The sequence below is a fragment of the Anolis carolinensis genome, chromosome 3, assembly GCF_035594765.1.
Source record: "Anolis carolinensis isolate JA03-04 chromosome 3, rAnoCar3.1.pri, whole genome shotgun sequence".
Lineage (NCBI taxonomy): Eukaryota > Metazoa > Chordata > Lepidosauria > Squamata > Dactyloidae > Anolis > Anolis carolinensis.
This window is the reverse complement of record NC_085843.1, coordinates 202,988,285-203,049,232: the sequence shown is the minus strand read 5'-3', so window position 1 is coordinate 203,049,232 and position 60,948 is coordinate 202,988,285. Positions and strand designations below refer to the sequence as shown.

Below are 60,948 nucleotides of genomic sequence, written 5' to 3'. Positions count from 1 at the left end.
GTTTTTTTTCCAATGCCTACTAGGAAGTGTAGGATTGTACAGTAGAGTCTCACTTATCCAACATAAACGGGCCGGCAGAATGTTGGATAAGCGAATATGTTGGATAATAAGGAGGCATTAAGGAAAAGCCTATTAAACATCAAATTAGGTTATGATTTTACAAATTAAGCACCAAAACATCATGTTATACAACAAATTTGACAGAAAAAGTAGTTCAATATGCAGTAATGCTATGTAGTAATTACTGTATTTACGAATTTAGAAACCAAAATATCACAATGTATTGAAAACATTGACTACAAAAATGTGTTGGATAATCCAGAACGTTGGATAAGTGAGTGTTGGATAAATGAGACTCTACTATATATCTTTCTCTGATTTCTATCCCGTTGAGTTGAGTGCAAATTAAAATATGGTGATGACGAAGAGGAAAAGTAGGAGGAAGAACGTGACTGGGGTACATTAAACACAACTGAAAGAGTGGGGACAACAACAGACGAATCAGGACTGTCCTTGGCAAATCAGTATACTTGGACACCGTCATATGAGTCAATAGCAAACTGCATCCATAGGGCTATGAAGCTCAGGTTTAAATTATTGTAGACAGTAAATGGGACTCCTGCTCAGTCCAGTAAATCTCCTTGTCTCAAAGCCTTACCATAACATGGTTTTTAGCAAGTTTACCAAATAAGTCAACATGAACCTAATCCTCACAGTTATTCTCTGGCAATCACATAGCATTGAACCACAGAATTGCTCAATATCAACAATTGACATCTGATTCTGGTTTGTTCACAGGATTAAGTTTAGCAATCTGGGCTACAACAATTCCTCTCCCACAAGAGTTTTTACAGGAAACATCCCATTTTGTGGCCTTTATTGTGCCTTGAGCTTATAAAAAGCTACAGAATGCTTCCAATAATTCTGGAAAATAGTCAGCAGATACATGGAGCTAACTCAGATTAACACAGCTTTGAACCACATGAAGCAAAGTCATATGTTGCTCCAAATTCTCTCCAAGAATTCAGAACAAACCTCAACATTGAGCCCACGTAAGCAGTTGGAACTGGCCACAACTGTTTACAGTACATGGCCATCCCATATTCCTGGGTTTAGATAGCCTGGGGATACAGGATGGCACTCACCATCCTCATCCCATTCTCATCATTGCAGCAGCCGGCAAGCATGACATGGGTAACGTCTCTCACTGGTTACCTGGGAAGATGCTGGCCAAAGCAATGAGATCGGAGAATGGAGAATGGCTGCCGAAACCATGAGAATTTGATCAATCTTAGAAGAAAATGGTTCTCAAAGGCCTCACAATGGGTACTTGAGTAAAACAGATGATCTTCTACTCTCGGGGTCAAGAGCCTTTGAACTACCCTGAACAATTTGGTGGGTCTATTTTTTGCGGCTGCAGTTGAGGTGAAATATAACATTTTCTTAAAAACGTTATGGCAGTGCCATGCGCCTTTTGATGAAATTTAGTCTTCTTGTAGTTGGATTCACACAATTTTTTTCTCAACTTGCACTCTTGTCTCCATTTCATTTGTTTCATAGTTAGTAGCTCCCTGGAGAACCAGGGAGCTAGCTTAGCTCCACATCTGTGGAACTAAGTATATAGGGTATGTTAAAAGGTAAAGGTAAAGGTTTTCCCTGACGTTAAGTCCAGTCGTGTCCGACTCTGGGGGTTGGTGCTCATCTCCATTTCTAAGCCGAAGAGCCGGCGTTGTCCGTAGACACCTCCAAGGTCATGTGGCCGGCATGACTGCATGGAGTGCCGTTACCTTCCCACCGGACCTATTGATCTACTCACATTTGCATGTTTTCGAACTGCTAGGTTGGCAGAAGCTGGAGCTAACAGCGGCTGCTCAGGCCGCTCCCGGGGTTTGAACCTGGTTTCGGTCTGCAAGTTCAGCAGCTCAGCGCTTTAACACACTTTGCTACCGGGGCTCCATAGCGTATTTTAGATACAGCATTTTTATATTGTACCTTTCCTTATTCAGTTGTTAAGGTGTTGGATCTTGAGAAATACAAGCCAGAGCCTCCACTAATCAAGCCATGGTTGATTATATCATTACTTAGGAATATAAGGCCAATCACACTTTCCCAGCCTTATCTACCACATTAGGGTGTTGTGAGCATAAAAGGGGAAGGCAAAGAATCATCCATACTATCTTAAAATCATTGGAGGAATGGTCAGATGAAAATTAACTAATACTAATAAACAATATATGCATGAATGTTTGAATTTTCAGTTAATAATCCCCCTCCCTCAAGAAAGCTCCACTATATATAATATGCAGTTCTACATTTTGTGTCCTTGACACAATAGTGTCATAATGTTTCATAATGTTTAGTAACTACGGTCAGTCTTTTTTCTTGAAAAGTGCATATTTTAAAATGTCACAATCTAACTTCATTGGAAGGGTCCTTCTCTTTGGACTCTGAATGTATAAATCTCCAAGTCAAGAGGGACGCAGCCTGGAAAATGTGCAAACAAACAGAAGGACTGTGAGAACCAGAAAATAGACTCTCTAATGAGGCAAGCTGAAATGAGTCAGCCTAATTTATGACTCCCGGTGATGGAAATGAATTTCTTTCCATGCTGTTGGTTTGTTTGTGATCCCCTTCCTCTAAATTTTGAATAGCAGGAGCTGCTGTATGCTGAATCAGATCACTGTCATTTCAGTTCAAGGCTAGAGAAATTAGGGACTTCCAGGTATTTTGGACTTCCACTCCCAGAAGCATGAGCAAGAATAAAAAATGGTAAGAGATGTTGTGTGTTTTCTGGGCTGTATGGCCATGTTCCAGAAACATTATCTCTGACATTTTGCCCACATCTATGCCAGGCATCCTCAGAGGTGAGGTATATTGGAAAAACTAAGCAAGGAAATTTAATATATCTGTGGAAGGTCTGGGGTGGGAGAAAGAACTCTTGTCTGTTGGAGGCCAGTGTGAATGTTGTAATTAATCACCTCAAGTTGCTCCTGACACGAAAAAAAAAACAACCTTAATTAGCATTAATGGCCTTGCAAGCTTCTTGTTCTGGCTTCTTCTTGCCTGGAGGAATCCTTTGTTTGGAGGCGTTAGCTGCCCGATTGATTCATTGATTCGAGTTGGCCACAAAGTTGCCAACTAAAGGACCGAGAGTTTCCTAATAATATTCCTAATAATATTAATAATAACAATCCTGTCTGCAAAACTAAACCTGTCAATGTGTAGGGTTAATTGTATTATGCCCGACTTAGATACAAAACTTGCCCTTTAGGGTAAAAGCCCTCACAAAAGCAGATTATGTCACAAAAATGTAACTCTAAACACACCATGATTTATTATAAGAATATTATTTGCAGTAGTGAATAAAACTTAGTGAAAAGCATGGCAAATTGCCATATTTCAACATACTTTTTAAATGATGCGTGACACTTTCCCTAGAACAAATACAGATTATTTCAACCTCAAGGTTTCTATATTTCTCAAGAAGGATTGGTCAATTTCCTTCCCTATTGCTTATATGTAGCTGTTTTCAAAGCCTCTCTTGAAAACAGTCAAGGTTACAGAGTACAGTCTGACTCACTGTTCTGTGACTGATTATGAGCCATCAATACTGCAGCTGGCAGTGTTTATACACAACTCACTGAGCAGGATACCTGACTTGGAGCAAAGAATTTCTTGGAAAGAGCTAGCCCTCTCCATTAAGAGAGATGTAAGACATTACAATAACAGCCTATTAGGTGTGGGTTAGAGTCTAGTGTGGAGTTTACTATTGGAGCCCCCCCATGTCCCTCTTATTACTAGGCTTGTGCTTTCGGGGAAAACTGTGCCCTGTTTTATATCCCGGCTTTTGTTGGGGCCCCCAATCTATTTTTTGGGAGCCGAATGAAATCGGGAGGGTAGATACTTGTTTTTGGTTTGGGCCCCCGAAAAGCAGATTTTCATGTGGGGAGGGGGCTTCCTGTTTTGTGCTCCCAAAGAAACTGAAGACACGAAATAAATGGTAGAAAATTCCGCGCACGTGTCTACTTATTACATCTCATTCTGTTAGTTGGGAATATCGGTTACTTCCAGGCAAGGCTTGGTTTCCACATGAACTACCTTGCCCTCACATATATAATTTTTAATTTTTTTAAATTTATATAGTTTAATTTACCACACTTAATACCTAATTTGCAAGAAACACCCAAGAGACGATACACAAAGCAGATAATGTAGGATTTTATTCAGCTTTGTGGAAGGGGCCCAAAAGAGCTGGTGCCTCACCAAACTACAAATCCCAGGATTCAAATTTGACTCCTCTTGAACTGCCATGGCTCAATGCTATGGAATTCTGGGATTTGTAGATCTAATTCTCAGTTTTTGCAACGTTTGGAGGAGCAAAGCTGGGGGAGTATCTGCACTGTGGAATTAATATAGTTTGAGTGGGTTGCTGTGATTTTTCCAGGTTGTATGGTCCATGTTCCAGAAGCATTTTTCCTGTCATTTCACCTGCATCTATGGCAGGCATTTTCAGAGGTAATGAGGTATGCTGGAAACTGGTCAAGTGGGGTTTATATATCTGTGGAATGTCCAGGGTGGGAGAAAGAACTCTTTGACTGTTTGAGGCAGGTGTGAATGTTTCAACTGGCCACCTTGATTAGCATTGAATAGCCTTACAGCTTCAAGGTCTGGCTGCTTACTGCCTAGGGCAGGGGTCCCCAAACTTTTAAAGCAAAGGGCCGGTCCACAATCCTTCAGACTGTTGCGGGGCCGAATTATCATTTGAAAAAAAATACAAACAAATTCCTATGCATACTGCACATGTCTTATTTGTAGTGCAACAACAACAACAACAACGAAATAATACAATATTTAAAAATGAAAACAATTTAAACCAACATAAACCTATTAGGATTTCAATGGAAAGTGTGGGCCTGCTACTGGCCAATGAGATAGTCAAGTTAATTAGGATTGTTGTTGTTGTTGTTGTTGTGTGCCTTCAAGTCATGTCAGACTTTGGCCAAGCCTAAGTCAAAAATTATTTATTTATTTACTACATTTATTTACTACATTTATATCCCACTCTTCTCACCCCGAAGGGGACTCAGAGCAGCTGTATGTACATACAATATATTATATTATTAGCATAGCACAATATTAGCATTATACATTACTATATTGAACTATACCACTATACTATTATATAATATGTAATATATAATTAATATTATTATATGGCATTACTATTAGTATTATATTGTATAACATAATATTATCAATATTATATGTATATACAATATATTATATTATTAAAATTGATATAAAATATTATATTATAAAACTGAGGGCGGGGGCCAGGTAAATGACCTTGGAGGGCCGCATCTGGCCCCCGGGCCTTAGTTTGGGGACCTCTGGCCTAGGGGAATCCTTAGCTGGGAGGTGTTAGCTGGCCCTGATTGATTAATGTGTGGAATTCCTCAGTTTTCAGAGTGTTGTTCTTTATTTACTGTCCTGATTTTAGAGTTTTTTAAAATGCTGGTAACCAAATTTTGTCCATTTTCATGGTTTCCTCCTTTTTATTGAAATTGTCCACGTGCTTGTGGATTTCAATGGCTTCTCTATGTAGTCTGACATGGTGGTTGTTAGAGTCATCCAGCATTTCTGTGTTCTCCAATAATATATTATTGTTTAAAGCTACGGACAATGCGATTGCTGTTGCCCGCTTTGGGTCCAAAACTATTTAGCTGTTTGTGATTCCTTTATTTTATCACTTTTAAACTTATTTATTATGCAATGCTTTTGACACGAAATAAATAAATAAATAAATTATTATTATATTATAAAATAATATTATGTTATTATATTAATTATATAACAATATAATAATATTATTAAATAATAATATAACAATACAATGTGTTATCAAGGGCTTTAATGGCCGGAAAGACTGGGTTGCTGTGAGTTTTTCGGCTTGTATGGCCATGTTCCAGAAGCATTTCTCCCATGCAGGAACTTACACAGATATATAAACCTCATCTGCCTTGTTTCCAATATACCTCACCACCTCTGAGAATGCCTGCCATAGATATGGGCGAAACATCAGGAGAGAATGCTTCTGGAACTTGGCCACAGCAACCCAACAATAATACAGTTTGAGCTCACTTTAAGTACCATGGCTGAATGCTATGGAATCCTGGGAGTTGTAGTTTTACAACCGTCTCAGACTCTGGCAAAGGGTGCTAGTGCCTCACCAACCTGCAAATCCTAGGATTCTATACCAGTGAAAGCAATCTCAATATGAATTAACATTACAGTATAGCTGGATCCATAAAGATTCACCGAACCAGAGAGAAGCCTGCCGAATGCTGTACACCAAAAACGCTTTGTTTTTGCTACCCAATTTAGCTACTGGCTACAGCTTCTGGGAGCTGTTGGTTCGATTGAAGTGAAACCCTCCCTTTAAAAAGGCTAGACATTGACAACATTCACACTGCGCAGGCGCAGAGCCCCTCCTTCCTAACACTCCGATGACCGAGGCGCTTTCTGCCTTTGGGGCGCAAGAGCGTTCCTGGTTCACTGAGGGGGGCGTGGCGAAGAATGGCCTGGGCAGCCAATCAGGAGCGTCCCTTTTCTCTTGTGACGTCACAACCCTTCGAACACTGGGAGCAGCAGCAGTAGCAACAATAACAGTATCAGAGAGGAACCATTTCCCTGCGAGTTGGCCAGCTGGGAACTGCTGCTGTTACTGGCAGAGGGACAGAACTGCAGCCACCAAATTAGAAAGCTCAAGAAGGGGATCAGAAATAGAAACGTCTCGTCTCAGAAGCCATGTCGTCGAGCGGGACGCCTGGGTTGCACCAAGAAGAAAATCTGCAGGGTAAGAGAAAACCTACCTCTTCAATATACAGATGGATATCATATATGTGTGTGTGCATATGATATATATATGCGTTTGTGTGTGATATAATTATACACACACATCGTATAATATATATTTATATGTGTGTGTGTATCTTGCAATCAGGGCCAGCTAACACCTCCCAACAAAGGATTCCCTCAGGCAGGAAGCAGCCAGGCTTTGATGCTGCAAGGCTATTCAATACCATTGGACACCCCTTGAATTGGGGTTGTTGTATGTCTTTCGGGCTGTGAGTCCATGTTCCAGAAGTATTCTCTCCTGACGTTTCGCCCACATCTATGGCAGGCATCCACAGAGGCCTCGCAGCCTCTGAGGATGCCTGCCATAGATGTGGGCGAAACGTCAGGAGAGAATACTTCTGGAACATGGCCACACAGCCCGAAAGACATACAACAACCCTGTGATCCCGGCCATGAAAGCCTTCGACAACACCCCTTGAATTGCCATGGGTCAATGCTATGAAATCCCTTCAGCTGCTATGGCTCAGGATTCCCCCAGGCAGGAAGAAGCTAGACTTTGAAGCTGCAAGGATATTCAGTGCTAATCAAGGTGGCCAATTGCAACATTCACTCATGCCTCAAAGAGACTAGAGTTCTTTATCCCATTATTCCACAGAAATATAAACCCCACTTGCCTAGTTTCCAACAGACCTCACAACCTCTGAGGATGCCTGCCATAGATGTGGGCGGAATGTCAGGAGAAAATGCTTCTGGAACATGGCCATACAGCCTGAAAACTCACAGCAACCCAGTGATTCCAGCCATGAAAGCCTTCGACAACACAATAATAATAATAATAATAATAATCAGTTTAATTGGTTTCCCGCCCTATCTCCCGGATGGGGACTCAGTGCGGCTAACAACATATAATGACAATATTCAATGCCCTATAATACAACCAGCCAACAAACAAAGACATAACATCAATTAAAAGATGACCCAGTCAACCTTAAACATAAGCAATAAGAAGACGTTACAACCAAATTAAACGAATATTAAAATGTCAGTTTAACTCAACGAATATAACAAGACTAAAAAGTTTTAAAATTAGTAAAAGTTTTAAGAACATAAAACATTTCAAAGGATATATATATATAGCCTGCTTTTCTCCCTAACGGGACCCAAAGCGGCTCATGACATAATACAATACAAATCAAAGCACATTTAACATAAAATACAAGACAAAAATCACACAAAGCATCTAGAGATAATAACATCTAGAAATAATAAGATATAAATAAATATTAAGTATTAAAAACATGTAAAACCAATTGCAACTATTGTGGAGACTCATCAATATATCACACACATATATAATTTATATTTATGTGTGTATATGATATAATTATATATGTATTCGTAATCTCATTATTTCTATATATTTGTCTCACTGAATATATCTGTATAGATACTACTATATCTATCTAAATCACTAGCTGTATCTCCCACTATTTGAAGATGTATATACACACACAGATATGTCACTGTCTGAAGAGTTTTACTGTTGGGCTTCAATTTGGAAGACAGGCAAGCAGGAAACGATATCCAATAACCCTTCATCATCACTTTCCTTTGTAGCCCTGAAGTCATCTAATTTAAAGATAGAATTATTATTAGTTTTCAGTAATTGTTAGAATTGTATGGTTTGAAGGGAAAGGCGGGTGGCAAGGAAACTGGGGTCACATCTCACTATTTGTTTGCATGACAGCGAGAAAATATTCCAGGGGTTCATAATAGCTTGGTGGGCATCCACACTGTGGAATTAATGCAGCCTGATCTCACTATAAGTTCCATGGCTCAGTGCTGTGGAATCGTGGCACTTGTCATTTTACATTGCCTTCTTTGCAAAAGAGTGCCGGTGCCTGATCAAACTATATTTCCCATAATACCATAACATTGAGTCTACAAAACCTGCCTTGAGCCACTGCAGCCCAAGTGGTGTCAACTGCATCAATTCTACAGTGCAGATGCACCTGAGTTTCTTTCCACTGACGAGATGTGACATTCCTTCCCTTCTCCCTAACAGTCTGGTCGGCTCTACTCTTTCTCTTTTCTGTGTTCTTTTTCCTTATTTTTGTTCTCCACCTGGCCTTGTTGTGCTTTTGTATGAGTCATCCCTTCTCTGAGCACATTTTGGGCTGTAAATAATTGGCCTTTGGAAATGATTGGCGCCTGGGGGTTGTTAAGCGGTGATGTCATGAGATTTGCTACCAATGGACAGTGAGAAACCTTGAAGGCAGGTTGTAACACACAAGGAAGTTTCCTCTTACCTTGCATTGACTGTACCTGTAATCAGGTAAACATAACTAATACTGTTAGAGGAGACTCTGGATTGGGCTTCTGCCAAATGTTTTTTCATTTGTGGGGTGGTAATGCAAGTTTTAGAGTGCATCAACATTGTAGAATTGACGTAGTTTGGCACCACTTTAACTGCCCTGCTGCAATGCTATGGGATCAGCCAGCACCCATTGGCAGAGAAGACTAAAATTTTGTAAAACTAAAACTCTTATGATCTCATAGCATTGACCCATGGAATTAACATAATGTCAAACCACATTAATTCTTCAGTGTAGATTCACTTCAAGTCAAGTTATTATTTCTAACTAGAAGTACATCCACTGAAGAAATTGAACTTACATAAGAGTTGATTTGCCGCGTTCCTGATGATTTAATAGATTTAATGTACTTGAGATTAACAATTGGATCCATTGGGTTTCTGTGAGTTTTCCGGACTGTATGGCCATCCGGACTGGATGTTTTGCCCACATCCACTGAACCCCTAACCCCCCCCCCCCCCCCTTGGCTACAGCCCTGACTAAAATCCATATGCATGTGGACAATTTCAACAGAAAAGAGGAAACCATGAAAATGAACAAAATCTGGCTACCAGTATTAAAAAGCTCTAAAATCAGGATTGTAAATAAAGAACAACATTCAGAAGATGGGAATTCCAGACTAAAAAAAAATTCAGGGCTGGCTGACACTCCCAACAAAGGATTCCCTCAGGCAGGAAGCAGCCAGGCTTTGAAGCTGCAAAGCCATTAAATGCTAATCAAGCTGACCAATTGCAACATTCACTCATGCTTCAAAGAGACAAGAGTTCTTTCTCCCATTATTCCACAGAAATATAAACTCCACTTGCCTAGTTTCCAACAGACTTCACAACCTCTGAGGATGCCTGCTATAGATGCAGGCGAAACGTCACAACAACCCAGTGATTCCGGCCATGAAAGCCTTTAACAACAGATTGGATCCACTAAGTTTTCTTGTGCTTGTCATAGAGGAAAAGTTAACTCACTCGTAAAGTTGAAATGATAGTTATCAAATCTACATTTCAGCATATCTTCAGTTAAAACACAAGAGAGCAGGAATGATGTGGTTTGAGTGTTGGACTACAGGGTTTGGAGACCAGGGTTCAAATCGCCATTCAGGCATTAAGCTCACTGGATGACCTTGGGCAAGTTGCACTCTCAGCATCAGAGGAAGGTAAAGACAAACCTCTTGTGAACCAATTTGGCAAAAAAAAAATCCTGTGAAAGGTTCACTTTTAGTTGGAAACGTGACCAAAAAATTGAAACATAGAGGTGTCATTCTTACCCTTATTTACCTGGGAGCAATTCCAATGGCATTCAGTGGCACTTGTGAGGAGACATGCACGGAATTGTCCTGTTAATTACCGTAAAACCAGTTGACATGTACTTAATGTTTCTGCATCTAAATTGAAACTGGTTCAGTTAATTGTAATTGTGTTTATTTTATTTAGAGCATTTATGCCCCGCCCTTCGGTCAAAAAGGTTCCCAGGGTGGCTTTACTAATATTAATTTGAAAATTCCCTGTCCTGGGGCAGGTTGACATAATGTATACAATTGTATTTGGTTATTTCATGTCTGTGTTGCATTGGGGTAGGAACGAGACACTAATCCAGATTTTCACGACAACTCCTAACATTCCTAAGATTTGACTCTGCTGGGATTTGCAGTCCCAACAATATTGGGAGGGCTACGCAATATACATGCTGTTCTACAATATAGCACGTTGTGTGTGTTTTCCAAGAACTGTTTAAGACAGTGGTTCCCAACCTGTGGGTCTCCAGGTGTTTTGGCCTACAATTCCCAGAAATCCCAGCCAGTTTTTCTGGGAGTTGAAGGCCAAAACATCTGGGGACCCACTGGTTGAGAACCACTGGTTTAAGGGAAGTGCAATTGATCTGTCAAATGCAGAACTTAAATGTAATACAGGATTGAGCATCTCATTGCAGAATTTCAGTAACAGATTTCTATCATTCACACCATGTGAGTGATGTACTATGATTTTGAGAGACTAGGGTTCAAAACCCTACTCATTCCTGAAACTCATGGGATGTCCTTGGATTACAAATTGATGGATTTTGACACCACTTTAACTGCTGTACCTCAGTGCTATGGAATCATGGGAGTTGCAGTTTGGGAAGGCACCAGCACTCTTTGGCACACAAAGCTAAAGCCCTTGTAAAACTACAACTCTCGTGATTCTGTAGCACTGAGCCATTGCAGTTAAAGTGATATCAAACTGTATTAATTCTGTGGTATAGATGTATCCCTTGTCAACTTCTGATGAAGGCAAAGACAAACTCCGTCTGAGCAAGTCTTGCCAAGAAAACCCCATGATGACCTTAGGGTCACTATAAGTCGGAACTGAATGCCGTCAATAACAACAACAAATCTTACTTTGTTAGCCTTGCATGGCATAGAAAGATGTAGTTATAGTTAGATTTTAGTTTTGAAAAATAGTTTGAAAGTCGTATCTATTGTAACCCTATTTTTTACCCCAGAGTTCTTTCAGCTCCCAACAAACCCTGTTGTTTTAACATGTATAAAACTCAGCTATGGTGGCTTTCCTAAGTGTGAAACTCATCTTCTTGAGAAACTTTATCAAGCTAAATTGCTGGCTGGCATGCTTGCAGCTGTTTGTTTATGCTGCATAAATGAGAACTGTTGATGTCTCATATAACCTTCCTTTAGTTTTGTAAGAGGGTGTTTCACAACGCTTAAGACTGTTTGTTTTTCACTGTGGCCCAGAGGGACATGTTTGTTAAGGAAGGATTATATATGAAATGGTCAGGAAAACATATAATCTCTGTGCTATTTATAACTGTGGTCTGGTACCAAGAATGCATAAAGTTGCTTACTATCTATGTATACTGTTCTGCTTCTCTCTCCTATTTCCCACCTGTCTTTTTCTGTGTTGTTCTGTTGCTGAACATCTTGGAGTTGCATTTCCCAGAACCAGGCCATGGCAAAGACCTGGCAACTCAGCTGTAAAGATATGCATTGGGATAGAAACCTGTATCTAAAAGATGATTTGAATCTCACAATAATGTGTGCTTAAATAATTTTTTTCTTTACAAGCTTTTTCCTTAGCATGACACACACATGCCAGAGCTGAAATGCAAATTGTAGCATTATTTGTTTTCCCCTATTAGTTATATCAAGCATTATTATCTCTTAAAAAACACATACAGGATTCAGATAAGCCTTATTTGGCTCTTCAAACCAAAATGGCAATTACTCACTGACCTTTCTTAATTTAGCAACCATTAACTCAATTCAGATTGCCCATTATCCAGCCTAAAGCCTTACCCAAGGCCAGGCCATTAATGTTGCAAAATTAAACTGGGTCATGGGAGATTGCTTCTTCAACCCATTAGTATCTCTTATATTGAAGTTTTGACCTTGGCATCAATATACCTGAACATTTATGGCAGACAGCACTTGTCCAAACCATCTGGAGAGCACAATATGGAGTAAAGCAGAATATAGGCACTTTAAAATGTATGAAGCAGCTTTGGATTCAATAGACTCACATGTTTGCAATAAAGCAGAGCTTTCCAAAACTTTCATGCCAGTGACACATTTTTTTAGACATGCATCATTTCACAACACAGTAGTTCAGTTTTGTTAGCAAACCAGAGGTTAAACCAATTCCTTATAAAAGATACGGACACATATAGAAATTATAGTAATGAAATATATAGGGACACAAAATAAATCTCATGAAAACCTTTCATTTATATACAGTGTTCCCTCACTTATTGCGTGGGTTATGTTCCAGGACCACCCACAATAAGTGAAAATCCGCAAAGTAGGGACACTATATTTATTTTAATATTTATACATTATTTTAGTAGTCTTTATCAACCAATTGTATGTTGCCCCGGTGGCAAAGTGCATTAAAGCACTGAGCTGGAGACCGAAAGGTCCCAGGTTAAATCCCCGGGAGCGACGGGAGCAGCCGCTGTTAGCTCCAGCTCCTGCCAACCTAGCAGTTCGAAAACATGCCAATGTGAGTAGATCAGTAGGTACCCCTCCGGTGGGAAGGTAACGGCTCGCCATGCAGTCATGCCGGCCACATGACCTTGGAGGTGTCTAGGGACAACGCCAGTTCTTCGGCTTAGAAATGGAGATGAGCACCAACCCCCAGAGTCAGACAAGACTGGACTTAACGTCAGGGGAAAACCTTTACCTTTTTAAATCGCCTCCTTCTCCTCCCGTTACCGCTTGGGCTCTTTTCTCTCCCTTTGCCTTCTCCTTCCTCCCTTCCTTAGGCTGTAAATTGTAAATTTTTATGATTTATAATAGTCTTTTAGAGTTTATTGAAAAACCGTGAAACAGCGAATCCGCAAAAAGTGAACCGTGAAGTAGTGAGGGAACACTGTATATTTAAATATATTATTGCTTATTTCACATACACTCAGAGGTTTCTCATTATGTTTGCATGACACACTTACACACTGCAGCCAACACACAATTTGGGATGCTCTGCCTTAAAGAAATAAAGTAAAAAGCACAACAGGTCAAAATTCCCACCAGGCAGCCCTATCATATTTGAATATTGAATAGCACTGTTTTTGTGAACTAGACTATTAGGGAATCAAGATAGGAGATAGTGCATAGTAGGGTTGGGCTCCGTGAATGCATGGGTGAATGGGAAAATTGGTGTATGATAGCACTTGTTATTTCAGTGAAGTACCCTCTATCCACTCTGCTGTGGTTCCATAGTATTTCTTCTGTTATTCCACTTTACTTTGCCTGCATTTTGATGTAACTTGTAGTATTTCTGAAATCAATTTTGGACTGGAATCTTCAATGTGTAACTTTGTTTAAGAATGAGATAATGCTTGGCATAGGGAACATGGTATATAATTCTTGTGGATTTAGAGCACAGATTCCATAATTCCTGATCCTAGGGCATGTGGGGTTATAGGAATTTTGATTTGAGACAGTAATTTATAAGGGAATGATGCATGAATATGTATGAAGCCAGAGAAGTTAACATATATGAGTATGCATTAATCCAATGTCAAGAAATGTTTAAAATGGAATATGGTGATGACTTGGCAACATGTCACTGTTAATATGAAAATAAATTTAAGTAGTTTAGAATTGGAGAAAGTCATATGTGGACAATTTTGGTCATAGGATCACAGCTCATGGAAAATAAAGTCAAAACAGAGCAGTTTCTTGTAGTTCTGCATGCTGAAAATGTCAATCACATGTGACCTTTAGGTATTATTGGACTGGAAAACCCAGAAGCTCTAGTCAGCATAATTAGTTGTGAGAAGTAGTGGGAGTTGCAGTTAGCAGTGTGGAAAGGTCTACATGATTTCTGTAGTCTACTGTGAAGAGGAGGATTTTCCATATAAAATTAGTTTGTGTATGAAAAGGAATGTCATACACAAATTGATGTTAGTCTAAGTGATGTTAATCTAATGTTCTATGGTACTACCATTGATTCTGCAAAGGATTAGCAAGGAGAGATGATATACAATGCAGGGTGCCTTGGAGTGCTGAGAACAGTTTCAGACCCCAGTGGGGAAAAAATGGAGTCCCTAGGGTTTGTTTGTTCCTCAAGTCTTTTTAGGGAGGGGATTAATAGACAGTCATTGCCACCCATAACTAGCATTCTCCACCCTCCACGGGCACTTACCCATTTTTAATCTTATTCTGATACTCAGACATTGCCCCTTGTCACATCATATTAATCCAAGCTAACAGGAGATCTTCAGGAGCGTCTCTTAGAAGCAAGAGAGATGGCAATGAATTGAGAGAGGAACTTGTCTGGGCTGTGAAGGTGTTGCTGTTTTTCTTCTTTCTCCTCTAGGCAGATACGGCCAAAGTTGGTCAATTGCCCCTAGGCTTCTTCCAGGTTGCTGAAAGTCTTGTGAAGGTAAAGGTTTCCCCTGACGTTAAGTCTAGTCGTGTCCGACTCTGGGGGTTGATGCTCATCTCTATTTCTAAGCTGAAGAGCCAGCGTTGTCCGTAGACACCTCCACAGTCATGTGGCTGGCATGACTGCATGGAGCGCCATTACCTTCCTGCCAGAGCAGTAGCTATTGATCTACTCACATTTGCATGTTTTTGAACTGCTAGGTTGGCAGAAGCTGGGGATAACAGTGGGTGCTCACCCCGCTCCCCGGATTTGAACCGCTGACCTTTCACTCAGCAAGTTCAACAGCTCAGCGGTTTAATCTGCTGCACCACCGGGGGCTCCCGTGTACTTTACCTAACACCCACCTTTCCCCTTTTTCTTCCTTTGTCCCATTTAACTAGTATGAATGTATCCCTTGGACCCCTCACAGCTTCTTTTAGCTCACTTAAATCCCAGTTCTGCTCTGTTTTCCAGCAAGGATAAACCATCTAATGTTTGGGTTGCTGTGACTTTTTTGGGCTATATGGCCATTATCTAGTAGCATTTTCTCCTGAAATTTTGCCTACATCTTCTTGCCACAGATGCAGGTGAAACGTCAGGAGAAAATGCTACTAGAACATGGCCATACAGCCCAAAAAAAGTCACATCAACCCACTGACATTGAACATCTAATATTTGATAGCGTTTTGTAGTGCAGCATTTTATATCTGTACTATTTTCTTTGAAATTCATTGATTTTACAATGACTGTCAAAACGATAGACAAACAGGATTGTTGCATGTTTTCCAGGCTGTATGGCCATGTTCTAGAAGTATTCTCTCCTGACGTTTCGCCCACATCTATGGCAGGCATTCTCAGAAGTTGTGAGGTATGGAGAAACTAAGCAAGGAAGGCTTATATATATCTGTGGAAAGTCCAGGGTGAGAGAACTCTTTGTCAGTTGGAGGCCAGTGTGAATGTTGTAGTTAATCACCTTAATTAGCATTGAATAACTTCATCTCCTGGCTTCTTCCTGCCTGGGAGTATCCTTTGTTCAGAGTCGTTAGCTGCCCCTGGTTCCCATGTCTGGAACTCCTCTGTTTTCAGAGTGTTGCTTCTTATTTACTGTTCTGATTTTTGAGTTTTTTAATACTGGTAGCCAGCTTTTGTTCATTTTCATGGTTTTCTCCTTTCTGTTGAAGTTGTCCATATGCTTGTGAATTTCAATGGCTTCTCTGTGTAGTCTGACATGATAGTTGTTGGAGTGGTCAAGCATTTCTGTATTCTCAAATAATATACTGTGTCCAGGTTGATTCATCATGCTTGACCACTCCAACAACTTCCACAGATATATATAAACCTTCCTTGCTTAGTTTTTCCATACCTCACAACTTCTGAGGATGCCTGCCATAGATGTGGGTGAAACGTCAGGAGAGAATACTTCTAGAACATGGCCATACAGCCAGGAAAACATACAAAAACGCTGTGATCCCGGCCATGAAAGCCTTCGACAACAGATAGACAAACAGTGATGCTACCATTAAGGACAAAAACATATGCTGCATATTTGAGGCCTGGGCTTCCTTCCAGATCGCCAGGCACTGGTAATGTGTATTGGCTCCCCCACCTGTCAGCCTTGTGGATACTGATAAGCAAAAGACCTTCATTACTACTATCAGGAGAAGTTTTATTATTAACAGGCACTAAATTAGGAAATCTGTCTGTTCATTTCCTGGAAGACAAGAAGCCAGCTGTTTGGCCAGGCTTTAAAACAGGATGCCAGCAAATGAAAGTGCTTGGCTGAGTCCCTTCGGGTGAGAAGGGCGGGATATAAATGTTAGAAATAAATTGACTTCCTTGTATAACTTTGTTTCTCTCTCTACCCCCCTCCCCCCCCCCCCCCCATGCTTCCCTTTCTCTTTGCCAAGCAGGTTCTTGGGTGGAACTCCACTTCAGCAGCAATGGAAATGGTAATGGTGGCCAACCTGCAAGCCAGGAACAAGTGCCAGCTTCAGTTTCGATTTACAACGGTGACATGGAAAAAATCCTCCTGGATGCACAGCATGAGTCTGGGAGGAGCAGTTCACGAGAGAGTTCGCACTGTGACAGGTACTCCAAAATGTAGGGCTTTGGCTGTTTTGAAAGGGATTTGACTGCATGTTTGTGAAAGGTCTTGTGGTTTGGGAAATGGGTAAGATGGTGTAATTGCCGCCCTTGTTGTCATCAGTGCTCACTCTGATTCATTGAACCATAGCCCATGGTGGTTTGATTTTGTACTCCCATTCTACTCCATTCTCACTGCACTTTATCTTTTGACTTACCATAATGTGAAATTCTCTTGGTGCTTTGGAGAATGCAGGCGCCAGAGCTTCTGAGGAATCCATAGCCCTGCTTCTGTGATACCAATGGAGGGGAGAGAGGGGCAAGGAGGTGATTTTCTGTTTCCCATCATTCTAACAGGCCATTCATTCATCTGTCTTCAACTGAAAGCAGCGGGAGGCGATTGACACCAACTTGCTTAGATAAATCAGGAGACAGTTGTAGAGAGGAAATGGATCTGGGGTCCAGAACAGTTTTGAATGTTGTAGACTGCAACATCTTCCAGCATGCCCACTCTCCCACCCTGACACAGTATTCCTCTTCTTGGGCAATGGTGCTAATGGATGAAGAGATTTCCTTGCGATAGCTGGGATGGGATCATTTGAGTTTGGATTTCCCCTACAAGGGTGGAATTCACACCCAACTGTTCAATGGTTTGGGTATTTAGATTGAAACCAAACCAGTCATTGCCTAGAACAGTGTTTCTCAGGGCCCTTCCAGACAGGTCCTATATCCAGGATCTTATCCTAGATTTTCTGTTTATCCCAGATTATCTGGCAGTGTAGACTCATATAATCCAGTTTAAAGCAGAAAACCTGTTATCAGATCCTATCTGGAAGAGCCCTCTAACTGTGCTCCTCCAGGTATTTTGGACATCAGCTCCCAGAAATCCAAGCCAGTTTACCAGCTGGTAGGAATTGTAGGAGCTGATGTCCAAAACAACTGGAGGAGTACCGTTTGAGAAACTTTGGTTTAGGTAAGTGATTTTTATAACTTTCCTAAAGCATTAATATATGGTAACAGAAGACACAATCTCTAAAGGCAAACAAAGTGGTTAAATGTTTAGAATGCTGGACTGGGATTTGGAGGTCTACGTTCAACTGCTATTCAGACATAAAAGTCACTGGTTGACCTTGGACCAGGCTCTCTTCTTTATAGGTTTTATTATGTGGATAAAGTAGGGAAGAACAGAGTCGTATTTGCAGTGCCTTCAGTGAATTGTCCACCAACTCTGTAAATAAAGGTTGCTTATTAAAGAAACTGGAAGATTTTCCTGAAATGTTCATAAAATTCTGCTTGCTAATTTAACTAATATATTCTTTAAATGAAACAAAGCCTCTTTTCCTTCAGCTTCAAGTTTATAGGGTGAGTTGGAGAGTATTCCCAGTATATTTTCTATATTAGCAGTCTACATGACTAATGTCTTAGAAATTAAATATATATCAATCCTCGAGAGGGATTACAGAAAAAAAAGTATATTCTAAGGAATTTCCATATTTCATCATCCAAACTTTTACTAATCTCCGACTATCCATCTTATGGGGAAAAAAGATTTAGATAGTGCCTCAGACAGTAATTGACCACTGCCATGCTGGCTAGGGAATTCTAGTAGTTGTGGTCCCCAAAAGGAACTTTCCCAAACTCTGTTTAATTTTTAGAATCCTATGGGAAAGCAGATTAGTAACAGAGATAGCATCTGCACTCACAACCAGTTTTGATGTTTTATTGCTTGAGGTGGAGGGGCAAATGTCACTTTGCCTTCCCCAAATCATGGTAAATTGCACCCAAGATCAGCTGTTTGATTTTGAAATCTGGGAGAACATCTCACAAGGCCCATTTCCTTAGATGGTAGGTTTTTGTGTGTGTGTTTCTGGAGCGACTTGAGAAACTGCAAGTTGCTCCTGGTGTGAGAGAATTGGCTGTCTGCAGGGACATTACCCAGGAGACGCCCGGATGTTTTGATGTTTTACCATAGTTGTGGGAGGCTTCTCATGTCCTTTCAATGGTAGTAAGAATGCTATATAGTAGGGACCTCTACACCTATGGGACTGATAGCTGCCATTTCACCTACCCACATCAAATAAGGTATTTTCTCGGTCCTCCAGTTAATTTTATGATATGCTTCCACTGGAGGTTATTATAGAGGTTTTCTGGAGAACCTAGCAAATTCTTAGAGAGTATACCTCACTTGAGGTGCCATAAAATCTTTCTGGAAGACCTAATAAATTCCTTTAAAAAGATGTCTTTCTAGGAATGTTTAGGTCCTGAGACTCTAGTAACTTCTAGCACAGTGGTTCTCAACCTGGGGTCCCCAGATGGTTTTGGCCTACAACTCCCAGAAATCCCAGCCAGTTTACCAGCTGTTAGGATTTCTGGGAGTTGAAGGCCAAAAATATCTGGAGACCCAGAGTTCTGTCTAGCAGAAGCTATTCATTTCAATCAGCTTTGCTATCATCCACAGCTTCTTGTTTCGACAATACGTTCAGGAACATATCTGCCGCTGATATGTAGGTTGTGTTGTAATTATGAATCAGTTACTAACAGTTTCTGCTATTTTTCCTTACTCCAACTGTGTGGACTGAGGAGTGCCTAGAGATTAGGGTCAGCCATGTATTGTGGGGAGGAGTTTGCACTTGATTTCCATGGTTTCAAATGAAGTAACAATGTATAGATGTTGTTCCTTGCTGCTTAATGGCTTGTTATTTTCTTTCCAAAGCCCCCCTCGTTCCCAAACACCTCAAGATATTCACAGAACTTCTGAAGTAGAGAGTCGTGGCAGCGGAGAAAAGAATAGCTTCCAGGTAAAGCCAAAATGTATTTATGTCCACATAGATGTCATAATCTTCTGGTAGTGACTCCTGGTTCTTCCCTTTAATAAGAAAATGGGTTTCTTAACAACTTTGTAGAGCAGTGAAAATGAAATAGCTGCACATTGTTTTTTGACTGGTAGAGCTAAGAGCCCTGTATCTAGAAGCAGAGTTAGATTCAGAATAATCATCAGCTTTAACAAGCAAATGCCAAGAGAGTTCTTTCAGTTGAGGAAGACCACATTTCCTTTAGAGCTCAAACAGCAATGGATGGTGACTAGGAAATGAAATTCTTTCCTTAACCAGCAGACCTGATTTCATTTTGAAGTACTGTGTGGAATGTAGTTGCTAGAGGTGTGCGAAACGGCAAAAATATGATTAGTAATTCATTTTGGAGATTAGGATGGCCCCTACTTCAATTCATAAAGATTCAGAAGGGTCCTGTTCTGATTTGTAATCCGAATCTCTGAAGCTTCGTAATTGCGTCTTTAAGAATTGTTACATTAGTGGTAATAGGGAAAATGTCAAGGCTTATTTCTCTGTCATTTTAACAGATATCTGGATGAAACTTGGCTCACTTATAGCCTGTCGAGTTTCAAAATGTTTTGGTCATCCACTGATTTTAAGGAATTTAATTTGTTAAATATATATATATATATTTAAAAACCTACAAGAGATAGCCCCTTGAATTTCTGCACAACATGAAAACATAAGCAGGACATCAATCCTGCTGAGTTTCAGAATGATTTGCTTATCTACTGATTTTTTAAAACTACAAGAGGTACCTCCTCAATGTGGCACAGCAAACCTGCCAAGTTTCAGAATAATCAGTGTATACTGATTTTAAAGAATTTTTCCAGTTTAAGCACATGTGATTAACATGTGATTCAACGCGGGCAGCTTTGTTCTTCTGGCACAAGCAGAATTCTGGGAAATGTAGTTTAGTGTGGGGCCTTTTAAATACTCTGCTACAGAGGTCCTTGCCTTCGTAAACTACATTTCCTAGAATTCTGCTTGCATCAGAAGAATGAGGCTGCACTTTGGGGTTGGATATAATTTCAAGAGATGAAGGTTATAGACTGGATGAAGGGACAGAAAGAAACAGAATTCTCAAAAACCTACTATGTTTGATTTTTAAGAAACAAACAGAAACAGAATGGAACTGAGACTGATTTTCTGGATCCATCGCAGCCTGGTTTCAGGCCTGGTCATGGTGCAGAGACAGCTTTGGTTGCCTTGGTAGAGGACCTCCGCAGAGAGCTTGACAGGGGGAGTGTGTCCCTGTTGGTTTTCTTGGACATCTCAGTGGCTTTCGATACCATCGACCATGGTATCCTTCTGGGACGGCACTCTGGAATGGGTATTGAGGGTGTTACCTTGCAATGGCTCTGCTCCTTCCTGGAATGTCGTAATCAGTTGGTGAAGCTGGGAGATTCCTGCTCAGACCCTTGGCCTTTAACTTGTGGGGTCCTGCAAGGTTCCATTCTTTCTCCCATGCTCTTTAACATCTACATGAAACCACTGGGCGAGTCATCTGGAGTTTTGGAGTTCGGTGCCATCTCTACGCAGATGACACACAACTCGATTACTCTTTTCCATCTACAGTAGAGTCTCACTTATCCAACATAAACGGGCCGGCAGAATGTTGGATAAGCAAATATGTTGGATAATAAGGAGAGATTAAGGAAAAGCCTATTAAACATCAAATTAGGTTATGATTTTACAAATTAAGCACCAAAACATCATGTTATACAACAAATTTGACAGAAAAAGTAGTTCAATGTGCAGTAATGTTAAGTTGTAATTACTGTATTTACAAATTTAGCACCAAAATATCACGATATATTGAAAACATTTACTACAAAAATGCGTTGGATAATCCAGAACATTGGATAAGCGAATGTTGGATAAGTGAGATTCTACTGTAGTTCCAAAGAAGCCCCCTGGATCCTGGACCAGTGCCTGGCCGCTGTGATGGACTGGATGAGAATTTGACTGTAGAGTCACCTTGGAAGATCTAGGGATTCCTAGAGAAGTGTTTCCAGATTAAAGCATGGGTTTTGTACATTTTAAACATATGTATGCCATCTTGGGTGTCCTTTGTGTCATCTGTGCTCTGACTCTTAGTAAAATATGGAGTGTGGTGATTGGGAGGTTTCTGTGAATCTTCTGTATCGTTTTTGGACTTCAATTCTTAGAAGCCTCAGCCATCCTAGCCAACTGTCTAGAATTCTAAGAGCTGAAGTCCCAAAGAACTGGAACACCAAAATTTGGGAACTGTTGATCAAGATGAACCCTAACACTTTCAGGAATGGTTAGTGAAGAGGAATTGATCTTCTGGAAATATGTGTAGTTCTTAAACAGAATTAAGAACTTGATCGGTTTCAGTGTTACAATAACTTTATCACTATATTAATATAAATATGAAAACAGATTAACAGTGTATATATGCCTTTTCAGAGGTAAACCTCAAATACCTCCTTGGTGTAGATCCCTACCTATTAATTAATTAATTACTTATTTATTTCCAATATTTATATCCCACCCTTCTCACCCAAAGGGACTCAGGGCAGCTTACAACACTGGCACAATTAGGTGCCTATACAAAATCAATCAACAATACATAAAATTAGTTAAAAATATTAAATACAGTATAAAATTACAGTATATACATTTAAAAAATACGTATGCTCAGATCCATTCGTCCGAAAACCTCGTGCTTTATCCATAAGTCAGTCCGTATCATCTTTATTGTTTATTCGTTAAAAGCCTGGGCACATAGCAATGTTTTTAGGGCTCTTCTAAAGCCCAAAAGAGTTGGAACTTGTCTAATATCTCTGGGGAGGATGTTCCACAGTCGGGGAGCCACCACTGAGAAGGCCCTGTCCCTCGTTCCCACCAGTTAGTTAATATCCTGCTTTTCTCCCAACACAGTATTGTACTTTTAAAAGTACACTACAATGAAAATTGATAATACAAACAGTAGAAGAGAATTCAACTAAATTTAATATTGGATTTTAGCCTGTCACTGTTTTTAAAAACTGGTCTCACAATAATGTCCAACCTGTCTACTTTTCCTTTAGTCTGAAGAAGATTTTCTGGAACGAAGGAAAGAAATTGAACGGCTTTTGAAGAAAAATTCTGACTGGATGTGGGACTGGTCCAGCAGACCTGAGAATATTCCACCCAAGTGAGTAGGTTTTGCAGTGAAAAATGCAGATGCATCAATTCCTGGTGATACTATATACTTAAAATCAGCAATGAACTTTCATGAATGCAACTTTCTTTTCTTGCAAAATAGGGAATTTCTCTTTAAACACCCTAAACGTACATCTGCTCTCAGTATGAGAAATACCAGCATGATGAAGAAGGGAGGCATATTTTCTGCAGAATTCCTGAAGGTTTTCCTACCCTCACTGCTGCTATCTCATCTGTTAGCCATTGGACTCGGGTAAGACGTACTTCAGTTCATCCCTTGTCAAACTGTTTTTTGGGGGTTTTGTGTTTAATGTTTTTATTGTATACAAGTAACACAACACCCCCCCCCCCGAGAAGCAATAATACAATAACTGACAAAAACCCACACCCTTTCCCTCCATCCCCACAACTGTGAACCCATCACCAATGACTTCCATCAATATTCCTTCCTTGTAAATCTTATATCTATTAAAACCTACCCTTATATGTGCTTTAATAAATTCCCATTGTTGCCTTTTTAAATCTACAGTTGTCTTTTTTTTTCAAATGTCCAAATACCAGCCTCCATTTTTTTGGCTAACTTTTCATTATTTCCTCCCTGAATACCACTGGATGGCTTGGACATTTGAATATAGTCTAATAGTTTTCCTCTCAAGTCCTTTATAAGTATTTACTTTTCCCCCTTTCAAGATTTCGCTATTGTTGATCTAGCTGCAACAAAGCTATTGGTAATCCATCTGATCCCTTGTCAAACTATTGTAGATTCTCAGTTACTTAAAACAAAGGTTTAATTGTGATTGTTTGGGGCTTGATACTGGATACATATCACACATACAAATTTGTCTTAGGGAAGCAAGAAGGAAAATGTTACAAAAATGGTAAAGGACTCCTGCATAACTTTCACGTTTTTTATCAGGGGTAAAAGACAGGTGTTGGCATGGTTGTAAACAAAGAGGTGTGTTTAATCACATGATATGGGAATCTGACAGAGTACAGGCATATTGGAGCCCTTGGTGGTGCAGCGGATTAAACCCCTGAGCTGCTGAACTTGCGGATCGAAAGGTCGGCAGTTCAAATCCAGGGAATGGAGTGAGCTCCCACTGTTAGCCCCAGCTTCTGCCAACCTAGCAGTTTGAAAACATGTAAATGTGAATAGATCAATAGGTATCACTCCGTCAAAAAGGTAATGGCATGCTGGCCACATGACCTTGGAGGCGTCTACGGACAACGCGGCTCTTTGACTTAGAAAATGAGGTGAGCACCAACCCCCAGAGTCGGACACGACTAGACTTAATGTCAGGGGAAAACTTTTTATCTTTACCTTCCCTCTAGCAACCTTTACAGGCGTATTGGAGAATGATTGAAGGAGAAATTAATAGAATGTTAAATCTTCAAATAATAATAGCCATGTAGAATAGATAGAATACAATAGAAATGTATTACATGCAAGGATACCAGGAGTGTATAACGTGCAAAAGAAAAGAGTGGTTGACAAATTAATAGCGTGTGCTCAAATTGTTTTAGTGAGGGGTTGGAAAGATAAAACAAAGTGGACTCTGACAAATTGGTATAATTACTGTATATAGTAAATATGTTAAATGTGGAAATAAATTGTAAATTGAACAATATAGACAAAATGGAAAATGTTATAAGAATTAAGAACATGTGGGATCCAGTTAGGAATGATTTAGATAATGTATTAAGTTGTGGAATGGAAAAAATGAGATTAAGACTGATATTTCAAATGTAATTTCTGTAGTTTATGGTATAAATTGTATGTCGGGGGTGGGGGGAAGGTGATGGTGGTAGTTAAACAATAAAATATAAATAAATGTTAAAAACACACACATACAAATTAGTGGCCCCAAAGGACCTAGGTTTCCATGTTTACATTAAGCTGCCCTTTAGTTACCTAGGAACAGGACTTCCTACTCAAATAACAACAGGTTGCTTGCCAGGCAACATCAGAAATGCGGTCAAAGTGCTACCCTGGGGCTGTGTCTGGCTACTAGGGACTGGTTGTAATTTTGAAGTGTTTTTCTGGTTGACCTTCAGTGTTTCCAAACTCCCCAGTCATTCTTTTTTGTGACAAAAAAGAAAAATGTTGAATTGGAAGCCTCCACGAGTGACAATTTGCCTTGCCCCTCCCCTGCATTGGTGAAATTCTGACCTCTGTGCTGCCTTTTTGTCAGTTGGGAAGGACTAAAAAAAAGCCATTCAGCCATTTACTGGTTGCAGTAGAAGGAAGAGAAATGTGTGCTGTTCAATAACTATGGTTTCACTTATCAATTTTCAACCCCCTCTCGGAAGTATTTGTATATTTCTCTACGTCTTCCAGTGTGAGTCTGTGCTATGCTTCCGGCCCAAGTATGGTCAAAATATACTGTTTGTTTTTGCCTGTGAATTCAAGTATCTGCAGAATGTCTTGAAATATATCCCCTGCAGATATAGGTATTGTACTATATGTAATAATATGTGTTTGATCTCTTTTACATTTGTGGGTTAAGTGACATTTTAATAGAAGATGTAGTTTAATACTTTTAAAACTTCTATAGTGCATGTTGTTTAAGCTATTTTGTTTCAGCTTACATTGTAAGCCCTTTTTGAGTTTTTAGACATGCATCATTTCGCAACACAGTTATTCAGTTTTAGTAGCAAACTGGAGGTGGGATATTAATCAAATAAATTAATTAATTATCTCACAAATTTCATGACCAAGAGTCAATGCAAGACAAAGATTGTATATAATCCTTTAAATAAATTAAACACAATGCTTATGGGCTCTTTCTTGATCTCAGGATATATATCGGAAGACGATTGACAACCACAGCTTCCAGCAGCTCATTGTAAGAGGCAGAAATGAGTCTTGTCTGTCCTGCAAAATGTTGGCAACGTTCATCCAGACATATAAGAAACAGTGAACAAAAGGAACTCCTGGGTGTGCAGCAGCATCATGGCTATATCTATTTCGTTCTCTAAATGTCATCCTCCTAGCCTACTTGTTAAAGAGAAGTATGAAAACCAAAGTCAAACAGCTCTTGTATGTACATCCATTTTTGTTTTGTATAGCATAGGTTAGATCAAGCGCAAGGAGCACATGGCCTATCAAATTTTGTTGGTCTCCAGATCCCAGTAGCCATTGTCAGCCCAGCTAGTGATGAGGAATGATAGCAGTTATAGTTCAACACCATTTGGAAGCCCCCATCTCTGTTATAGATTATTGGAGATTTTTTTTTAAAAAAAATCCCTACCAACTCTGTGGCAAAAAATTGTAATATTGTTAGTGGATATTGTGTAGCATGGAATTAACCTGCTTGTTTTCTATTTTGTAAAGACGTTATTTGGGATTGTTCTTGGCATCACTTTATTGTAAAGAGAATAGTGGGCCAAGATTCTTGTGGCCTTACATTTCTAAAGACTGTAGTATTTTTACTTGATGTGAAGTGATTTAGTAGACTTATTGTAAAATTTAACATTGAATGTGAATCTTATATAATATTGTTAGAGATTTCTGTGTTTTAGTATGGGATCATTCCCTTGTGTTTTCATTGCATGTTTAGATCTGGTGCACAATACTCCACAATAAGAATGGAAATATATAAGACTTCAGTAGTACAATTGCCCACATTTCCTTAAATTCAGAAAGCTTGCTTTGGAGCCTTTCTAGATTCTCCAGTGTGATTCTAACTTACACAGTCAAAATATAGGGTTCATTATTGTCCATTTTCAAGTATCCATGGAGCAATTTTGGAACATAAGTATCTTCCATGGATAGAGACATCGTACTGTATTGTTTTTAGATCTTTTTTTTTTTTTAACTCCCAGCAATACATTTTAGTAGCTCAGAAACTAAGAATGTGACACATGCATTTAAGGGAATTGTGGGATTCACTCCGCAATATATGTTGCGATTATATGATTATAGATTGGAGAGAAAGTGGACTGTCATTTGTAGCATCTCATCTGTTTGACTTCTACAAAACAGCCATACTGTTATTGGTTAACCAAAATGCTGAAAATACATCATATTAGTTTTCAAAGCTTCACTGGCAAAAGGCTTATGAATCATACAAGAAGGAAACAATGGTGATGGAAGGATTACACTGCAGGCAGAGGCAGCATCTTCTTGGCTATGTAAGGACCAGGGACAAAGGGCAGGAAAAGGTAGGTTATATAATTCAAGCTCCATTATCAACAGAAAAGTAACTCTGGCAGTCACAAGAGAAATTACATTTCTGTTGCTAGTGGAGTTGAAATTTTATTGCCTGTATTTTATTGCCCTTTGTCTCTGGTCTTTACATGACCAAGGAGAAGTTTACTGTGCCCACACTGACATGCTTCAATATCATCAAAACATGCTCGGTGGAAGACCTTCTCGCAGTGACACCGGAGGCACTCCCAAGTGGCTAGCTTCCGGTCAAGGAAAATCTAGTATGTCAAATATTTTATTTTGTTTGTGTGTGTTTTTTAAATACATTATAACTGTATCCTCAGTTTGCTTCTGACACGATAATAAATCAATCAAAACTTAAAATATAGTAACATCTGAGATGGAATGTAGGCCTGTGGCTCAAATATCACTAACTTTTTCTCTCCTCTGTATTATTCTTAATTTTGTTTTCTCATGAAGGAGCCAGCGAATTTCTGAAAGCACTCATGCATAATATATAGGCATCTACCATTTCCTGCATTTTCGTTGGCCAATAAGCTTGCATATTGCTGTCTGGACACAACAGTAATACCTGAATATTTTTCTTTTTTACTTATCACTTACAAACTGTATGTGATATTCTTTATGATTAAACAAGGTGCTGCGTTTTTGAAACATACAGTTTAGCAGTTCCATATCTAAACATGTTTTGCTGTCCTCTAAATTGGCAGGCTTTTACCTGATTGAGTGAAAAAAAGAAATCTAAGTCAATGGTACATAATTTTGCTGTTACTTTGAACTTTTCCTAAGATGCAGAAACAATGTAATACACAATGTAAACAGTTTACTGTTTTTATATACTACATTTGAGGTATGTATGCTTTATGAAACATGAATATTCTTGCTAAGGTTGTCTGTTAAAAAATACTACTGATAAGTGTTGAAAATGTAATATGAGCACAATTTTGGTATCTGTGTTAAGTGAAATGAAGTAGAAATGCCGTAAAATAGTATCTGGCATCCACCGATATTAGCAATATTAGTCTAAAAGTGTTTGCTTTTTCTTTGCTTTTGGCCTTAATATTTGTTAAACATGTTTTTTAATATATTGATTGAAATTAGGGTTTGTACTGTGGCCCCTGTGCCGCTGTGCCAATTGTCTTAGAATATTGTTTTCTTCAACATTACTTCATTGAAGAATTTAGCTTGGCCTTTTCTTGTCAATAACCATGTGGCTAACTAGATATGCTAAGATTACCATCCTCTCTGTTCCTTGTTAATATGGGAGATTGGGAATACTGGTAATATTTTCTTGAGGGAATCCTTGGATATCCATAGGTAGGACTACAACCCCATTATCCATATCCATCGACCCTGCTGGCTAGGGAGAATGGCAGCTATAATTCAATATCTTGCCATCCCAAGGTGAAGAAGGGCTGTCCAGTTGTCTCAGTCACATTGCAAAGGACAATGCAAACAAAGCATGCATAAAAGCTCCATAACAGCACTGGGGTTTACCTGAATTTCTAGTTACAAGTTTTGGGGCTTTAGTAAAATAATTAAACTGATTCAACTGCCTGCAAATTTGAATGGATAAGGCCCTTTTAAAGAGGTAACTTGTAGAATTCTCCAAACAAGGAAGTTTGATTCCTCCTGATCTAACAAAAGATAAACCAGAATGACAACAGTGGTGAGGGTGCTTTTTCTTCCATTAGTCATGGTGCATTCACTTGTTTTTCTGGATAGAAATCTGACCTTTTTATGGAGTGGGAGTTCTGTCTTCTAATTGTGTTATTGGTAATCATGTCAAGTAAATGGGCAACAGCCTGACCTTTTATCTTCTAGGCGACAAACTCTGGAATATATCGATGAATGTATATCGAAGTTTTATGGCTAATGTATAAATAAACAGAGTAAATATTTCCCTGCTTTATATGGTGTATCTATATTGGATGAATGTGAAGACATGCCGCTGTAGGGCTTGCTTTTGAGAGTGAGATCTAAGAGTTAAGATTCACGGGCAACATAAAACCTGCAAAAGAGGTCTGAATCTGGGATGAAAGTCTACTAGTTTGGGGGAAGAAGTTTTTAAAATGTTGAAGAATTCAGTACTGTTCCTCTAGGAACTGCATCCAGTATTTAAACAAGAGCACAAGGCTTGGAGGTCTAGTTGCATCAGAACAACTGATATTTACAACCAGCTGAGCAAATGAGTAGAATGCATACCTGTGTTACTAAACACAGCTATTGATATGATTTAATAACAAGACTATAATCATATCCAGAAAAATAAATATCTGCCAGCAGGTATATTACCACATTACATAATTCATATATAGAGGAAGAATCATCCATCACAGAGTTCCCCAAACCCAGAATAAAACCAAACAAATCTGGTCAAATGCACCAATGTTAAACAACTCTTAACCAAATACATCTAGAATGTATTTGATTTTCCCTTGTGTAAAATGGGATATACATATATGCATATTATGGTCAGGATTCAGCTACCTAGCATTAAGGTATAGGTGTGCCCTGCTTTTCAATGCATCACTTTTCGTTGATCTGGTCTTTTGACCCTTAAAATTATGGAGCCCATTAATTCAAAGCATGGTCCACTCTTTCAACCGTGTCACATGTACAAATTTAAAAAATAGGAAATAACCAAGTATTCAACTTCGTTGGACATGATTACACTAGTTCTTTATCTTGTTATCTTTATGTCAAGCTCAAGATTAGGCTTGCTTAGGATGGATAGGACACAATTGCTTAGCCTCTTTACATTTTTTATTCCTGTGGTAAGTGCCTTCAATCACAGAAGTGAAAAAGGGAATGCAAGGAGTGCTTGAATTCACATTACAAAAATCTTTTAAGAATCTAAACCAGTGACACTGAAAGGCAATAAGCAAAGCTAGTTTTCATAACAGCCCTCAGATTTATCCACAGCACAAGCATTTTAAGCATTTCTACTCTCTTAGCAGTTTTTTTTAAAAAAAATCTTATTTTTTAAAGATTTTTAAAGATTTTGAAGCCAACGAGAATAAAAGATCTTAAGGTTTCAGTTTTACAAGGCTTTTCATATTCACTTATGAAGCTACTCATATAAAACAAAATATATTTTTAGCTGAGGAGGGACCTGAACACTATTGAAACCAAACATTTTGAAATAAGGAAACTTATGGCACTAAGATGTTAAGACAAACATGATTGTGATGGTCATCTAAAAGGGTAGGTGCCTATATATTGTGCATACAAATAATTATAAAACAAAAAGAGGTTGAAAATTGAAACAATGCAACAAATTAAGATTTATCACATTTCTATGTCGATGGCTTACTTTCAAAGAGCAGCCACTGGCGATGAATGGTTTAGCAATACAGTAGAGTCTCACTTATCCAACATAAACGGGCCAGCAGAACATTGGATAAGTGAAAATGTTGGATAATAAGGAGGGATTAAGGAAAAGCCTATTAAACATCAAATTATGTTACGATTTTACAAATTAAGCATCAAAACACGTTTTACAACAAATCGACAGAAAACACAGTTCAATATACAGTAATGTTATGCAGTATTACTTTATGAATTTAGCAGCAAAACATCGCAATGTATTGAAAACACTGACTACAAAAACATTAGCTACTAACAAACTGACTACAAATAAAGATAGAATTGCATAAAATGAACTTACAGTAACAACATTGTCGGAAATTAAATTTGTAAAAAGTTCAGTCCTTGCTTTCCTAGAGAAACAGCTGTGGATCCGGGCGTGAGGCAGAGTGCGTTGGATAATCCAGAATGTTGGATAAGCGAATGTTGGATAAGTAAGACTCCATTGTACATCAAAGGATGTGCTTTGGATAACTTGGATGCAATTTTAAGAAAACAATTACACCGAAAAAGTTTCGAGTACACTGAGCAAGTTCAGGTAAACATTTAAAATTTATTAAACTTTTTGGTCAAAATAATTGAACAATTATGTACAATCCCATTGTATTAGCTCTCGCATATGGTTTTTCTTAGGAACAAAGTCAATCTAATGGTTAAATGACCTACTCGTTCCACATTTCAAGATTTGCAAAGTGTCACAACTGATATACAGTATACAATTTTTATTTAAACTTTATCTTTAGAATCCCCCTCCCACAATTACTATTAGATTGCGAAGAAGAGTAGCACTCTATGGACATTAATTGACAGGGTACGGACAGAGACATGTTGCTCTTGCATATTCATATCTAACTTTAATAATCATAGTAAACCTTCATTTAATTAACATTGGAGTGTGAACTATACACCTGCATTTTAGCCAGGAATCTCGAGGGGCCCGAATTTCAAAGATTTTGTAGGCACATTCAGTAGTTCAGAGGAAGTGAGGGATATTTGATGCTGTCATGTGTGCCCACTATGATTGTGTACAAGTTTACTCCCACAGGCATTTACTATGAAACACTTGGAGACCATCATCCAAAAGAGAGATTCCAAAAGTGATGAATGTATTCCTTAGCCTCATACTGTTAGTAGAAATACCATATTCTACAAATGTAATTTCGTATCGGTATTTAGCCTCATGACAGCTTGATCTCCTCGTGTCAACAGACACTGAGCAGAGTACTAATATGTTTAACCTGTGCTCCTGTTTGGCATAATCAGGTTTGAAAACATACTAGCTTCAAATGAAGTGGGAAGTTTGGGAGGTGTATTTTTATGTCCAGTTGTAGTATTTAAAAAGCAAAGATCTAAAAGGTAAAAAAAAGAGTAATGCACATTAAGGTATGTGTCTCAGTTGTGAGGCATATTTACTGTTAACCAGAGCAGTCATTCATTGAAGGGTTAGATGTACACAAACACTGTGCTCCTTTAAGGCTGCAGATGAATTTTATCTCAATGTCTTAGTTTTGTGCATAACAGATGATTTTGTTTTAAACACAGAAAACCAACAGAAGCGAAGGTAAAGACAACTGGAGACAAATCTGAGTTTAGTTTGAAGCAGTAAATATCATGAGACTGCTTTATACTGTCAAAATGAGTATTTTCGGGACAAACTATGTTCAAATCTTTTCATGTTATTTTGCACAATCTCAATACATGCAATAAAAAAGACTGAATACATACTTTCAGATTTAAAAACACTTTTTATAGTTTGTTATTTTTATTAAGTGGTTTACACCAGAAGGTGTGGTTATAGATACAGTTGGTGAGTAAATATACATGAAAAACCTGTCTACGCACCCAACTCTAGACTTACCTATATGCTCAAAGGTAGAAACACCTAAAGCTTAGATGAAGGCCAGAGAAAGAATGTTTACAGGCATAAAGCACAAATATATGTTTTGAAAGGCCCAAATATTACAGCAGATAAAGAGCACATGAGATAGAAATTACATTTTTATGACAATTTGTTTCTTGGGTGTTAGATTTTTGGTCTATCAACTGGAAAGGAAGGCTCAGACTTAAATAAATACATTTGTTTTTAATATTGGCCTCTATTGAGTATTGTCCATTGCTTCTGCTTCAAGTGGGCTTTGTTTGTTTAAAAAAAAAATCCATTTCCGTTTCCCCCCTCACTGAAGGCAGAAATACACCATGAACTCAAGTCCAGGCCAGCTTCTCTCCTTTACCTATAAAGGGAAATAAGTGCATCAATGTTCTTTACTGGAAGGACAAGAAGGCCATCTCTGACATATAAACAACTGAGCTTAACTATGCAAGACGACAACTTTGTCCTCAAATATGCCGTCTTTAATTAACTTTGTCCTGGAATATATACAAGTTATTGGTGGCAGCTACAGCAATGATGTTTTCTGCAGGGTGCCATGCTGTATGGAGGATCTTCTTGTTGAAGTCCAGACTATCAACACTTATTTCATCTTTCTTCCTCTTGCCACCTGTGCACACTTTCCGAGGCTTTAAGATAGCACGAGGTTTGCTACTCTCTCTCGATGCTTCTAATGTTATGTCTCGCCGTGTGTTTCGATCAAACATCCTAAAGAAATTGTTGTATGAGCCAGTCATAATGGCGCTATAGCAAAAGAGAAAAACAGGCAATGGTTTATTAAAGGCACTCGGTCTATTACAGCATTATGATATTCTGTATCAGTAGTTTCCCAATTTCCTTCTCCTTTCAATTCATTTACTCTGATATTAAACATATCCTTATTTAGCCTGTAGTGCATGCAATACCACAATCTGTCCCCATACATCTCAACTTGATCTTCACATCTACTAGGACTTATAGTAACACATTAAATATACTATTAAATAATCAATTGAGATTCCACTACTAGTGCTAAGAGCTAAGGTAAAGGTTCAAGTCTGGATTGCATTTTCACCATCTCAAAAAAGAATAAATTCTGAAAAATCCCAATTATGACTGTGCATCAAAGAAGAGATGCATATGTTATAATCTTCAAACAAAGATTAGGTTACATAAAACACCACACACACATTTTCATGATTTAGGCAAACCTTTGAAATAAGCCTAATTGTTTCAGTAAGCCTCACCTATCGGAACCATTCCAGCAGCACTCAAACTTGTCAAAGATGCAGTCATTCTCATAAAGTGAACAAAGTTTGCTTCGAAGATATTCATGAACCTTGAAATATACAAGTGGTGGACAGCATGAGAACAGATTCCATTTCTTTTTAAAATTTTAAATATATAAATAGAACTATTATTTTAATTCATTATATTTAAATAATTAAATATTATATGTTACATAGCACTAATACTGTACCTGATAGGTTTCTACAGGCCTGTTTTCCATATTGAGATCCCATACTTTAACTGAAAGATAGTCTCTGGTCATCATATATCGACCACTGTGACTGAACTTTACATCTGATATTGAGGAAATTATTTCTGAAAAGAAGGATCGGCTGCTGGGATCTTCGGGCTCCTCAAAGACTGAAAATGAAAAGGTACATAGAAAGCTGTTGAGAATCCCGGGTCATAACATTTTGGCATTGTCAAACAATTAAGACTTACTAAGTTTAGATAACTTACACAATTCATGGGGTTGGCAGGTGGCTTGAAGCTGTACACACACACACACTTTGTGTATGTTGTATATTGAGTGTTTTAGTTTTAATACAAAGTAAGTTTTAATTGAATGCATAATTGAATACTTTTTAATATTTTGTACTCCATATTGTTTTAGATACCGTGTTTAAATTTATATTGGAAGCCATTTTGAGTCCCATTCAGGGAAAAGCAGAAAAAAAAGCGTTGTATACAAGAATCCTATACTCCTTGTGAGAAAAAAAATACTTTCACCTATGAGAATACATTATGTATGCCTCAACCATAAAATACTAACCTCTCAACCCTTGGACACTAATTTCAAATCCAATGTATTATGTAAAAATGGTTCTGTCAGTATCTCCTCATTCATTAAAGATGAAAAGATATACAGTGAGCCTGGTAGCTACAAAGCTTTGGTTCCAGGGGTCCCCATGGACACCCAAATCTGTTGATGCTTAAGTCCCACTATTTATAATGACATACTAAAATAGTGTTCCTTTTATAAAATGACAAAATCAAGATTTGTCTTTTGGATTTTTCCTTTCCTGGAAGCTGGGGGAAGAAGCTATTTTCAAGTGATGGACCAAGCATCAAGAGTGGAATGAGAGAGAGAGAGAGAGAGAGAGAGAATTACTTGAGTTACATCAGCAAAGTCTCGGTAATCTACAACAGTTCTACTCAAAGTGGTAGCCCATGGAGTGGATCCAGTACATTAGCCATCAGCTGCTTGCCTGTACAAGAGTTTTTAGTGGAAAAAAACCCCCAAAGTACTATGGCCAATTGGCACAAATACAGTGCCACTCACTAGGCATACTGAAAAAAGAAAAATACTAGTCTCCCATTATAGGTAGCTTAAGAAGCACTGATCTAGAACAGAATTCTGAATTTCACATCTACAAAAAGCATGCCCTCTACCTTCACGCGACACTGGTAAGTTTTCTAGGAATAAGCAAAACTCAGCATTTATATGCTTGCAGGAGAAAATTGGACCCACGTATTTTTAACAATGGTACAGAAAACTGAGAACTTACATTTTGAATGTCTATCACAAAGGGCTGATGAACGCATATCACACAGACGTATAGTTCCTTTGCTACTGCTGTAGACAAATACATTACAATGATGAGGGTGGAACTCTGCTGCAGTTATGACCTCTGTCAGTTCTTCCATGTTAGCAGGTTTTATATCTACAATGTCTGAAAGTTTACTTGTAAAGGTTAATATTATATTGTTTTCTATTCCACCTTTTCCAATACAGGGATTTAGGGTAGCTTACAACATGTTAAAACCAGAATAGATTAGTTTCACAAAACACTAGGAAAATATAGCAAGAGTTGTTTCAAAAAGCAGTTAAACCATCAAAACCATTTAAAAATCACTAAAAGACAAGATATAAAAAGCAAACCAACACATCTGTAAAAGCCTTCTGTAGTGAATTCCTGAATAAAAGTTCCTGTTGTAATAGAAGTTTTGGCTTACTGGCAGGATAGTAAGGAGGAAGTCTTGCTAATCTCCATGTACTCCCAATTGTACATGGGAAGGTGGGAAGACAGAGAATAGTGTCCTCAAACAACCTTAGATCTCTGCCTGATTCCTATAGGGCAGGGGTCCTCAAACTTTTTAAGCCGAGGGCCGGTCCACAATCCTTCAGACTGGATTATCATTTGAAAAAAAAAAATACAAACAAATTCCGATGCACACTGTACATGTCTTATTTGTAGTGCAAAAACAACAACAACAACAACAATGAAAGAACAATACAATATTTAAAAATAAAAATAATTTTAACCAACATACATTTATTAGGATTTCAATGGGGAGTGTGCTCCTGCTTCTGGCCAATGAGATAGTCAAGTTAATTAGGGTTGTTGTTGTTGTCGTTATTGTTGTGTGCCTTCAAATCATTTCAGACTTCGGGCGAGCCTAAGTCTAAAATGTATTTATTAATTATTTATTTATTTACTGCATTTATTTACTACATTTGTATCACACCGTTCTCACCCCAAAGGGGACTCAGAGTGGCTTACAAATTATATGTACATACAATATATTATATTATTAGCATAGCACATTAGCATTATATATTACTTTATTGAACTATTCCACTATACTGTAATATTATTAGTAATATTATATGTAATATAGAATATATAATTAATATTATTATATGGTATTATTATTAGTGTTATATTGTATTACATTATAATATTATTATCAATATTATATGTATATACAATATATTATATTATAAAACTGAGGGCGGGGGCCAGGTAAATGACCTCGGAGGGCCGCATCTGGCCCCCGGGCCTTAGTTTGGGGACCCCTGCTATAGGGAGATATTACAGATATTCTGAAGGCAAGCCACATAGGGCTTTATAGGTCATAACCAGACTTTTAAATTGTGCCTGGTAATGGACTGGCAGCTGGAAGAGCCAGTCTTTCAAATGCTCAATAACAAGTAGAGTTTGAACCAGATTTATTAATACTTCAAAATCCCACTGATTTCAGAAAATTACTGCTATGATGAGGTATGGATCTACGGGTTGCCAGCAGGGATGGGACACTCAAAGGCCTAAGATCACAAGCAACCCTCAGTCTACTTCAAGTCTTCTGCTTGTGATCACTTCAGACCATTGGCAAAATTATCTGTTCTACCTATTTCAATGTGCTGGGCAACTAGAGGGACTCTCAAATACTTCTCATTATTTTGCAAGTTAACACACAAACTATAAAGCACCACCTTTGTTTATATGCACTTTTCTTTATGCAAAATCAGAACTCCTGAGTATCTAACAAATAGACTAAGTAGATTAAAAGAGATGCTTTATCTTATTCAAAACAACAAACACAAAAGGCCACTATTTCGTAAACACTTTCAAGATATTACAGTTCTACAAACTTTTATATAAAAAAAGGATACTAAAACTTCTATCTGTGATTTCTAAATGCCACAGGTTGATTCTTAGGTCATCAGCAGAAAGGTATGTTTCATGATCACTATTTACTGAAATAGAGTTTATGTGATACGTGTGTGCATTTGCAAATATCCTTCGGGGACTCGCTTCTACCATCAGGTCCATAGGTTTCAGTATTGGAACCTAAAATGGTGAAAGGAACAAAAGTTGGCTTTTTGATAAAAAAAAATAGCAATTATTGTGGCTATCATGTTAAGAATTCTGCCTAAAGTTTCAATGATAAGTTTCAGTTTAAGCACAAGTCAAGCCAGTGTCCTAAGAATCTGACCAGCAGTTAATCATTTTAAAAGTTCTAGTGTATACAATACCCTTTTCACCCAGAGTGGCAGTGCACATCAGTATCCTCAGAAGTAAATACTATTACATTAATAGGATCACAACACACATGTGGGTAGAACACCAGATTCTGAAGATGGTGGTAAAGAAGGACGCCTAGCTAAATTATCACGGTTTTAATATTTATAACATTTATATATACCATGTTCCCTCACTTATTGTGGGGGTTACTTTCCAGGACCACCCGTAATAAATGAAAATCGGCAAAGTAGGGGTCCTATATTTATTTTAATACACATTATATTAGTAGTTAAGTGGCTTTTCTCTCCTTTGCAAGCCTTCTTCCTGCGCTTCTTCTTGGCTGCCTCCTCTCTGGCGCCTGCCAGTTTCCCTTTTGCGCATACACCTCCCTCTCGTCGGCATCCAGAGTGGCCCAGCTGGACGCCAACAAGAATGAGGGTGCACGCACAAAAGGGAAACTGGCACCTTTTGCGCATGCACCACCGCAAAAAAATGCGAAGCTGTGAGGGAGCAAAAAGCAAACCACAAAGTAGGGAGGGAACACTGTACTCGCTGTGTAGATTAGTAGTGTACTTTTCTCACCAGCTGTCAGGGAAAGCACGGAGTTTCTTAAAATGTGAGAGTATCAACCTACAAAAGTACTTGCTAATTTTAGCCTTGCTGCAGATTTAGTTAGATAAACTAAATATTAACCATGACTTAAATGTCATTAATTTTTTTGGATCTGTTATAAGTACAACTATGTTCAGTTCTGACCAGATCCAAGATCATTTACAATGAGAATGACCTATCACAGAAGCCAATTTCAGTAGTATCCCCTTGACAAAATTAGTGTAGCTTCAGCATTTAAAGCCTTGAAAAATATAAACAATGCAATGTTTGGGGGGGGGGGGGGGGAGAGGGAAAGATCTTTCATTTTGAATATATCCTAAATCCAGATAATTTCCAAACAATGCTGTTAATACCCATGTGCCTTTCTGGAGTAATGTCAGTTGCAATGCCTCATTTGTACACAGGTAAATACTTGACAAAAATATTTAATATTTCAGATACTGAATGTATCCTTTGTGGACTTAATTTTTTAAACAGAAATTAGGAGACAGTACACAGGCTATACGCATCCAAATAAATAAATTAACATGGCATGACTGTAACCCACAGAACTACATGTGCACCAAGACTTAATTTTTCTCCAACAACCACTCCTACAAGACCTGCCATACCATTTTTAATATTCAAAAGCTTTCTAAGTTCTAGTATGCAATAAAACTAATATTCCACTGCTGCAGCATAACTGGCACCAACACTATTAGATTTCACTTAAAATCAGGAGAGCAAAATACCCGGAGTGCTGTGATTCTAAATGGATCTCGGAGTCTTCCATCTTCATCTTTTAAGTTATACCCTTCAGCTCTTTTATCCCTTTCACTGATTTTCCATAATTTAATAGTTTTATCTAAAAGAAGAGGAGAATATTTCAAATTGTAGAAATCCAAATAATAAAATATTACCTTAGTATAAAAGACATTCATTTTTTATCTCTGTTTGCAAACAATACTGAATGATTTTTAAGTTGGAATAGGCTTTTGATGAAGACAAGATGGCATCTATTCCACACAATTCTTCCACCAAATCTGTACCCATGCAATTCTTGTGAATGAATAATTTCTTCTATGTAACATACTTTTCAAGTCTTATTACCCTGAGCAACAGGGGTGCACAATTTTTTTTAAAGGTTTAGTGGCACATTTGTCATCACTTTCAAGTATTCTGACTGCACCAGAGAATTTGGAACAGGAGGGGATTCAGTGCTATTTCATGGAGGTGGCTTTTAGAAAAAGAAAAGGTATGCTAATCTTCCCATAATTTTCAAAGTGAAGCAAAGACCCACTACATTATGCAGGTATGAGTTTCCTGTACATGCACAGGACTTGGGTGAGAAGGATTGTGTTTCAGAGTTTTAAGGAAAGATTTCGTGCCTCTCCCTCAATGTGCATGGGAGAGCCTTAAGTGCTGTTTAATTTCCAGCAGGGCATCTATTTCTCTCCTTATGACCAGGCAATTCACAAGAAAATAGAACAGGTCCCTTCTGTGCCTTTGAGACAAAGTGAGTGGGAAGAAATACTGGTGGATTTTGAGAGCCAATTCCATAGCTATTCTAATTTGAATAATAATGGGGAGGAGCAAAGCTCTATGGAAGATGCAGTGTTCCTGATCCAAAGTACCATGCACTTCCAAGGATATTGTTGCAACTATATGTGGCTGTGGAACAATGTTAGGGTTGAAAAGAAGTAACAGATTTTTAGAAAGTTTGATCCCAACTCTGATACTGCCATTTTGATAGAAAATTTTCAATACACAAAATTCAGAATGATGCTATGTATGACCTTCTTGTTCTCTTCTGCTAAACTGTAACTTCTCTAGGGAATGTGTGCATCAGTTTCTTTATAACTGAATACAGAAATGCATTAGGCCACAAGCATTTAAATTACGTCAGGAGTGCCTCTAAGAGCTTGAACAATGAGCTTGTGTTCCAGCAGTGCCTGCCATAATAATCTGAACAACTACAGATTTTACAATGTCAGAACGCAACTAAGAACCCTTTTCCACAAACAAGATTATTTTCATAAGATGCATCTCAGTTAATATCATCTTAGACGAACTTCTTTCTGATAAAATGTGGTTTTTACAAGATAGGTAAGAAATATATTTGAAATAAATGAAAATTGTTCTTTTAAATATTAAATATTTTATTATGTTACAATTGTATTATAAAGTAAAATGTTAACATAAAGAATAAATTTTATTTTTAAAAGATCCTGATCAGTATTTTTAAGGAATTTAGAGCAAAAAAATCCACAAAAATCTAGATTGATTTGGTTATGACTGTCATAGGTTATAATGAGAAATAATCTTCTGGAGCTACAGTGAACAAAGAAGGAAAGATACAATTTAGTCACACTCAATTCCACTGTGAGGGTCATGCTCTATTCAGAATCACATTATACTAGCAGTGCTTCTTGCACTATAACACTTTCCTCTTGAAGTGAAAAGTGTCAGTTCAGCAAAATATAGTATCAGACCTTAAATATTTAATGACAGCTTGTTTAGTAGTCAAGCATACAGCACAGTCCGAACTTTAAGGGTATAAAGCTTATTGAAACAGATACAATTGAGATGTATTTAAAATATTACATATTATTTACCCTATATACTCATGTATAAATCTAAAACTTTTAGTAAAAAAATCAACCCCAAAAAATCTGGGATGACTTATCCATAGGCCAATGTGAGAACTGTATCTTAACTCATTATCAAAAAAGAAACCATCCTCTTCTGTGAGTCATACCAAAACCTCTAATTTTGGCCTCCAAATCTTCCTTTGATTTATACATGAAGTTTATTTATATGTGAGTGTATAATGTAAGTAAAAGATGTAGTCATAGTTGTTCTCATGTAGCCTATTAAGCAAGGTTAGATAATTAGCATTTTAATTATAAGATAAATTACACTAGGAAGGGTTGTAGGAACCCAACAGAATAATCAGAATTGCCAAAACTATATTCCTACTGTACTTGCGCAGGAGTAGGCTACACTATACTCAAAAGGACTATTTCTGGGTAGATGTGTAGAGAATCGTGTTCTTACTTATAAGCACTGGTGAAATCTACAATATACACAGGTAAACCACCCTTAAAAATAACCATTAAAAGTAAATATTCTTACCATTTGTAGATAATAAGAAGTGAGCAGCATTTTGTTGTGGTAACCACCTAATTTTGTTAATTTTTTCCTCAATTTCTAGACTTTTCAAGTAGTCAAACTCAGGTTCATGACTCTGAAATGTACTGTAAACATTATATTCCCCCCTTGAATGAGGACGGCTTTTATTCTGCAGGGAAGTAAGTGTAAGAACAGAAAAAAATTGTAACATTTTCAAACTTAAGTGGGTGAGCTGAAAAGATTATAACCAATAAAATCATATAGATTTGAGTTACAGCAAGCGGGTATTTTTAAATGATTATTTGCATGTTTTCAGTACAATACTCCTTTTGTTTGGCTGATTACTTGTTAATTCTTAAGAGATTCAATCATACAGTCTTATTATGATTTGGCTTTACCTGTTTGTCTGTATGAATCATCACTTATGGAATTAAAACTGAAACCTTAGATTACAACAAATCTCATGCAGAGTAGCAAATAGAGTGCTGAGATTGCTTTTGGAGATACTGTTTCTTATTTGCATATTTGGAACAGGAACCAATTTAAATAAAATTCCAAGCAAGAATTCAGAATATTACTATAAAAGGTATCAATAGGCCCAACCTGACTGTCTTTTGCTTCATTTCAGCATGAATATTCAGCAATAGTTATGAATGATGACATTACTCTTAGCGGTAAAGTCTTCTAAGTGCATGAAATTAGTACTGTGGGTTTCTTGTCCTGTGGCCAACATTGGCATACAGCTTTGGCATGAAGACTGATATGTTTAGAAGTTTCTGTTTGGAATGAATCAATTACTGTGATAACTGCCATTTAAAAATTATGATCAGCTATATTCAGAAAAGGAATGGCCCTTTAAAAATCCTTGACCAACTGCTTAAAGTACTAATTTATTCCTCAACATCTCTTAACCAAGATGTCTGAAGAAACAGTTTGTTTTCTAGCGTTTCTGTGTTTGATTATCCATCAACATTAATCTCATTTAAATATTATGATTTTAACAGAAAAAATGTGAGTGTGCATGAACAACAACCAAACAAAAATATTACCTGACTTGCTAAAAGTTTCAAGTATCAAATTCAATCTTAAAAATAATAGCTCAACTATTTCTGAAGGTACACACTAAGTTGATGAAGTGATGTCATTAATTTTAAATACAAACTATAGAGAAATTTTAACTACCATTTTTCATTGTTTTTAATGGCACTGACCTCTGGTTCCCTTTGAAATATAACCACTCTGCCACCTTTGTCTCCTGTTGCAAGAAGATCTCCAGAGTAATTAAATTCAACTGTTGAGATAATGTCAGCTGTAAACATAAAACAAATACAGCAAAATTATAATGTGTAAACTGAACTGGGTAGTTTAGGAATCGAATTCACAATTAATAGGCAACCATTATGCATTAATATGCTTGCTGACTTTCAACATTAATGTTAAAATTGTCTCCTTTTTTCAAGCCTTAATCACCCTTTTAATATTTCAATAGTAGTCCCAATTACTCAAGAAATGTATATGTATATAATGAACACAGACTCTAAATCTTGGTATGCAATATCAGGATGCAACATCCACCTATATCCACAGAATGTGAGATATACTTTTATGCTAGTTTTGCTGGAATTGTGCTCGCTGGAAAGTAAAGGACCCCATTTGTACCATATCTCATCTCATTTCAGCCCTAAATTTAAGTACAAGAGCACTTTCTTCCTACTAACTTAAATGAAAAGGGGGATAGGGGATAGCCCATGATGATGACTCCCTCTCTCATGTCATCTCGACAAAGCACAGAAGTATATTGCAACTCAGGAGTAAACGTAGCACACTATCAACAGTATCCAAATCCATAACCTAGGCAAATTATGCAGCTGAGTGTCCATTCTCTGGACCCATGTCATGAAAATCTAGAGCACACATTAAGGTAATGGCACTTTACAGACAGGATGGACTACCATATAAATGCATGTAGCCTTTGAAATGCAAGGGATTTTTGTGACATTATTTCAATGCAAAAAGATTAGAAATGTAACACTGAAGAACACAAACCCTCACCCTTGGCATTATTTAGCACAATTAAGATCCTTGTACTAATCTCATGATTTTTTTTAAAAAAGTACGGGGGGGGGGGGGGGGCGACGACGACCATAAATGAAGCACTTGCTTATTACAGCACTCTTCCATCAAAATATGTATAGTCTTCCACAGCCTTTTGTCAGAACAATGTAAGTGCCTCAATGTGGTCTGCATATGTCAGGCACCCATTTCATACTGCTATTTCTTCTTGATTAAGCTATCACGTACCATTCCAAATGAGTTAGGAGATGAAACTGGTCTATCCTATGTGATGCCAAAATGTAGACAGAAGACAATCTGAAGTCAAAATAGGTACAGCCTCTTCAGCTATATGTGATCAGGCTATTAAATAAGCTTGCATTAAAAAACAACCAACTAGAAAACATTTTTCAGCCTTACCTAATTAATCATATTACACCCTTCAAACTGAACTACGACAACGTATTGTATACAAATGCCAAGACTCTTTGGGAATGGCAGTTAGATCAAAAATAGCTGCCAGATTACTAACTAGACTCAGCACAGGGACCATGTATTGTCAGTTCTTAATTTCAGTAGCCGCTAATCTGTTTCTGAGCACAATGAATAATATGGCTTGGAACCTGAACAGCTAAAGGACTGTCTACTCATGAATCTGCACATACATTAAGAATAGCCTTGGAGGAACTTTTCCCAAGGTTTCAACCTCTAAGGGGCAAGTAACACAGAAATGAATTTCTGGTTACAACGCCCTGGTACTTTATGCCTATTCCAGCTATTTTTTCAGTGTAAGTAAAGACACCCTGACCTCATGTTATAAAGCTCCTACTGAACAGATTTTATGATGCTGTGCCAGTTTCCGTATTTATGTTTTTCTGCACTTACAGATAGATATGTCATTTGCTTCTAGTAGTCTTATAGAAATATTAATAATCAGGGCAATACACATGCTTTTAAATATATATTTAGAAATGTTATGTATATAATTTCTCAGTATATTTTGTAATGGAAATTTCAAAATAAGACACTATGAAGACATGGAAGGCCAAAATTAAAATTCAAGGACACTGACAGGATATACCAATTTCATTAATTAATAAAAACGTGGCCAAGTATTTCTTGTAAATATAAACACTACACAGTGCTTCTAAGGGCCTTGTTTGCCAAAATATATTTTAAAATTATTAATTCAGTTGACCAAAAAGATGAAGTTACAGTGATGAACCTTTTCACACAATTGCAATATCCTGCTGAGAAAACTGTCTTTTTCCAAAACACATGTTCAGAAAACAGTATTTCATATAAGTATACCAGTTTGTACTGTCTGTAGAAACACTTTGCTGTGATTTTTCAAAAGCCACATATGATTAACTTTGTCCTATTGTGATACCACATCCAACTGAGGGAAACACTTTCAAACACCCTACTACCTGCAGTTTTGCCCACCCACATCCACACAGCCAACAAGATATACCCTAAAAATTTTCTAGGTCCTCCAGGGCAACTTAATGGTAACTTGAAGGAAGCCATTCATTTCAAAAAGGTTTGCTATTATACAGTTTCCTGTTTCTATGATAGGTTCAGGAACGTATCCTCATAGATATGGAAATTTTACTGTAAGTGACAAGAGTCCCACAGCAAGCACATGACCCAGCTGTTCTGGCTTATTCTTACAGAGATAGACATGTTTGTTGGTTGCTCTTCAGAAACATTTAGGAATATATCTTTATCAAATAACTCCTTAGTGTTCCTTCAAATTTTTGGAGAGTTTTTAAACAGGACTCATCAAACCCACCTAAGCTTACAGCAAAGTACACAGTCCAGTTTCAAGTTTGACACAAGTTGGCATTAGCAAGTCAGAATATGAAATATTAGAGCCCCATATCCATGGAGCATGTCACTGGCCAGACCGTGGTTATCTGAAACTGTGATATGACCAAACACCATTCAATTAGCTTTCATCTGGTTCCAGCATGCCAGAGTTACCCTGGAAAATCTATAGGACTGTACAGATTTCTTTAGAATTTTATTAGGTCCTCTAATGCAACTCTATGATAATTTCCAGGGGAATCACCTGGAGGACCTAACAAATTCTTCGAGATTATTTTCCCCCAGGTACAGGTAAGTGAAAGCACAAATATGGGTTCCTCAGTTATGGGATTGTTACCGTAATACATTTTGGAAAGATCAGAAAACAACAGTTCAGAAATATTTTGAGGATGACAGAACAATGAAGATAAAATCATAAAGTCTTTTATATGAAAAGATACAGGCATCCAAAGCTGTATGGAGCAAAAATACTGGGAAAGTAAAAGGCCCTGATAGTAATGCAAGATAATTTGCTGCTTGCCTGTGTACATGTAGCAATTGTCACTTAAACAATGTAAATCCAGCTTGCACACTGAGGACATAGATGATGTAAAATATATTAAAATGTCAAACTATTTCTTACTTGAGCAATACAAATGTGACTAAAGTTATCACTACTGTGGACTCCTTTACACTGACCATTTAATCTGACTCAAAACTGCAACGGCCACTAAACACATGCCACCAATGTGCATTGCAGCATGGATTAAAGGATGTACAGCACATTAAAAAAGTTGCAGGGAAGTCCAAAATAAACCCTTTAATGTGCTGCAGCAGACCCTAGTATGTCCCAGATCTCAGGGTTAAATTGGCTCCGCAGAATGTGGAGAGCATTGCCCTTACTGAAGAGCTTTGTAGGATTAGAAAGGGGTGGGAGGGCTGCAGAAAAATGCTCCAAGGACATTGCTGGCTAGCAGGGGGCTAATTGATAGGGGGGGGGGGTAATTGATCACCTCCACTCCTAACCATCAGTCATCGTCCCCTCACACACTTCTGGAGCATTGGTAGGCATCCCACCTGGAAATGAAAAAAACAAACAAACCACAGAGCAGTTTGTGGCCAGGTTCTAGACCTGTCAATGTAATCACCCCACAGTGAAACTGGTTCCTTCTAAACTGGTTCCAAGCTGCGTTATAGCGTCAGTGTAGATATGCCTTGTGCTATACATGAGAATATAGCAACTATCCAAATTACAGTGTAATGAAAACAAATATAATATTTTAGTTGCCACAAGCTGTTGAACACGACCAGTACTACTGTGTTTATTAAAACCTTGTATAACTCATTTTCCTATACTCAAAGAAGTAGTCAAACAATTTTAAAAAATCCAAGCAAAATTAACAGACACACCACCAATCAAGAATAAACTAGCAAGGTTACCCAAGGACCAAATGGAACAGATACTTTTGAACTCCTTTGGAAGGCCAACAATGAGTGATAATTGCATGGTTGGATGTAGGATTCATTTCATTGCTGCTGATGTGTGCCTTTAAGACAAACGTATCATGGAGTTTTCTGGGGCCGAGAATGTGTGACTCACCCAAGGTCACCCAGTGGGTTTCCATGGCCAAGCAGGGAATTGAACTCTGGTCTACTGAGTCATGGTCCAACGCTCAAGCCACTACAACATGATGGCTGTCAGAGAAATTATTATAAATCACATCTTTCTCACCCATCATTTTTTACTTCAAACAGAATTGCAACTCAATGCAGGAACTGAAAAGATGATAGACACCAATGTAATTAACAGTAACACACTATTGTTATATGGGTCCCAGGCTATAAAAGGCTCTACAGTAATCAGCAGCATCCTAAGGGAATACAGAAGAAATATTTGTAGAATATGTAATAGAGAAAAATGTTAAATCTCATACATCCACAGGGGAAAAAATTATACAGTGTCAAAAATCAGTTACATCTTCCATGTTTCTTCAAATGCATCGCTATGTTGGGTACAGAGCAATAAGCAAGGCTGAAATGTATGTAAATATTGATTCGTGTTGCAAGTTCATACTTCTCCAAAAGATGACTACATCACTGGTGAGATGTAGAGCTCTTTTAGCTACTATGCAAGTCTGTCCTTCAGTGATGTCTCCACTGCGATTACCAGATTTGATAGGGCTGTAACAATTAGGAAAAATATCTACCTCTCTTTAAGCTACCACGGAGCTTGACTAATATATTATTTATTTATTTATTTATTTACATCATTTATATTCCGCCCTTCTCACCCCGAAGGGGACTCAGGGCGGATCACATTACACATATTAGGCAAACATTCAATGCCTTTTTAACACAGGACAAAGACAAACAAACATAGCTCCGAGCGGGCCTCGAACTTATGACCTCCTGGTCAGTGACTCATTGCTCTCCCATCTGCGCCACAGCCCCTGTACCTTCTATGAATTGCATTCAACTTAGCCTTGCTACTCTGGCCACATCCACTTAAGGCTAATTCTATAAAAAGTGAGCAGCACTTGTATGTTTCCTGATTGGAGCAATCAGCTACTGATGATACTACATTCCAAATGTGAGGTTTTATGACAGGGTCAAATTGGACAGATTGCAAAAATACCCTCAATACCAACAAGAGCAATTTGATCGTTACCTGCCATGGCAATTACTTGGGTTATTAACCCAATCCCATTTCGGGTCATTTCTGCCTTTCCCTTATTTCAAATTGATATAAATTTCCATAAACCATGTTTAACAGCACTTCCAAAAAAGTTCCCACAAATGAAAAAAAAAAGCTTTGCTTCCAATAAAAAGCACTTTTAAGCTACCTTGAAGGTATTCACACTGTTTATTTCTTTTTGGTTAGAAATAATGATGGAGAGATCATTTTCACCACTGTACTGAATTTGACAGAGGGGCCCCACAAAGTTGCCCTCCACATTTATACTTTGAAATGTATCTTCATCCTCTCCCCTATAGTCAGAAAGCATTAAGGATACTTTTTAAGAAATTCAATGGAACACTAGCTATATAGAACTGAGAAATTTTCACACAGTCAAAACAAAACTATTTTCTTGGGCATATTTCGTAATTATACTCAGTGATTTGCAGATTTATAGAAAACGACACACATACTATTTTGGCAATTTACATATTTCTATCCTAGCTTGACAACAGTAATTTCTTCAAGAATTTTTTGCAGTATTTATTTTTAACCCAATTTGAGCATTACATCTTTCACTCTAAGCATCTTCAACATTTTTAATATTTTCAAATATTAAAACAACACAACACTGTACCTTTTCCCTAGTGCATACTACAGCATTGGAGGAATTAATAACTTCCCAAACATGAGACAAAAGAAAGATGAAAATCTGTCAAATCAGCAGCGTTGTTGTGATTATGTCTCTGTAAGTAGTCAACAATGCTACTTTGACCTTAAAAGCCTCTGTACCCATATTTAGACACATGGGGTAAGTTTGTTAGTACAAAATAACTTGCCTGAATAAAATGAACTTTCATATTCTACCTTGTTTCAAAATACAGTAGTCTCTCACTTATCCAACATTCTGGATTATCCAACAGTCTGCCTTTTAGTAGTCAATTTTTTTGTAGTCAATGTTTTCAATACATTGCGATGTTTTGGTGATAAATTTGTAAATACAGTAATTACAATAGAGTCTCACTTATTCAACACTTGCTTATCCAACGTTCTGGATTATCCAACGCATTTTTGTAGTCAATGCTTTCAATACATCATGATAGTTTGGTGCTAAATTCATAAATACAGTAATTACTACATAGCATTACTGCATATTGAATTACTTTTTATGTCAAATTTGTTGTATAACATGATGTTTTGGGGACTTTTCTGCTACCCAAACTGCTATCTCACCTATACTATTTTCCTGAAAGCAATATGGAAGTACTGGAGGTGTGCAAGAATCTTTATGTTAGCTATTTTCAACATAATTTTTATGCCTATTTTAGTAATCTTCACAAATTAAGGGACTTTTTGGATATTTGTATACTATTATTCCCACATCATGAAAGTAACAAGCAAAGTCTGTTCCTTTTTATTTACATAAAGCACTCTAATTTTACTATTTGATGCAATGTACAAATCATTATAGATGTCATTACATTAAGTAAACAGAAAACAACCCTGGTAAGAGTCAAGTAGGAATGAAAGGCAACACATACAAATAGAACAGTAATTAATGGCTAAATCATTAAGCTGAAGATCAGAAGAAATACATACAATGAAACCAAACATCACACTGGATAAGAAGAAAGTCCAATAAGTTGGCTCAGATGCCTACAAAACAGCTTGACAAAGGCAAATGCTTGTTACAGTATAAGTAGGATGCCTAGCAAAAAAAATGGATCCTAAAATGTTCAACTGTTGCAGTTTGGTGATAAGGGAATATACCGTATTTTTCGCTTTATAAGACGCACTCCCCCCCCCCCCCCAAAATTGAGGGAAAAAGTCAGTGCATCTTATAAACGCAATATGACCTCACGTGGGCGGCCCCTACGTCACGGCCCTCTAAAACAGGCTGCGCGAATGAGTCGACAGAAAAGCTGGGGCAATGGGTCCAGCATGAAAGGCGCGCTGGGCGGCCCGAAAGAGTGGCCCGGAGGAGGAGAAGGACGAGGCAGGAGGGCCAGAGGAGCCCGAGGAGGAGGAGGAGGCGGCGCCGTGCCCGCCGTCGGGCCCGCCCGGAGCCTGCTCTCCCAGGCGGCGGCAGCGAGGAGGAGGAGGCGGGCGCCCTCCGCGCGGCCAAGATGATGGTGCACTGCGCCGGCTGCGAGCGGCCCATCCTCGACCGCTTTCTCCTCAACATCCTCGACCGGGCCTGGCACATCAAGTGCGTCCAGTGCTGCGAGTGCAAGTGCAACCTCACCAAGAAGTGCTTCTCCCGCGAAGGGAAGCTCTACTGCAAGAATGACTTCTTCAGTGGAAGAATGAAAAGACCCACTATCACCCAGGTCTGCGAGTGGGTGAAGTCTTCATGGCAGTCAGTGAAGGATGAAACGGTTATAAAATCATCTTTTAGTTCAAATTATTTTTCCCCATTTTCCTCCTCTGAAAACTAGGTGCGTCTTATCATCTGGTGCGTCTTATAAAGCGAAAAATATGGTAAATCCTTTCAATTCCATGAAAGAGACTTCTGATTACCTTTTTTGTCCATATGTTTTCTAAAGGAAGGTTTCCACATTTCTAAGAGTTAGTTTATACCACCAAAATAATCCAGATGCTTCAATGGATTTACTCTGCTAGTGCCACACTTACCCACAATATATTATACTGAAATTGTATTGTTGTTCACACCTCAAATTTGAATACCATTTTTATTTCTTCTTTTCTAAAGCAATTTGTCTCTTGCTGTTTTCCTGGCAAAACAGATTTCCAGAAGCACCCTGCTGGGAGGTCATTGCTTGGGTGTCAGAATGCGATAAGATGAGGAGGAGTTAGCCTGATTTATGGATGAGCACCAGCAACTTCCCAGCCAGGCTCTGGCAGAATCTTGTTTGGCTGGGAAGGCAATGGAGACCACCACTTCCCAGCACAAAAACTGAGAGATCATTAAGATCTGAAACAATACACTCTAGTAAGTAGCACTAGGCATGTTAGAAAAACTGATGCTTGCTACTCAATTTGTCACACCACTTTAATCCAAAGCAAACCAGATTGCATGCCGCGTGTCAGGATCAAGACAGATTTGATATACGGACAATTTATTTTATCCATGTAGACATGCCCCAACCGTCCTGCACACTCCAAAGGATCTGGTGGACCAAAAGTAACAGTTGTGGATACTAAGCTATCTTGAATCCACCACAAATGAGCTTAATAATGGGAGACACGGAAGTTAGGAAAAACTTCATAATGACTATACAGTGTTCCCTCACTACTTTGCGGTTCGCTTTCTGCGGATTCGCTGTTTCGAGGTTTTTCAATAAACACTAAAAGAATATAATAAACCATAGAAATTACTGTTTTTCCTATCACCCTCTCTCTTTCTCCTTCCTTCCTAAGGAGAAGCCAAAGGAAGGAAGGGAGGGAGGGAGAAGCCGAAGGGAGAGAAAGAGGCTGAAGCAGCTTCGTGAGATTGTAAACACAGTTGGACAGCATCAGTGAGACTGTAAACAACACAGAGTGTCCCTACTTCACAGATTTTCACTTTTCACGGGTGGTCCTGGAATGTAACCTCCACGATAAATGAGGGAACACTGTATACGCCAATTTTGCATTAGTTGTAAATATAAAGACAACTGACTGGATGAAAAATCAAATATATTTTCACATCCATATACAGTAAAACTAGAGAACTTAGTAAATGTCTTATAATGATGCGTTATGCCTGTGGGGGCATACCTTATATGCTCATATAATTTAAGTATTCAGTTTGCTCGCTGAAAGGATATAAACTGTAATTGGCATCCCTTTAATTGAAATCTTATAAAACTAGGGCATGTAAAAAGTTTGTTATATTCACAGGAACAATATTAACAAAGAAAAAGGAAGAAAAGAAAAAAACAAAAGAGAAATTAAGGAAAAGAAAGAAAAACACAAGAGAGGGAAAAGATGTATGAAAGAAAACAGGGGAGTGAGTGAGTGAGTGAGGTGTATGAAGAACAGGGAGGAACGAAAGAAAGAGCCATGAAGAAAATGCAAGCCTGGGCAATGCTGGGTATATACATGTTTATTCATACTGTCCAGTTTTCAACAGTGTCAAGATAAAAATGACCAACTAGTCATACTTTTTTAGAATATACATTGGTAATATTAGTACAGGAATAGCATCATGAAGTAACGCGTGCCTAAGTTTCTCAATACCCTTTTAAAAGTTCTAGTTGGGATACTATAATTAAACCACAGCAAAGTATGATACATCTATTCGTCTATCAAAATCTAACTGAAATCCTACCTAGTGGCATCTTTACACAACTGTCACACTTCACATAGCACACTAAGCCACTGCAGAAAGTGGCAGGAACAAGCTGTAGAGAACACCAAGTATGCAGGCTGCTCCTTACTCCTTCCACTCAACTGAAAAGGTGCAAGGAAGTTTTCACTGCCACTTTTAGTTAACAGGTTTCTCATCCCAACAAGACTGTTATCTGAGCCAGGACTTGTGCCAGACATTAACAATAGTTTCAAACTACAAACCATAGTTTCAAAAACTGGCTTGTTCAAAATAAATTACTGAGTTAGCTATCATCAGCATGAACCATGGTCAGCAGGTCAGAAAAGCTATTGCTTCTGAGTTATTCCTCCTGACCATGCAAGAAGAGGGGAGATGACTGAAATTTGCTGCAGCTCATTCCTGCTCATTCACATTGTGCTGTACATGATAAATGCACTGAAAAGTAAGAACAAGCACCTTCATTTCTTGAAGTAGCACAGTTTCAAGTTGGATGTCAAGGAAGCAATCAGTAGTGTGGTAGAATGTCAAAAGAGAGTGAACAGGATTTGTATTAAGCTTTGGCAGACTTGTCAGGAAAATAAATACAATGTTCCCTCACTTATCGCGGGAGGTTATATTTCAGGACCACCCGCAATAAGTGAAAATCCACAAAGTAGGGAAACTATATTTATTTTCATATTTATACATTATTTTAGTAGTTATACACTATTTTAAGTCTTTATCAACCAATTGCATGTTGATAAATCGCCTCCTTCTCTTCCCGTTGCTGCTTGAGCTTCGTTTCTCTCCCTTCAGCTTATCCTTTCTCCCTTCCTTAGGAGGTAAATTGTAATTTTTTTGGTTTATAATAGTCTTTTAGAGTTATTGAAAAACTGCGAAACAGCGAATCCGCAAAAAGTAAACTGTGAAGTAGTGAGGGAACACTGTATTCCATTCAAAATGGGGAGATGACATGTTGTTGCCACACCTCTTTCCCACAGCAATGACTACCAATCCAAGCTTCAGATGGGACATCTACTCTGTATTGATAGTAGTAATGAACACACCAAAATGTGTCTTCCTCAAATAATGTCATGCTTTTGTGGGAAACTATCGTGCATACTTTGGAAAATGTTGCTTATTTGATGACAAAATGGCATCCATCAATAGAAGAAATTGAACCTCTGGAGAGACAGATGACCCTCTGAAGCAGATCTGGAAAGCATGTGATGGAGTGAAAATGGGAAGGATAAGTACAATTTTTCCAAAAACATATGAGAGATGCTAGCACGCTTCAGTGGGTTAATGTTATGGACACAACTTATTTGGTCAAAAGTATTTACTATATTAATCCCAGCACTTTATATAATGAAGCTGAAGATGGGCAACTATTAAGTATGGTTATAGCTCATTCTTGTACAATAACTGAACTCCAAATGCCACTTCCATATAAATAGTAACTCTGCTCAATAAGAATATACATAGATATCTTGTTACCAATGTTAGGTGGCTGCCAGCCATTCTGATATAAAACTGAGAGAAGACTATCAAATATCACTACAAAGGCTGAAAAACAATACCAGAATTAGCATACATATGGGAATTTGTTGTTACTACTATTCTACTCTACTACACAGATCTACCTTCTCATCATGAGACATCTAATCAGAATGCTTCGTACAGATTGATCTATGTTGCAAATAAATTCCAATGATGATTCAGAAGAATATATTTGCATAAACATTTTGATAAAAACACGTGACATTAAATTTACACAAGTAAACACTGCTCAAATGGCATTGCACCTCAGAATACATGCCATTTTCATGAAAACAAACAGTGGCCTAAGAAAACATGGAAGGCCCCACTGGCAACTCTGTCCACATTATGCCACACAAGTTAAGCCAATTTGAATTAGGCTTCATAATAGTGAAAGGAGCACCTATTGTCAATCTGTTAGTAATTACAAGACTTTCAGAACCTTCATTCAGACCACACCTTCAGCTGACTTTTCTATCCCACCGCAAAGCAAAGCTTCTTGACCTGTGGGTCCCAGATGTTTTAGCCTACATTTCCCATAAATCCCAGCCAGTTTACCAGCTGTTAGGACATCTGGAGACCCAGAGGTTGAGAACCACTGTTTTAAAAGAATCGTATTAAAGAATAGTATAGGCAAATAGCTGTCCTGTTAAAATACGGTTTAAAGGACAGGACTTATATTAAGTGAAAGACAAAGTAATAGTACAGTAGAGTCTCGCTTATCCAACCTTCGTTCATCCAACATTCTGTATTATCCAATGCAGTTTGTCTTTTAGTAGTCAAAGTTTTTGTAGTCAATGTTTTCAATACATTGCAGTGTTTTGGTGCTAAATTCCTAAATAGAGTAATTACTACATAATGCTACCCTGTATTGAACTGCTTTTTCTGTAGATTTGTTGTAAAACATGATGTTTTGGTGCTTAATTTGTAAAATCATAACATAATTTGACATTTAATAGGCTTTTCCTTAATCCCTCCTTATTATCCAACATCTTCGCTTATCCAACATTCTGCCGGCCTGTTTATGTTGGATAAGTGAGACTCTACTATATTTACAAAAATAGATTCAAGTACACAGAATACTACAATACCAGGTACTTTCAATGAAACAGTATCAATTAGTACAGTATTACTAAGCATACTAAGTAAAACCCAATGAGCTATCAAGGTTCAACCTGGAATACGTAATTCTACAAACCAAATCTAGGGATGCATCAACACTGTATAATTCATGCAGTTTGATACCGCTTTAACTAGCATGACTCAATGTTATGGGATCCTGGGATTCGTAGTTTGGTAAGGCACTTATAATCTTTGGAAGAGAAGGCTAAAGACATTGTACGACCACAACTCCCAAGATTCCATATCATTGAGCCATGGCAGTTAAAGTGGTGTCAAACTGCATTAATTCTATGGTGCAGATGCAGCCCTAGTCAACCTAATTAACATAACAGTAAATGACTAATTTTGCCTTACTACAAAGACCACCTGACATGTCTGTTAAAAGTGATTTTCAACTGAGGAGGCACTCTTTCCCAAATAACACAGAAGGGGAGCATGACAGTTTTGATAGACTACTCAGTCACACACACTTCTTTCTTTTATTCTGGTGGCTTTCCTTCATTGTCTATCATTTCTCCAGGACATAAAGAATAGAAGATTGGAAAAAAATGTTTTTCTGCAGGATGCAGAGCTGGCAGAGAGCTTAGTCAGACTCTGCAATCCCCCCACACATTTTCCAAGAAGAGGAGAAAGATAGAAAAAAAAATAAGGGAGGTAGTCTTTGAATTGATAGATGAGAAAGGATTTCCTGAAGAAAGAGCCCATCTTTTGACTTGCTCTAGAGATCAGAGGCCTTTCCTCAACTCATCCTGTGCTGGGGGACCTGCAGCATGTTTAAAGGGAGAAAGGTGACCAAAATGATCAAAGGTTTGGAAGGTGCTAAGCCTTCTAAGGGAGATGGGTGAGTTCAAGCTTTGGAGAAAAGGCTGAGAAGGGACAGGATAGCCAAATTTAAAATACTTGAAAGGAGATCACATTGAGCCTGAATTCAAGTTGTGTGAAAAGAACTCCCACCTAAAAATTAGAAAGAGCTTCCTGACAGTAAGAGTAGGATAGAAGCTTTGGCCCCTTCTACACTGTTGTATAATCCAGATTATCAAAGCAGAACCTGTATGAATGTACAAACCTGCCCAGGCCTTGAGATCTTCAGGAGAGGCCCTTCTCTCAGTCCCACCTCCATCTCAAACTGAACTGGTGGAAACAGGAGAGAGGGCCTTCTCAGTGGCTGTCCCTCGACTCTGGAACTCCCTGCCTAGGGAATCCAGAATGCCCCCCCCCCCACACACACACACACACCCCACTGTCCTTCAGGCAGCAGGCTAAAATCTTTTTATTCAGGCAGGCTTTTAAAGAAGAAAGTTTTTAAGATCAAGCCAGGGGCTGCTGTGATTTTATATGCTTTTAATGATGTTTAATACTGTTTAAATATTTGTATGCTTGTATATTTGTTGTACTGCAATGCTCTTAGTGGGAAGACGCTTTGAGTCTCCGAATGGAGAGAAAAAGCGGGATATAAATAAACAGAATAATAATCTACAGTATCTGATTCGAACTGGGTTATTTGAGTCTACTGAGCCCCCAATGGCAGAGCGGGTTAAACTGCTGAGCTGGTGAACTTGCTGACAGAAAGGTCGGCGGTTTGAATCCAGGAAGCGGGGTGAGCGCCTGCTGTTAGCCCCAGCTTCTGCCAACCTAGCAGTTTGAAATCATGCAAATGTGAGTAGATCCATAGGTACCACTCCAGCGGGAAGGTAACGGCACTCCATGCAGCCATGCCGGCCACATGACCTTGGAGGTGTCTACAGAAAACCCCGGCTCTTTAGCTTAGAAACTGAGTTGAGCACCCCCCCGCCCCGAGACAGACTCGACTAGACTTAATGTCAAGGGGAAACCTTTACCTTTACTATTTGAGTCTACACTGTCATATAATCCAGTTCAAAGCAGGTAATCTAGATTTCATATGGCGATTTTCTGCAATGGATTCAAACTGCAGGAAAACACATTCCACCTAAACACAAGGAAGAACCTCCCACATTTTCTACTTTCAACTAACCTAGAATATATGGCAGTGTGGACTCCGATAACCCAGTACAAAGCAGATATTGTGGGATTTTCTGCCTTGATATTCTGGGGCCCCTTCCACACAGCTGAATAAAATCCCATAACTGGATATAACTGGATATTCCGAGTTATATGGCTGTGTGGAAGGAACCTGGGTTATCCAAATCTACACTTGGGGAGAGAACACGAAAGACCTTGGCAAACTACAACTCCCAGTGAAGATTCCATAGCATTGAACAATGGCAGTTGAAGTGGTAGCATTCACTGGGCCCTTCCACACAGCCATATAACCCAGAATATCAAGGCAGGAAAATCCCACAATATCTACTTTAAACTGGAATATCTGAGTCCACACCGCCATATATCCCAGTTCAAAGCAGAAAATGTGGGATTTTATTCAGCTATTTGAGAGCGGCCTGGGTTATTTGCTTTGATAACCTGGATTATATGGCGGTGTGGACTCAGGCCTCTTCCACACAGCTGAATAAAATCCCGCATTGTCTGCTTTGAATTGGGATATATGGCACTGTGGACTGAGATAATCTACTTCAAAGCAAATATTGTGGGATTTTCTGCATTGATATTTGGGGTGGGGGTTGGGGCCTTCCACACAGTCATATAACCAGAATATCAAGAAAGAAAATCCCACGTTATCTGCTTTGAAATTGAATATATGGCAGTGTGGACTCAGATAACCCAGTTCAAAGCAGATATTGTGGGATTTTCTGCAATGATATTCTGGGTTATATGGTTGAGTGGAAGGGCCCTGGGTTATACAGCTGTGTGGAAGGGGCCTGAGTCTACACTGCCATATAATTCAGTTCTATATGACAGTTTTCTGCAGTGGATTCAAACTGCAGGAAAATGCTGTTCCACCTAAACGTGCGGAAGAACCTCCTGACGGTAAGACTGGGACGGAGACTTTGACACACGAGGCTGGATGCCCATCTGTCGGGAGTGCTTTGATGGTGTGTCCCTGCACGGCAGCAGGGGGGTTGGGCTGGAGGGCTTTTGGAATCTCTTTCAGCGTTATGATTTTTAAAATAAAGATGAACGAGGGCGGGGGCGCGGGATTATCATAACGCTACAGCCCCGGAGGCTCCCATTGTAGGGGAAAAGGGCAGAGAAAGAGAGCAGGGAAAGAGAGGCCTTTACCTTCCGCCACGTCCTCGTCGATGGCCCCCTTGACCTGGGAAAAGCACCACTGGAAGTCGTTGCTGCCGCCGCCTCCTCCGCCGCCGCCGGCCACTCCTGCAAGCGAGGGGGGAAAGACAGCGCTGAGCAATAGCCAGAGCTACAGCCAGGCCCTAAAGGCGCCTCCCCGGCGACTAGGCCCAAAGCCCATTGCTCTGCCGGCTCAGGGCCCTCTCCGGCCTCGCCTTACCTGCCATGTCGCGCAGCGTGTGCCGGACGGAGACAGGGCCTCTGCCAAGCCCGCGAGGCCGAGAGACCCACCGGGGCGGGAGGCTAGAAACACCGCTTCTGCCGCTGCTTCTGCCACTGCTTCTGCTGTGGCGGCCAGCGCCGCCGCCGGAGGTTTGGGGGTTTCAAAATGGCGCCCATTGCCGGTCAGCCTGATCCGGTGACGTCATCCCTCCGCCAGCCTCCGACGGGCGGGGGAAAAAAAGAGGGCGCGAGGAGGATGGAGAGCCGGGGATTGGACAGAGAGACAGAACAGAAGAGCCGGCCTGCCTGCCTCGGGGTTTCTCCTTCCCCGCTTCCCCTAAGGGGCTCAAAAAAAAAAAAAGCGGCTTCTCGCTCGCCCGAGGCACCAAAAGGCCAACCCCCCTAGTGGCGAAACCTGGGCATGAATGAGGCTCCCGTGGTTAGCGTCGCCGCCTCCCTCGATTTTGGGCAGAGGCAAAAGAGAGGAGGGGAAAACTTGCTTATGGGAGGCCCCTTCCACACAGCTATATAAAATCCACATTGAACTAGATTGCATGGCAGTGTGGACTCGGGGCCCTTTCACACAGCCATATAACCCAGAATATCAAGGCAGAATAACACACAATATCTGCTTTGAACTGGGTTATCTGAGTCCACACAGCCATATATCACAGTTCAAAGCAGAAAATGTGGGATTTTATTCAGCTGTGTGGAAAGAGCCTTAGGGTCCTTCTACACAGTCATTTAATCAAGGGGTTCCGCACAGCTAAATAAAATTCCGCATCTGCTTTGAACTGGAAGATATGGCAGTGTGGACTCAGAGTATAATAATCCAGTTCAATGTGGATTTTATACTGCTACAGTAGAGCCTCACTTAGCCAAGCCTCGCTTATCCAAGCCTCTGGATAATCCAAGCCATTTTTGTAGTCAATGTTTTCAATATATCATGATATTTTGGTGCTAAATTCGTAAATACAGTAATTACAACATAACATTACTGCGTATTGAACTACTTTTTCTGTCAAATTTGTTGCATAATATGACGTTTTAGTGCTTAATTTGTAAAATCATAACCTAATTTGATGTTTAATAAGCTTTTCCTTAATCCCTCCTTATTATCCAAGATATTCGCTTATCCAAGCTTCTGCTGGCCCGTTTAGCTTGGATAAGTGAGACTCTACTGTACTAGCTGTGCCCGGCCATGTGTTGCTGTGGCTTTTTGGATTCGTTTATTCGCCAGGAGGAATAGTAGTGAATAGCCCTGCAGCCGCAAAGCCTGGCCGTTTTCTTCGTAAGGGTATCCTAGTTTGGTGAGCTGGAATACACTGAATTGTCTCGGTGCGGCAGGTATGCATGCTGTTATTAGTCTCCTTGAGTAGCATGTAATGGCTTTGTAGCCTGAAAGCCTGGCTGCTTCCTCCCTGGGGAAAACCTTTGTTTGGAGGTGTTAGCTGGCCCTGATAGTTTCTTTTCTTGACTTCCCTTGTTTTCAGATGGTTCCCCTTTTATTTGTTGTCCTGATGGTATAAATGTTATTGTTTTGTTATTTTTTTCCTGATTATTTTCTCTGTGAAATTTTCCTGTATTCAAAATGTTATTTATTTAATGTCCAGGTTTTTGGGTTTTTTTTAATACTGCGTCCTTTTTTTATTTCATTTGCCGTCGTTTGTTGGATGGTGTTAGCTGGCCCTGTATTCCCTTTGTTCATAGTGTGCCGTCCGCCGGACAATAAAAAACTATAAAACTGAAACGTGCTGTCCTTTATCCGGGCGAACTGCAAATCCCTATAAGCTGTCCTATAGATATTGAACGACTGAGTCTGGATAACTTCAAAAAAGGATGTTTATTCATACAAGGTTGTAAACCTGGCACAGATCTTAAAGTTGCAGAAAATGAAACAAATTTCCATAGGTTTTAGTTGCAGAATTATCCCTGGTTCCAGAAGGCAAAAGTGATTATAAAACCACTATACCCTAATCACGCTGCCTATATTAGAAGGAGAAACTCTTTCCTTCCCTATCTTTACAGCAAAGATTAGTTCTAGAAGCGACAGAATAACCCTGCTCCTCTAACTAGATTTCCTATTCCAGATCAATATAATTCAATACTTATCTAATTTGGATAGGCTTAGATTGGCCTGGTTTTGAGGATGATTTGTCCCAGTTAGCCTTGCACAGCTCCAGCACGTTGGAAGACTATAGCCAGAATGAAACTCTAAAATGGAGACTAGACCCTGGTAAAAAGGGCGGTCCTAAGATGTTGCACTCTTTGACCAATCACTGCAAAGAAAACTGCAGCCAGCTCTTGCAGATTCCAAGCCACTTTTCCTAGGCTTTTGCAGCCAGAGGCTCAAACAAAATGTAAAGGAGGGAAAACAAACAAACGACCAATAGGTAAGGCAAACCATCGTCCTGGGGGACGGAACACTCCCCGCTAAATTCCCAGGATGTGGGAATTTACCAATCAAAAACATACAAACACCTTTGTATACACAACAATAAAACAGTATAAAACTTACACACTTTGGACAAGCAACACGAGGTCACTAATTGGTCTGTCCAGGACAGACATTTTGTCCTTACTATGAGTCTTTACTTGAACTTTTCTAACCTTACCGTCAGGGCAAGGAAAGGTCTTTAGTATAATGCCCATAGGCCAGGCATAGCGGGGCAAGTCTTTGTCCTTTGGCAACACAAGGTTTCCCACCTTGGCATTGTCCTTTGGGTTTGCCAGAGTCTTCTGGTTGGAAGCTGGCTTAAGTATTCGGCCTTC

At 38.8% G+C, this 60,948-nt stretch overlaps 2 protein-coding genes across 2 annotated transcripts; one reads left to right on the top strand and one right to left on the bottom strand.

Annotated features, from left to right (window-relative positions):
- The first annotated feature begins 6,595 nt into the window (after positions 1–6,595).
- Positions 6,596–29,241, top strand: bnip3 (BCL2 interacting protein 3). Its single transcript, XM_062976087.1, has 6 exons — positions 6,596–6,856; positions 16,996–17,173; positions 19,881–19,965; positions 23,055–23,161; positions 23,273–23,422; positions 25,968–29,241. Exons 1-6 carry the CDS (start codon positions 6,808–6,810, stop codon positions 26,017–26,019), a joined length of 621 nt encoding a protein of 206 aa, XP_062832157.1. The 5' UTR covers positions 6,596–6,807; the 3' UTR covers positions 26,020–29,241.
- A 2,001-nt stretch (positions 29,242–31,242) lies between these two features.
- ppp2r2d (protein phosphatase 2 regulatory subunit Bdelta) lies at positions 31,243–58,478 on the bottom strand. Its single transcript, XM_008106701.3, has 10 exons — positions 58,175–58,478; positions 57,946–58,041; positions 42,550–42,647; positions 41,342–41,507; positions 38,959–39,071; positions 37,264–37,441; positions 35,375–35,539; positions 34,057–34,226; positions 33,824–33,915; positions 31,243–33,341 (listed from the first exon to the last, which is right to left on the bottom strand). The coding sequence occupies exons 1-10, from the start codon at positions 58,179–58,181 to the stop codon at positions 33,062–33,064; spliced, it is 1,365 nt and encodes a 454-aa protein (XP_008104908.1). The 5' UTR covers positions 58,182–58,478; the 3' UTR covers positions 31,243–33,061.
- Positions 58,479–60,948: the final 2,470 nt, after the last annotated feature.

What these genes read in the sequence shown, in the direction of transcription:
- ppp2r2d (XM_008106701.3), bottom strand. An exon ending in TTAGAATCACAGCACTCCGG is followed by an intron (nt 37,442 to 38,958) that starts GTATTTTGCTCT and finishes TCACCATTTTAG; the next exon opens with GTTCCAATACTGAAACCTAT. An exon ending in TGCTGGAATGGTTCCGATAG is followed by an intron (nt 33,342 to 33,823) that starts GTGAGGCTTACT and finishes CTTTTGCTATAG; the next exon opens with CGCCATTATGACTGGCTCAT.
- bnip3 (XM_062976087.1), top strand. Translation starts at nt 6,808, where the DNA reads ATGTCGTCGAGCGGGACGCCTGGGTTGCACCAAGAAGAAAATCTGCAG. An exon ending in CCAAGAAGAAAATCTGCAGG is followed by an intron (nt 6,857 to 16,995) that starts GTAAGAGAAAAC and finishes TTTGCCAAGCAG; the next exon opens with GTTCTTGGGTGGAACTCCAC. An exon ending in CTGTTAGCCATTGGACTCGG is followed by an intron (nt 23,423 to 25,967) that starts GTAAGACGTACT and finishes TCTTGATCTCAG; the next exon opens with GATATATATCGGAAGACGAT.